At 36.6% G+C, this 72089-nt stretch overlaps 2 protein-coding genes across 4 annotated transcripts; both read left to right on the forward strand.

Annotated features, from left to right (window-relative positions):
• The first annotated feature begins 11414 nt into the window (after positions 1-11414).
• LOC110683269 (protein CHROMATIN REMODELING 4-like) lies at positions 11415-33546 on the forward strand. Of its 3 annotated transcripts, none has more exons than XM_021859614.1 (11): positions 11415-11576; positions 11825-12315; positions 13405-13506; positions 13676-14458; positions 16200-16298; positions 16482-19124; positions 21959-22110; positions 24015-24129; positions 27512-27594; positions 30179-30821; positions 30931-33546. In XM_021859614.1, exons 2-11 carry the CDS (start codon positions 12094-12096, stop codon positions 33193-33195), a joined length of 7107 nt encoding a protein of 2368 aa, XP_021715306.1. In that variant the 5' UTR covers positions 11415-11576; positions 11825-12093; the 3' UTR covers positions 33196-33546. The 3 variants fall into 3 exon arrangements, with proteins under 3 accessions (XP_021715306.1, XP_021715307.1, XP_021715308.1); XM_021859615.1 differs by having other exon boundaries at positions 11858-12315; XM_021859616.1 differs by having other exon boundaries at positions 12019-12315.
• Positions 33547-63611: 30065 nt separating this feature from the next.
• On the forward strand, positions 63612-68160 carry LOC110683244. The gene is made up of 6 exons (XM_021859585.1): positions 63612-64219; positions 64382-65398; positions 65897-66246; positions 66352-66750; positions 66902-67038; positions 67153-68160. Exons 1-6 carry the CDS (start codon positions 63612-63614, stop codon positions 68158-68160), a joined length of 3519 nt encoding a protein of 1172 aa, XP_021715277.1.
• The last annotated feature ends 3929 nt before the right edge of the window (positions 68161-72089 follow it).

Consider the following 72089-nt stretch of genomic DNA (forward strand, 5'->3'; position numbering starts at 1 on the left):
GATTTCTCTATAAATAACGTATTAAAAACTCCGTTTTCATTCACCTACAACCAGTTTTCAATTATATTCACCTACAATCAGTTTTCATTCATCGATTCTCTCATTCTCTCTAATCATTCTCTCTCTCTCTCTCTTTTTCTAAACTTTCTTTTTACATACAAAATTCCGCATTCACAAGATCTAGAAACACCTAGCCATATTCGAAGTTGCCTTCGCCCTAGACGTGAAAGGTTTAATTTCTGAGGGTTTGGTCCCAAATCTCTCTTTCCATTATTTAATTTAATTATTTGTTTATTATTTTCCTTGAAGTTACTAACGTGTGTATTTTGTTATTAGAAAGAGGTACGAGGCATCAAAGTAAGTACTTTAATTGATTTAATTGATGTTATGATGTAGAAATCATGTTTATGTTGTTATTATGATGTTCCTAGTATCATGTCTAAGGTAATTTTAATATTAAATATGATTATTGCAATGCTTCCTATTCTCTTCCTAATATTTATGATTGTTAGTATCATGTTAGGGTTAAAGATTTCAGTTTTATTGCTTAGTGACATGCTAGGGTTTGTTATTAATCTTGTTAGTATCATGCCTAGGATCTTGCTATTGTGCTTTAATATGATTTATGATTATTTTTATAATTGTTTTGATTATGATTATAATTTTATTATTGCTATAATTATTGTTATTATGATTAACATGATTATTATTATGATTAATATGATTGTTATTATGATGATTATTATTATGATATTGATTATTATTATGTTGCTTGATTTATTTATTTTTATTGCTTTATCACACCTTTATTGCATGTTTAAAGGGAATTGGTATTTGTAATCACGCTTAATAAGATAATTAATAATCTTTTTAGGGTTAATTTGATTATAATTCAAGTGATCGCCAATAATAGATTTATTTTTGCATCAATATTCAACCAACATAGATTAAACAGGTTTAGGGTTAATCTATTGATTGCATGTTAGTCAGAAAGCGCACATGAATACGATCTGAATAAAGTAGAGGCCTAATATTAGGGCAGGTTCAATCACTTTTAGGTTGGATTTGTACCATCATCGCCGAACCCTTATTTGGTTCAAGACCTTATGGAGTTGACGATCTCTTGGATCGTTAAGGGGTGTAACCTTCACCCTGTGAACGGTTTACAAGTTTCTAAAACTTGTTGGCGACTCTTTTGCTCTATCTTCTTCCCTTTTGGACGCCACCGTAATTTAGTGTATGATCACAGTGGGGTTCAAGCTAAGGGGTTAACGCTTGAAATTATTTCCTACACTCACTGCAAAACATGTAGCACTCTTTATCGAAAGAAATATTATTTGTCGATATGGAGTCCCACATGAAATGATAAGTGACAATGGAACACACTTTCAAGCCGAGTGCGAAGAATCGCTACAAAAATATGGTATTCAACATCATCATTCTTCTCCTTATAGACCTCAAGAAAATGGAGCAGTCGAAGCGGCTAATAAAAATTTGAAGACTATCATCGAGAAAATGACGGAAAATTACAAGGATTGGCCTGACAAACTTCACTTCGCATTGTGGGGTTATCGCACGTCAATTCGCACATCAACAGGAAATACGCCATTTTCCTTGGTTTATGGAATGGATGTCGTAGAACCTATAGAGCTAGAGATACCATCTCTACGCATTGCATTAGAAAGCAAACTCGATGAAGTTGAATGGACTAGGGCGAGATATGAGGAGCTAATTCTACTTGATGAAAAACGACTAGAAGCTCTACATCATACTCAATGCTACCAAACTCGTATGGCTAGGCATTTTAATAAGAAAGTCAAGACAAGAAACATCAATGTAGGAGATATGGTGTTAAAAGCATTAAGGAAAAATGTTTTAGATCCAAGGGGAAAATTTAGGCCTAATTGGTCTGGACCCTATATTGTCAAAACAATCCTATCAGGAGGTGCAGCAAAATTAACTGATATGGATGGCAATGAGCTCTCAAAAATGACATATCTTGACCAACTTAAAAAGTACTACCCATAATTATTTTAGTAGGACACTCAAGAGAGTTACGTTTGGCCTGATTCCTTAAGAAAGGATAAGTAGGCAACCCTTTACGGGTAAGGCCACTTTATTTTTTTCAAACCTCGCACCCCAGACTTAATAAAAAATTTTGACAGAAAATCAACGAAACATCGGCGTCACAGAAAAAATTCTGGCGCCATCCGATGAACCTTAGCGCCAGACGACAACCCCTGTCGCCTGACGCCAGACTGCCGCAGCTGGCGCCAGTCGTAAAATCACGGTGCCACTTTTCTGGAAAGTACCTGGGAATATTTCGGTGTTTTTCGGAAAATTTTCGACTTCCGTACTCGAAAAATTTCTGGAAATTTTAATTTTTAGTTTTCATTGCTTTAATAAAATTAAATTTAAAGGAGATAATTTAATTAAAAAGCTGCAATTTCATTAATATAATAAACTAACAATTACATTATTGATGGAATTTAAATAAAGCTAAAATAAATTAACTTTAAATTTAAAACTAAGTTTAATAATTGAAAGTTAAGCAATGCTTTAATCTTTTTTCTCTTTCTTTGCTCTCTTCCAATTTTTATCTACATCCTCTTCTTCATCCATAACTTTAGCTAGTAGGCATCCTTTAGAGGACCTACATTCAATTTTAGAGTAAATAGTTTCTCCCTTAGCTAGGACCCCATGTTTCTTCTCTACCCAAGCCTTCTTCTCTGTAGTGTCCACTTTTCTTTTTCCCTTATCCTTCGTAGAGCTTTTCTTCTTAGGCATTGTAGGAGTCTTGAACTTAACTCTTTCACCCAAGCGTTCCTTAACAGGAATCACTTTGTCACCTAGACGACTCTTCACATCAGTTTTACCCTGATTTTTCTTCATGTCCTTTGAAGGTTTCTTCAAAAGCCACTTCTTCACATCATTGGGCAAGGAAGGAGGAACCTTTTGGGTGATCACTTCCCATAAAGGTCTAGCGCTCCAATAAGCATCAAATTTGTCTACTTCTTGAGAGACAGGAAATTCGTAGGGACGACGAAGATCCCCGGAAGGAATTGTTTGAAGTAGGCCGTACTGTATTTTTACCCTGCAGGGATAATAAAAAGTCATTCTAGACAAGCTTGGAAGACGGCAAAAAGGTTGCTTTTTGACACCAACCATCTTTTCTATTTTCCACCAAGGGATAACCCTCTTGATGGTAAAATTGCAAGATCCAAAGACCTTCTTCCATTCAGGGCGCCCCATCTTAGAGAAGCGTTTCTTCCTTCTCACAAAGCAGTTTGGAGTGTACTTTTCAATATTGTCTGGAGGACTAATTAATTCTAGTCTTTCCATTAGCCACATCTGTTAAAAAAAAATCAATGCAAATAAATTAATATTACTATACAAAAATATGCTTATGATTTCTGTAATTGAAAATATTATTTTTCTACCTGTAACAAAATTAGAAAGCCCCGAAAAGACGCTTTTGGATTCCTCTTTAATTCATCAAGACTAAGCATAGTCTCTCCAACAATTAAAGGCATTTGATTTCTCCCAGACTCAATCTTCTCCAAAACAGTTGATATGATTACTTGACCCTCATTAGTTCTACCACTAGTGAGAAGATATTGATTAAGCATGCAATAATGAATAGCCCTTCTTCTATAAACATGAAAAGACTCAGAATAAGGTCTATCAAAATAATGGCGAGCAAATTCTTTCAAATTAACTATGCTACCATCTACTATATTTGTTAGATCTTTTAAATTAAAGAAGCGCTCAAAATCCTTGTAATAATATTCATTTATTCTAGGGATTACTACAAGATCTAATGCAGGGAAGCCTAAGATAGCACCGAATTCCTCCGACAAAGGGCTAATTTCATCATACCCTAGTCTAAAACAATGAGTATCCACATCTCAATATTCTAGGGCAGTATGAATAAAGTCTACATCAAGATCTACCCCTTTGACACCATAAATACCCCCCATATGAAAAACATCTAAATCTTTTCTCTCCTTGGCAGTTAGAGACCGACACCATTCATGAGTGAAGTTGGTAAAACTTTTAGAGACTAGAGGCATGATTATTATTTTTTCAAAAGCTGAGAATATATTTAATCTGCTGAAATTATGAAGAAAATCGGCTGGGCAGGGGCTATTTATGCACAAAATTGGCGCAGTTTTAATCCGGAAAGGATTTGGAGTCAGCCCTCGTCAGTGCCAGACGCCAGCCAGTGAAAGTGTGGAAAGTCTAGTGTTGCGGATAGTTTTAATTTCTTTTCTTTTCTCTCTGTTTTTGAAAACCTATTTTAAGAAAACAGCCAATCCAGATTGGTTGGTCCATAATAAGGGTCCAATAATGGTGTATTTGTATGGGGGCTTGAAAAGAGCTTTCCAACGATATATTATAAGCCCAATTCCGATATAATGAGGAAGTTATGGCCCAATTACTAAACTGGGCCCGGTTTGAGCCTTATATGCGGCCCAATGATCTAGAGGAGGGCCTAATAGGGATTTATCATTCCTAATTAGGAATGGTTTTAGTCTTCTAGATTCTTCTAGAAGGTTCTTTTCATTCCTAATTCAATTAGCATTGATAAATTGACTTTTGTTGACTTTTTGGAGTTTTAATCAGAATAAAAGAGTGTTTTTAAGGAAAATACGATTTTGTCCTTCTGTACGATTAAATTTTATCTGAATTTAGGAAACGCGTGAAAGAATTAATTAGCGCCTAACGCCAGACATTAGTGCCTGGCGCAAAGCCTGACGCCTGGCGCTAATGGTCAGCGTCTGGCGCTAACTTATTTTTTCCTCGTCGAAACTCTGATTTGTTTTTTTAATCATTTTGGCTGATTTTCTCTATAAATAGCCTCCTAAAATCTCCGTTTTTCATCATCTACAATCATCAAATATCAACAACTCTCTAATTCTCTTCTCTCTCTAAAGCTAAAGCTTATTTTCTCTCTCTCTCTTTTTCTAAACTAACCTTTACAAACAAAATTTCGCATTCACAAGACTTAGAAGCATCTAGCCAAGTTCGAAGTTGCCTTCGCCCTAGACATGAAAGGTTTTAATTTATGAGGGTTTGGTCCCAAATCTCTATTTCAATTATTTAATTTAATTGTTTTGATTATTATTTTCCTTGAAGTTACTAATGCGTGTATTTTGTTATTAGAAAGAGGTACGAGGCATCCAAGTAAGTGCTTTAATTGATATTATAATGTAGAAATCATGCTTAGGTTGTTATGATGATTCTTAGCGTCATGTTAGGGTGTTTTGATCTTCCTAGTATCATGTCTAGGATAACTTTAATATCAAGTATGATTAAAAGTATGATGCTTCTTATTTTCTTTCCTAATATTCATGTTAGTATCATGTTAGGGTTAAAGCTTTGATTTTTATTGTTTAGTGACATGCTAGGGTTTGTTATTAATCTTGTTAGTATCATGCCTAGGATCTTGCTATTATTATACTTTAACATGATTATTATGATGATGATTATTATTATTATTATGATTATTTATTATGTTGCTTGATTATATTTATTTTTATTGCTTGATCACGCCTTTTATGCATGTTTAAAGGGAATTTGTACTTGTAATCACGCTTAATAAGATAATTAATAATCTTGTTAGGGTTAATTTGATTATAATTCAAGCGATCGCCAATAATAGATTTGTTTGTGCGTTAATATTCAACCAACATAGATAAACAGGTTTAGGGTTAATCCTATTGATTGCATGTTAGTCAGAAAGCGCACATGAATACGATCAGAATAAAGTAGAGGCATATTATTAGGGCAGGTTCAATCTCTTTTAGGTTGGATTTGTACCTTCAAACTACCAGTCATGGTTCCAGACCTATTGGAGTTGACGATCTCTTGGATCGTTAAGGGGTGTAACCTTCACCTCGTGAACGGTTTACAAGTTCCTAAAACTTGTTGGCGACTCTTTTGCTTTATCTTCTTTCCCTTTGGACGCCACCGTACTTAAGTGTATGATCACAGTGGGGTTCAAGCTAGGGATAATGCTTGAAATATTCCCTACAGTTAAAATTTATCCCAGGAGAGAGTTCACACCCACTAGAATGACCTATGATGCTGCTTTCGATCGTCTCTATGATCGAGGGTTAATCAAACCTATTGGCCCTACCGAGGATCCAACGCCATAAAATCGATCTTCGAGATGGAATCCCAACTCTTATTGCAAGTACCATCGAGGATGCGGTCATACTACTGATGAATGCTACAGGTTTCAAAATCTCATTCAAGATCTCATAGAAGCAAAGAAGATCCCATTGCCTCTAGCTAACGAGAAGACTGGGTGATGATGAAGCAAATGACACAAAACAGAGGCGAGCTTCAACGACGAGATTTCATGACCTCTTTTTTCTATTTCTTTTTTTATTTACCCTTTCCCCTAATAAGTCTAGCATAGGCACCTTTCTTTTCCCTTAAATGAATTTTGTAGAATCTTTCTTTTTCCCTTTTAATAAAATGAGTATTTATTTCCTTGCATATGATCATTTCATTACATTGCATTAAAAAAAATAAAAAAAAAATTATTGTATGAATTTTAAATGGAGGTGATTGAATTTTATCTGAATTCTTTAAGAAAAAATTGTAGGGAATATTTCAAGCATTATCCCTAGATTGAACCCCACTGTGATCATACGCTAAAATATGGTGGCGTCCAAAGGGAATGAAGATAGAGCAAAAGAGTCGCCAACAAGTTTTAGGAACTTGAAAACCGTTCACGAGGTGAAGATTACACCCCTTAACGATCCATGAGATCGTCAACTCCAATAGGTCTGGAACCATGACTGGTAGTTTGAAGGTACAAATCCAACCTAAAAGAGATTGAACCTGCCCTAATAATAGGCCTCTACTTTATTCTGATCGTATTCATGTGCGCTTTCTCACTAACATGCAATCAATAGGATTAACCCTAAACCTGTTTATCTATGTTAGTTGAATATTAATGCACAAACAATTCTATTATTGGCGATCACTTGAATTATAATCAAATTAACCCTAAACAAGATTATCAATTATCTTATTAAGCGTGATTACAAGTACAAATTCCCTTTAAACATGCATAAAAGGTGTGATCAAGCGATAAATAATAAATATCAAGCAACATGATAATAATCAATAATAATCATCATAATAATAATCATCATAATAATAATAATAATTAAAATAATTATGATTAAAATAATCATGTTAATGCATAATATTAATAGCAAGATCCTAGGCATAATACTAACAAAATTAATAACAAACCCTAACATGTCACTAAACAATAAAGATTAAAGCTTTAGCCCTAACATGATACTAACATGAATATTAGGAAAGAAAAACTAGGAAGAATCGCAGGAATCATAATAAGCATATTTGATATTATAATCTTTTCCCTAAACATGATACTAGGAAGATCAAAACACCCTAACATGACATTAGGAATTATAATAACAACCTAGACATGATTTCTATATCATAATAACAGTGCAAACAATTAAAGAACTTACTTGGATGTCTCATATCTCTTTTTAATAACAAAATACACACGTTAGTAACTTCAAGGAAAATAATAAACAACAATTAAATTAAATAATTGAAAGAGAGATTTGGGACCAAACCCTAAGAAATTAAAACCTTTCACGTCTAGGGCGAAGGCAACTTCGAACTTGGCTAGATGCTTCTAAGTCTTGTGAATGCGGAATTTTGTTTGTAAAAAGGCTAGTTTAGAAAAGAGAGAGAGAGAAAATAAGCTTTAGCTTTAGAGAGAGAAGAGAATTAGAGAGTTGTTGATATTTGATGATGAAAAACGGAGATTTTAAGAGGCTATTTATAGAGAAAATCTGCCAAAAAGAAAAAAAAAAACAAATCAGAGTTTCGACGAGGAAAAAAGAAGTTAACGCCAGATGAAGCGTCAGGCGCTAACGCTACCGCCAGGCGCCAGGCGCTAATGTCTGGCGTTAGGCGCTAATTAATTCTTTCACGCGTTTTCTAAATTCAGATAAAATTTAACCGTGTAGAAGGACAAAATCGTATTTTCCTTAAAAACACTCTTTTATTCTGATTAAAACTCCAAAAAGTCAACAAAAGTCAATTTATCAATGCTAATTGAATTAGGAATGAAAATAACCTTCTAGAAGAATCTAGAAGACTAAAACCATTCCTAATTGCATTAGGAATGATAAATCCATATTAGGCCCTCCTCTAGATCATTGGGCCGCATATAAGGCTCAAACCGGGCTCAGTTTAGTAATTTGGCCATAACTTCCTCATTATTCATCGGAATTGGGCTTATAATATATCGTTGGAAAGCTCTTTTCGAGCCACATCCAACTACACCATTATTGGACCCTTATTATGGACCAACCAAACTGGATTGACTGTTTTCTTAAGATAGGTTTTCAAAAAACAGAGAGAAAAGAAAAGAAATTAAAACTATCTGCAACACTAGACTTTCCACACTTTCACTTTATTCGATTATGATTCGACGCAAAAGGTACTCATCACCGGGTTTGGTTTTGGGGAGACACAAACGGGTGTCTACAATGACCATCTATTGATATGGAAATGAACAACTATTAATACATAAATGAACTTATTTACGTAATTCAACATGGAAATGGGAACATCTATTAATATATAATTGAACATTTATTAGTGTGAAAATGACCATGAAAGATAATGATCGAAGAACATGAAATATATACATGAATAAACTCTTGAAGCTAGCAATATTTGATTTACCATACATCTACATAAGAAATGACATATTGAAATTCAAAATTGAAATGAAGATGAAATATTTGAAGAAAATGATTAAAATATGAATTTTTAACAAAAATCTAAAAATCATATATTAAGAAATGTTCAAGTTGCTCTTATTGTTTCAAGAAATGTTCAAGCTGCTTCTTGTGCTTCAAGAAATGTTCAAGCTGCTTCTTGTGCTTCAACAAATGTTCAAGCTGCTACAAGTGTTTCAAGAACCGTTGAAGCTACTACTAGTGTTAGTTCCAAGAAGTGTTCGAGGTGGTTTAGGATAGACTTCAGTCTATTAAGTATGATAGGTTCTTAGCCTTTTTTTGGTACAAATGTAGCTAAGAGGTTCACTAGTAATGGTAAATGAGTGACAAAGAGAGTACAATAGGAAACCATAGCTTTAAAATTACTACTTTCAAGAGATAGAATTTTATATTTTTATCATATAATGGATCTACGATTGTATTTCTATTATGCAATGTTGTTTTTCAACCTTAATATTGTTAGTCATGTAGATTATTTGCAAATGAACATTTCATAGATACAAAACATCGAGTTGTCATATGTTAAAAAAGAAATACTATTTAACGTACAATATTAAAAATAATTATCAATTTCTATTTAATAATAATAATAATAAAAAAACAGAAATACCAAATAAAGATTCTTAAGCAAGTAAAATCTATAAGTTCTATTAACCATATATAAGAACATATATCTATGTATAAATAAACATATATCAATTTATTAATGAACATGTAATACTACTATTTTGTAAATTTTCTTGATAATCTTCTGTTGATCCTACATTTAGTGTTTTCTTCAAAAGTATTAGTTGAGTTGTGTATTGCATCCTCAGCTTCCATTTGGTCTAACTGTTGATAAAAATGAATAATAATGTTAATTGTTATTTAATAATATAAAAATGAACGATATATTTAAGACTTTAAGTAAATGAACATTTAATGGACTTACATTGTTTGCGTTTAAGTCACAAATCCATTTTTCATTTTGATCACTAGTGAAGGTTTCCATGTGTTTTAAAATGTAAACTTCACAGTTTTGTGTAATCCGCATTGATACGCCACTTTAAATGACACATTAATATAGATTGTTCTTGTATATTAGTTTATATGAAGAAAAAAATGAAAGGTTTAGTATGTATTTCATATATGTTCATATATGTATGTACAAATGAACATTATTTTTTAATTTAAATTGCATATTTTTACAGGTAGATGCTCATATATGAACTATAAAATATGAATAGCATATCTATTAGATCATCTCTGAATTCCATCAAGTGTTTCACTTAAAATGGAATAAAACTATAATCTAGCTTTGTTTATTATGCATTTAAAAATGTTCATATATGTATGTAGAAATCCTCATAAAATTCAAAAATAATGAACATATTAATAAATGTAAATACACATATATAAACTATTAAACAAATATTTAAATGTTTGGTTTTTCAAGTTTTGTATGCATGCGTTCATAATGTTTTATACAAATCATTAATACATATTAAAACAAAAAAAAATCAAATCTGCATATGTTAATAAACACATATTAACATGTAATTATAGGTAAACATGTAATTCATTTCATGATATGAAAATGAACACATAGTGCTTTGTAATTGTTCATTTTACCTATGCATCCGAGACATTATTTTTACATTTGCAGCACTTAACGCTTGTTTATCTTTGAAAGTGTTTGATCTACAAAGACTACAATAGGAGATTTTTACAATGACTATGTAGTAATATATAAATAAACATTTGTATTAATAATCTATTAACATGTGAATGATTGTATACTAATATATAAATGAACATTTATCAGAATGGAAATGAACATTTATATATATATATATATATATATATATATATAAACCACTACGAACTATTTTAATTAATGCTTACTTTTCTCCAGGTTTTTTTTTTATGTTCTTCTCTGAAACTATTTCCTTCCGTACTGCAATAAAAAAAATGAAATACTTCATACAAAATTCAAAATGTACTTGTTCAAATTATATGTTTAAAAACTAATAATAGTAAAAATTACTAAAATGCAATGGTTCATAATCATTTTTCATGTTTTATGATTCGATGATGTTCCTGTAACGCAATTGCAACAATAAATTATAAAAATTTGGGTTTATACTATTTTTCGAACTAAATATGAACAGAATCATTTACTCCTTTGAATTTCGACCTTGATTTGTTGAATTATGTAGCAATTGAACAAATTTTTTGGATAATATATTACAAAGTTTGTTGAAAATTTTGGATAAGAAAATGCAGAAAATGGGTGTAGGGGAGAGAAAATGCTGAAAATGGGTGAGGAGAGAGAAAGAGAAACAAGATCAATGGTGGTTTGTTTTTTACTCTACAATTGCAGAAAGTGGGTATAAGAGGGAGATTGTTAAACGCATCGTTTAGAGGAGGGTATAGGGTGTGGTACCTACACTAGGGTCTAGTGTTCAATAATTACTAATCTCTAATATTGATGGTCTATAATAAATTAGTCTGAAACAAATCCCTTTAAGAATTTGTAAAGATTTTGAGGCGGGGTCAAGTTTTGTTACATTTGTAGTTTTGAGTCTTTCAGCAATATAATAATATACCGTATATGCGTATACTCGAATAATATTTTCTTTTTCCCCCTTTTAGAGCTTTTACACGTTTGCGCTGTCTTGCTGCACCTCTTCCTCCCCCTCTCTCTCTCCTCCATTGAACCGTACTCTGAATCCTCCATTGAAGTGAGTTGCAAGCTTTCTCTCCTCCATTGAAGCAGCTTTAAAGGTAAGATGAATTTAATTTATAAATCATTGAATATCAATTTCACAGTAGTGTTAATCGACGATTTCATTGTCAGTATACTCAATTTTAGGGTTCTAATAAGGTGAATTGTTGAACTATTGGTTATAAATTCTAAAGTTGTGAACGATTGCTAGAAAATTTCTATCAAGAACATATGCGAGAAGAATTTAACATGATATTTGGAGCTTAGTTTGATAATTGAGTCAACATTGGTTGCTAATGTGTTGCAGGATTTTGTTTATATAGTAACACTTTAATGTCAGGACTAAGCCATGAAAATGGCTCTTTTCTCCCTGGGCTTAGGCCAGCTGCCCCTCCTGTCATTGCTCAGGGACGAGCCTGATGCTGGAAGATATGCACGGGCCGAAAAATCGGATGTTTCTGATTACTGATACATCACATTTGTCTGTGTTGTTCCTGCTAGAAACAGAAGAAGCCACTATAAATTTCAATTTACTACTGGCATTGCTTTTATAAATGCTGCATTTGAGGGTTGAAGATGAAGGAAAAAGGTTCAGCACCTAGTAATGTGATAAGTAGAAACTGGGTTTTGAAACGCAAGCGTAAGAAACTTCCGTATGGACCAGATGTATCTGTTAGCAAGGGTAAAGGGGAGGGATTGGCGACTGAATCTGCTCAAGTTTCATGCTCAACAAAAGACTTGTCGGATACCGAAACAAAACTTGAACGGGCAAAGGCAAAGAGAAGAGGAAATGATGGGGTATTTTATTAATCCTACCATTGTTAGTATATTTGCCACAATTACCTAGATAGTAAAGTAGAAATGTATATGGGTTTATCAAATCTTAGAATTTAAAGATATTGTTTCCTTTTGGTGTGGTAATGTAATTTTGGTGTCCAATATGCTGAATTAACTCCATTTGTTGATCTGTCCAATTTTCTTGAATGAAATTAAACTTTTGGCATCACTTGAATTTAGCTAGCTCATCTACCGTTACTTTTAAAAAAAATGCCTCATTAAAGGTTTTTCTTATTGTTACCTAATTTGCAAAGTCCCCTGTGGATTGAAAAAGGAAAATTAGTACGTAGTACATTTAAGATGTATAATCTGGTCTAATTTATGAACTCAGGTATCACATTGTTCCCATACCAAATCTTGTACTAGCAAACTAAGTAGCAATGTTTTTATTTTTATTTTTTATTTTGATGTTCCCATACCAACTCAGGCTCTCAAATTGTAAGCAGCTGATTTTTGGTTAGACATAATCATCCTTACTGTTTTTCATTTTTTGAATATATAGATAATTAATCCAAAGGATTAAATTTCACCAGAAACCAGTCTTGCAGTGTTGGTAACTTGTCCATTTTGGTAAAAAATCTCTATTTACCAAAAAAAAAAAAAAAATTCTCGCCAGAAACCAGCTTCTTATGTATGTCGAGAGTCATACTTTTGGACTTTTTGTTAGAGCATATGCACGAGGCTTATGATTTTTATGAAAAGCATTTTGATAGGTAATGGGGTAGTATTTTTTTAGGTTGCAATGTATGAATGTGCATTTGCTGATGCTAATCAGTGAACATCAAAAGTTTTGATTTTTCTACTGGTTTTATATAGCAGACGACATATTTTTCTGGTTCTGTGTAATGGCAAAATGTATTCCTGGAATGTATCTTCTTATGATCTTAATAAAATATACATGTAAAGATGGAAGATTTGTGTATCTTATTTGAGATTATTGATTTGCATGATTATGCTGCAATGTCTTTTCTCTCTCCTTTGCTACTCTGTCCTCTCTTCCTATTGTTTGGGGCTATAAATATGAGTTAACTTGTTCATCTTTTTGTCCAGTATTTTTATGAATGTGTAATATGTGATCTCGGAGGGAAATTGCTGTGCTGTGATAGCTGTCCAAGAACCTACCATCTTGAATGCCTTGATCCACCTCTGAAGGTATTTGTAATTGAAACCTATTACGTCACCAATCATTTGTTTTGTATCGTGTCAAATGCGTTGTAATTTTCTGAACGGTTTTTTTTTTTCCTTCTTCTTCGTCCCCTTTTCCTATATTTATCTTTATCTAATTATCTCCTTGCTCTCATACTTTTCTTGTTATCTCCAGGATATTCCAAATGGGAATTGGCGGTGTCCCACCTGTTTGCAGAAAGTTAATTCATCAGATTCTGTCAGCCCCCAAGATTTCATGCCAAAACGATCTAGGACAGCCAGTCTATCTGAGAAACTAAAGGATGGCGACAAGCCTTCTGGTACCCTCAAAGTGTCTCAGTTTCTTGGGAGGTCCATTGGTAAAAAAAGATCTTCTACCAAAAGAAAATCTGTTTTATGTGACAGAAGCCTGTCTCCAAGGAAGCTAGAATCTTCAAGAACTGATGGGTCAAGCTGTAGCAATATTGGATTTGGTTCTGTGGGTGTTTCCTTGCCATGTGAAAGTGCAGTTGGTGAAAGGAAACTTCGTACAGCAACCAAGGATATTGAAAAGATATCTGAGTCATCAGCAGCTGACAGGAAGTCTAACTGTCTGATGGAACATAAAATGTCCCTTCCTATGCGTACTAATTTAGAGCCGAAGAACAAATCTTCCAGCCGAAGGGATGATATCTCTAGCAATATTCAGTGCACTGCAATGAATACTGCAACTGCAATAGGTGTTGTTATTGATGCTCGGAAAAGAAAACATAAACCTAGTAAAGGTAGTAACAAGAAAAAATCTAAGATATCTGCTGTGGAGAATCCTGCAAACAATGGCCAAAAGAATAAATCAAATGCCTGTTTTCCTTCTCCAAAGATTAATAAGCCACATAGAAAACGCCGTTCTGTGCATCACAGAATTTCCGTTTCGCAGGAGAATGCTGTAACAGAAAAGATAGAAAGTCAGCCAGAGGAGGTACCATAGCAATCCATATTTTTTAATGTTATTTATAGAATTATGGTTATATATTTTAAATAATGTTATTTATAGAATCATGGCTATATATTTTCATACTAAGTTTATAATATTATGTGATATATTCATTTTTATTTCTTTTCAAGATAGCTTAGGGGAGTTAGGAGAGGTGAAGGAGCCCTTTTTCTTTCTTTTTTTAACTCTTTTTTTTATTTATTTTTACTTTAAATGTTTTTTAATATTTAATTTTTTTTTAATAACTTTTTCAATGTAGGGTTTACTACATTTGTTTATGATTCATTGCTGAATTTTGGTGCTGTATTTTCTTAAAAAGTAGGAATATGAGAAACAGCTTGTAATGGTTAATGACAATAGGTTTCTGGTGGATACTAACTTTCATTTTTATAACTTACTGGTACTATAGAATTTACCTTCTCATCAAATCCCATTTGTTAGAAAGATTGAGAGGAATCTTTGCCATCCCACATGTACTATTGCGGTTTATGTATGGATTCTTGGTCGTTATTATCCGTTAATCAGGTGAAAGATCATAAATTACATGACTTTCTGGTACCAAAGAACCTGACTTCTCATCAAATCCCTTTCTAAGGGAGATTGAGAGGTATCTTTATCATCCTAAATGTACTATTGCAGTTTTGTGTGGGTTGTTGATCATTATCATCCATTGATCTGGTGAAAGATCATCACTTCTTTCTTTATTTACTTCGGTAGTATCACTACTACAAATCCATTACTGATCCTTTAAAAATACTGCAGAAACATTGTAACTGGATGAATACTATAATCCTCTGATCTAATTGGCTCTCACAGTACCGTTTATAGTGGATTCAAGGAGTATGGATATGCAATGTTAAAGTGAAGTTGATAAAGAAGTTTATTGGACCTTAAGAAATTAGGTCTTGAAGTGAGACAAGAAAATTGTTGCATCCAGAAACTTTTACATCATTTGTTACGACTTTTCGTTTTAATTTTGCAATCAATTTGAACTCGACTCTTGTAAAAGATATCATATGGAAGTTGGGCACTGCAAAGTCAACAATTATTATTGACGTATCAAGGAAAATAGTTCAGTATGGTCCTAGAATCCCATGCACATGCCTTGGGTTTCTGGGTGTAGCATTAGACTTCATCCAACTTTCATATTGTTTGTTTCTTATTTTGTTGCCTTGTAATGTCATGGTTTGTTAATCCTAATGAGGTTGTCTGTTGCATTTCTGTTTGTTGAATGGTTGAACCTCTTGATTTTTTTTCATTACTTTTGAGTATTTTTGGTCTGACTTCTTGTACCATCAGCTGATGCTGTAATTTGTTGGAAATTTTAATTTAAAATTGTTTCTTAGATCTTGTCTTTTTTGTGTGACTGTTTTTGTTTTGGATTTGGTGTTTTGATATAAGGAAGATTTTATTAGTATTTGGCATTGACATAGTTTAGAATCTTTTTGTTTGCTCTTTTATTTTGAAATATTGGGGGGAACCTGGAAAATAGGTAGAAAATAAAAGGAGTCGATGGAATATTCATATTTTTTTTTTCTCTATATGGTATGGCAAGCTAGTGGTGGTTAACTTCTTTTATTTCATTTCTGGCTATAGCATATATTGCTGTATGTTCCCTATTTTGATTCTGAGATGGGAGTTCTTAGTTTAATTACATTCTTCCTCCTTTTGCTTGCCCTTCATCAGCAATATAGCTTTTTTAGCTGATTAATTTTCTTCGGTTCAGGTAAGTCCTCGGGAAGAAGAAGGTTTGTCAACAAAAGAGGACACCAAACCTGATAAGTTACTATCATCTGATGATAACTCTTTTGAAGAAACATTACAAGTATACAGCTATCTAAAGTCTTCAAAATTTTCAGATATTTTATGTTTGCTCTATGTTGTACTGTAATATCCTTTCAAAAGACCCAATTTTATTTTATTTTTTTTAATTATTTTTTAAATGTTACAAAAATTTATTGAATTACTGTGGTTGATACTCTGCTTGTTTATAATATCAATATTACAGGTTGATAGGGTCCTGGGATGTAGAGTACATGAAGATAAAACACCTCCACATTGCCAAAATTCCGAGTTAAAGCCAAGTGATATGTTGGTAGGTGAACCACAACATTCTAAAGATCGAATGAGCAACCCAGACCATAAAGTCGTTGCTGAACTGGTAGAAGACTATCCTGAAAATCCTTCTGCCGCGCTTTGCCAGACAACTGAGGGGTGTCTTGTGGATGATTCTTCAGGAGATACATTACATGTATATAAGAGAACTGTGTCTAAGGATTTCAACCAAGAAAATAGGGTGGCTGAGGCAGGGAAAGAATTAGGTTCTAGCATTGTTACTGGTGAAGATAAATGCGAATCTCATTTTTCAAATGAAAATTTGCATGTACCTCAATTGTTAGAAGACCAAACAGTGGCAAGAAATTCAGTTGTAGATGATGGAAAGTGCGAAAAAAAGGCCGCAGAGCCAACTTTGATGGAAACGGATTTTGATGGAGAACATGTCTCTTATGAATTCTTAGTTAAATGGGTTGGAAAGTCTCATATTCATAATAGCTGGATCCCTGAGTCCAGGCTGAAAGTTCTGGCTAAAAGAAAGCTAGATAACTACAAGACAAAGTATGGAACTGCTTCTATGAATCTCTGCGAGGAAAGATGGAAACAGCCCCAGCGGGTGATAGCACTTCGGTCATCTAAAGGGGGCAGAACTGAAGCTTTTATTAAATGGTTGGGCCTCCCTTATGATGAATGCACTTGGGAAAGGACTGATGAGCCTACAATCCAAAATTCTTTGCAGTTGATTGATCAATTCAATCGGTTTGAGTGCCAAACATTGGAGAAAGATGCTGAAAAAGACTCTATTTCCTGTAAAGGTGGTTTTCAACAAAATGAGGTTGTCCCTCTAGCTGAGCAGCCTGAGGAACTCAAAGGTGGTTCACTCTTTCCACACCAGCTAGAAGCTTTAAATTGGTTGCGCAAATGTTGGCATAGATCTAAAAATGTTATTCTTGCTGATGAGATGGGCCTTGGGAAAACAGTATCTGCTTGTGCCTTCATGGCATCCTTATACTTTGAGTTTAAAGTAAAGCTTCCTTGTCTTGTCTTGGTGCCTCTTTCCACGATGCCAAACTGGATGGCAGAGTTCTCGTCATGGGCTCCAGACTTGAATGTGGTGGAGTATCATGGAAATGTTAAAGGAAGAACTTTAATTCGCCAATATGAGTGGCATGCCAGATATCCGGGTGATTTGAATAAGAAAAGTGCAGCCTACAAATTCAATGTTCTTCTGACTACTTATGAGATGATTCTTGCTGATTCCTCTCATTTACGAGGAATTCCTTGGGAAGTTCTTATTGTTGATGAAGGGCATCGTCTTAAGAATTCTAGTAGTAAGCTTTTTAGCTTGCTAAATTCTTTTTCCTTCCAGCATCGTGTTCTATTGACTGGTACCCCTCTTCAAAACAACATAGGAGAGCTGTACAACTTACTTAACTTTCTGCATTCAGCTTCATTCCCCTCTTTGTCATCATTTGAGGAAAAATTTATGGATCTCTCTGACGCTGACAGGGTAGAGGAACTCAAGAAACTTGTTGCTCCTCATATGCTCAGAAGGCTGAAGAAAGATGCAATGCAGAATATTCCACCTAAGATTGAAAGAATGGTCCCTGTTGAGCTGTCTTCTATTCAGGCTGAATATTACCGTGCAATGTTAACAAAGAACTATCAGATCTTAAGGAATATTGGGAAAGGAGTCCCTCAACAATCAATGCTTAACATAGTCATGCAACTGCGAAAAGTATGCAACCATCCTTATCTTATCCCTGGCACAGAACCTGATACTGGATCAGTAGAATTCCTTCACGAAATGAGGATAAAGGCTTCAGCTAAGCTAACTGTCTTGCACTCTATGCTGAAATTGTTACATATAGAAGGCCATAGAGTTCTGATATTTTCACAGATGACAAAGCTTCTAGATATTCTAGAAGATTATCTGAATGTTGAATTTGGGTCCAAATCATTTGAGAGAGTTGATGGCTCTGTTTCAGTAGCTGATCGTCAGGCAGCAATTGCACGCTTCAATCAGGATAAAAGTCGATTTGTATTCTTGCTGTCAACAAGGTCTTGCGGCCTTGGAATCAATTTGGCAACCGCTGACACTGTAATAATTTATGACTCAGATTTTAATCCCCATGCAGACATTCAAGCAATGAACCGTGCTCATCGAATTGGACAATCGAAAAGACTTTTGGTGTATAGGCTTGTAGTTCGTGCAAGTGTTGAGGAACGTATCTTGCAGCTAGCAAAGAAAAAGCTAATGCTGGATCAGCTTTTTGTAAATAAGTCTGGATCTCCAAAGGAGGTGGAAGACATATTGCGTTGGGGAACCGAAGAACTATTTTGTGATTCTTCTGGAAAGATCATTGGTGAAAATGATATGAACAAGGACGAAACTGTTCCAGAAACAGATCAAAGAAGTAAGAGAAGAATTGGTGGCCTCGGAGATGTTTACCAAGATAAATGTACGGAAGTAAGTAGCAAGATAATTTGGGATGAGAATGCCATCTTGAAACTGCTTGACCGTTCGAACCTTCAATCTGCATCACTGGATAATGCTGAAACAGATGCAGAAACTGATGTGCTTGGCTCAGTAAAGGTATGTCACATGAATATGTTATGTAATTTTATACATTTTCAGTGCTTACAGTTGAGGTTAATGATTTATCATACTTGTTATCACTAGATTATTAAGTTTACTTGGTTAGGTCGTGTGCATGCACGGTAATTTTAAATAATTTTTCTTAAAATTAAAACTACATTTAGTTATTTTTTTATTTTTATATTAATAATTATTTTTTTAAAATTTTTATTTTTATATCTAAAATACTATAGAAGAAACCAAACATTAGTATGTTAGCCAGATAGGTATTTTAATATACGCATTTGACAATATTTATATATTTTTGTATATTTCACCAACAAATTGGTATAATTTTTTTTCTTCTTATTAACCAAATGAATTTCTTAAAATTGCGTAAATAGATTCTATTTTTATTTGTTTTTTAGAAAGAATTGATGTTGTAATAAACGTAGTACATTACACTTAGTATGTCACAAGTTAAGATTCCAACCTTTTTTTTCTTCTTCTAATTTATACTCCGTAGTGGTTAATATATTTTTGTAGAAGGTTATATGTTGGATCTTCTTATTCTAAGTATTTTCTTGGAGCTTCTTATGTACTATATGATTTTAAAAATATATTAAAAAAAACAATATACAAGTATGTAGTTGTTGAAGTACATGACACTATGTTTGGCTTTTATTTAAGTTTATATATAGTTGTCAAGGATACATGAAATTTTTTATTTATATTTTATATATGCATAAGTTTGTTACACTTTTTCTTTATTTAAGATTTGTTTCCTAAATAGATTTTATAAAATCATGTCAAAAATAAAAAAAAATAGATTTTAAAAAAACTAATGGACACACCATAAAATGACAAGTGTCATTGTTGTGTCTTTGAATATATAGTTTTTCCCATCGGAGATTTAAATTTTAATTTTGTTTGCGATAGGTCATTGGTAATATGATGCTTCTTTCTTTGTAGCCTAAGCAGCTGGAAGTTTTCTTTTGTGAGAGCTTGCTGTACCCTTTGAATATTGTTTTGAAGGGGGAAGGGGGAAGAGGGATGGGAAAGGGAAAGGCTGCTGGAAAGAGGGAAGGGGAAGGGGAAGGGGAAGGAAAAGGTGCCGGAAAAAGTGGTCAAAGGGGATCAAACTAAGAATAAAAATTAATTATTCATCTGGTAACCAGTCATCTAGGACCAACTAAAGCGAATACCCCCACAAAATTAGGATTATTTTAAAATCAAGTGAATGGCTTAAAGTTGGGATTATTTTTACCAGTTTTTTTTCGTTATTTTTTTTTGGGTAAAGTAAGTAGATATCATTAATCACCTAAAAAAATATGATAAGAGTTACAAAAGGCAAACAAAAATAATGTGTTTAAGAGTAATTAGCTGATTATTGTAGGTACTTTTATATTTAAAGGTAGATAGTTTAGTAAGTATGAATGAAATATTGATTGAGAGAGTTAGTTGGGGCCCCACATCACATGTGGCATGAAGCAAGAGAGAGCACTGTAACCCAGAATGTGGGACGGTATAGTGTTCCCCGTACTGGAACGTTCGCATCGAAACACGGATTTGATGCGTTCCAGTTCGCTATCTGGTTTGTCAATGACGGAGAACCCAATTGTAGTAAGATCTAAGTCGCAGTCTTGAGTGACAATTTGGTTATTATATGTTTTTAATTTCCCAGTTGTAGTAAGATTTAAGTCGCAGTCTTGAGTGACAATTGGGTTATTATTTGTTTATTATTTCGGGTATAATTGAAAGCTTAAAACACTAAGGTTTTATCAACGAGGAGGGAGATGAAGAAACGTGTAAATGTAGAGTGATAAGAAAATAAGTCTAGAGCAATAAATAAAGATTGTGGATCCCCATATCCCAATGTCCCCTTCTCTTTCTAATTTTATTATTTTTTAAAATTGCCTACACAGTAATCAGTAGCTTTTTTTTTCACTGTGTACAGCTGTATAGCATGGGCAATTGGGCAATACATTAATTATAATTTCCAGCTTTTTTTTTTTTTTTTAAAAAAAATGTATTACAAAGAATGTTATACTCTTTTTCCTATTAATTCACGGTAAATATCAATTATAAAATTAAAAATTAAAAAAACACTGTTAAAACAATCGACCATACGTTCCGGGAACTCTAAAGGCTACATTCCATGTTCCTGTACCATGTTCCAGAACATCTCGCGTTCCATGTATCGTTGAGAGAGAGAAATTGAGTGGGTTAAAGTTCCATATATAGTATTAGCGACTTTTCTAGGTATCTTCATCTAAATACCCCCCCTTGCTATTTAAGTATCATTAGTTCATTACACTATAAAATTCCGTTTGGAAAGCAAAAGTCACTCTTATGCTGGGATCTTTGTGTGAATGCTAGCTTTGGGTAGGCTCAAAATGAATGATATGCTTCAAAAACATGGGCCAAGATTGGCTATCTAATCTGTTATATGCTTCCTTTGCTGAGCTTGTACGAGTTCTGCTCACACTATTTCAAAACGGCTAGATACCTTTGGAGTAGAATATTTACAATGTATAAAAATACTCTGGTTAGTCCTTTAAGCATTCAAAAGTGGTAGATTCAGATTTTGGGGTTTGGTTGGGGGAAAGAGAGAAAGCACTTTGGTGAAATGTAGTGATAGCTAAATCATCATAATTGGGTACTTTATTATACTTTGTTTAGTGTAAGCTGGATCTAATTTGAATTTTCTTTTGCTTATTGTTTTCACCAGTGTTTTTCCCTTGTTTTTTTTCTCCAGTGCTCTTCTGGACCTTCATACTTTTGCTTCTTTTTTATTTTTAAAAAGCTTATCTATTAATCGTTCTCACATGTTGTAACCATATTTGAAGCAGTCTGTGGAATGGGGGGATGAACCAGTGGATGAGGAAGGAAAAGTTGAAACACCTATAGTTATCACAGATGTTGCTTCTGCGCCTAGTTCTGAGAAAAAGGAAGATGTCAGTGTTACAGAAGGAAACGAATGGGATAGGCTTCTGCGTGTGAGGTGAGCATTCACTGTATATTATGTTAAATATTTATTGACCTATTAACTGTGCAAAATCTTGTTTCAAAGGCTTTTCCTAGAGCCATTATAGCTGTACCCACTTCTTGTTCTTCTAGCATCATTTGGCTCATTGCAGTATTGGATAGAATTGGAATCTGGAACCTGTTTCCCAAAAGGCTATATGTTGACGAAGCCATAGATTCTATAGGCATGTTAAATTAGCATGACAGTTGCCTATGATTTTTATATTTCTATATCGGATGCGTGGATAACTTTGATTCATGCAAAAGTGCCCAGGCCTTATATTAATTTTTCAAATGTTTTGGAAACCGATTGAAAAACACGTTTAAGGTAGGAAATATATAAAGAAAATGGAATTCTATCTTTTGCATGGGCAACATGATTTTCTGTGTAAGAGCCGTGGTTCAAAATTATGGCTTTGGTCATGCTCGCGAGAAAGAAAATGATGCGGTTATCATAGGTTGTGTCCCAATACGAATTTGGTTTCAAAGTCTTTTTAGAATTCTAATATAACTGTATGTTATTAGAGTAGTTGAAGTAGACAATTTGAAGCCTAGAGGCTAGAGCAATTATTGGGGAGACATGAGTAATCTTCTAATGTTATTTTGAATAGCATGTAACATCTGAGTGAAACACAAGATTTAACTTTGATCGTAGGTGATTTGGGGTTGGAACATTTGATTCGTACAAAATCATGAGATTTTGAAACACCTTGAAACTGATTATTTCATTTCAGTTCGTATGATTTTGGGTGAACCAAAGCACCACGGCTGTGTATTTACGCCATGGCAAGTGCTGCTACCCCTATTCTCCCTCTCCAATCCCAAAATTGAAAGTTGTGCTAGGAATTAGGATAAAAAACAGAAACAATCAAGTTAGCACAGAAGAAATTAGCCCAAGATAGATTGTATTGAAAACAGAGTATTCCCAATACAACTTCCTTCTTTCGAGAGGAAGGAATTCTCTCCAAGTTTCTGGCAACAACTTTTCTGAATGAATTCCCTTCCCAACCCCTTACTCAATTTATAACAAGATTCCCTCACTCCAGCTGAGCTAACAAAAATAACAAACTCTAGTCAGATTACTTAATTGCCCTTCTCTTAACAAACTCTTGTAACAGATTTTCCAATTCAGAATAACAGCTCAGCCTCCAGTTGCTATTGGATTGGCCTTCTTGCTGCTGGATTGGGCCTCTTTCATGCATACGTGATGTACACTGCAGGCCTGGGACAATCCCTTGCAAGTTGCTAGTTTGATTGAAATCTAAATTATGAAGTTAATTTATTAGTTCATGGGAATATCTCTAAGAGCAGAGCTAAGCTAAGTAATCTAGCACAAAGCAAGGGTTTATGCAGTTGAATAGATTTCACAATTGTTTAAATATTAATGAGGATTCAAATGGTTCCACTAAGGAAAATATTTGCATTGGAAAAGAATCCCATGATTCGATATAGATGTACTTACCTTGGCTAGGTTTGATTCCTCAATTATTTGAGGTGGAGAATTCTGAGAGGTGTGTTGGTGATTAGGAAGCTTCTCCAGTAGGTCCTTTTATGCGTTACTTAGCCTGCCTTTACAGCGTTACTCTTCTCTGTTGATGATTTTATATGGAAACCAGGAGTTACCCTTGTGCCATTTATGTGCTAATAAGGGAAAACATTTATCTAAATGTGAACCATTGTGCCAATCAAGTTCATAATCATCTCTACCACAACTTAAACAGCAAAAGCTATCTGGTAAACTACAACAAAAACAATCAGAGAATAGAGAAAACACTTCCATAAACCACAACTCGTTAGGGGGAGGGGGGGGGGGACTATTTTCTATTTTGTAACTTTGTATAATAGTCAAACTTTTTAATGAGTTCTTTGGTCTTATGCCAGGTGGGAAAAATATCAGTACGAAGAGGAAGCTTCTCTAGGTAGGGGGAAACGTCTCAGAAAAGCTGTGTCTTACCGGGAAGCCTTTGCACCTCATCTTAACGAAACTTTAAATGAGGTAATTCCTAGTATTATTGAATATTGACTTTCTTATCTGAACTTTGATCTTTTTTTACTACTAATTGTGTTGACTTGCTACATGGATAAATTCTCTTCATTGAGTTCATTGTAAACATATGTACTGATATATTAACAGGTCTGTTGGCCACTATACCTGTAAGTATGGTTTGGATTGTGGTTATAATGTGGCAGGTTTTCTGTAATTGGGGTGAGATGGAAAGTTTGGCGAATGTTGACCGTATCGAGAACCTGACTTGAACTGAACTGGAAAGAGCGGGTTTGGTTTGGGACTGTCAACACATTCTTTGAATTAATATTGAATTTCCCTACTCATACAAATGTGTTATGGTTTGGGTCGATTAATATTTTAGTTTCAGCCTGTTCATTATCAGTACAACGACACATTCTCAACCTTAAACCTTACTCAACAATCAACATGCCTATATTCTAGCTTTATTCTAATCTATATTTTCAATATTCTTCATTCTGTACGAATCTGGAAACCTTGGCCATTTGCCAATTGATTCTGTTCTCAGGTCTATGAGAGATCTATACATTATTATTGATACAATGATAAGTTTTGAGGTGAGTTCTATGCTTTCCAGCTCTACATGTAGTTTGTAATCATGTTTTCCAAAGAAGTAGTAGCACTGAAGACATTTAGGGTGATCCCATATGGTGTATTTTGGTTGTTGTACAAGGAGTAAAAATTAGGAAGGACCCAAGGAAGACCTGGGAATGTAAAATATGCAATTTCAAAGTAGTAGCTTTATCTGGTAACAGTTGATGGAGCAGCCAAGAGCATTTATTTCATGCATATCTAGAAACATATTTGTAGATGGCTTTAGTGTACTGTGGCGTTGTTTATTGTGGAAAACTAGAAGAGTTTCACATTTAGTGACTTAAGAGTTTCTTTATATTTTAAAGGTTGAATAACTACTCTACTTATTAGAAGGTCAATTAGCTTTGCTAATTTAGTTTCCAAATTTGGGTCTTTGATAGTCTTGATTAGTAGTTTCATGGTCAGACCATTGGTTTGACTTGTAGTAACTTAAGATCTTTATTGTAGGCATTTGCAATCCCTTGATATATATATATATATATATATATATATATATATATATATATATAGTTTAATGTTGTATTGCTTGGACACCTCTCTTTACCCCCTGCAAAAACACATCATGACTTTGGTGCAGACGCTTGTCGGATGACTTGGGGAAAAACACGTTGACATAAAATCAAGTGGGAAGGGTTAATATTTGCCCTAGTTTCATAATTCTAGTTGTAAATATTGAGGCATCAAATGGAGGGGAAGGATATTTAAGTTTTGGGGCCTTTGGGCTATTGGTTGTATGAGTGGTAGCCCATCTGCATGTATTCAGGCCACCAGTGCCTCAGGCATATTGCTGCCTTGCAGAGAGAAAGAGAGTCATGTGTCAAATTTAAGAGTGGGGAGGATAACAAGTACCTTGTAAATGCTTATCCTGTATGTTCCTCAAATTATTTTTACTTACTGTGTACTCTTTTTTTTTTAGTAATGCAGGAGTTTAAAGGTGGTTGGGGGTAAGAAAATTGTGGATAAAGTAAGAGAGTGCAATAAAATGTGTAATGTAGGTTAGGAGGGGTAAGATAGTAAAAGGAGTTATCCAAAATAGGAATAATTTAAAGTAAAACTTTTTGAACGACTCAAAATACAAAAGGAGTCAAACTTTCGAGTTTCTTAAAAACATTTTGTTAAACACTTATTTCCTCCGTTTTCTAATCGCACCTTTTGGTGTGGGCTCAAGATTTAAGAAAAAGGGTCAAAGGTGGGGAGTGCCAAAATTACCCATTTGATAACAATAAATGAGAGAGAAAAGGATTAAGGAGAGGGGGGGGGGGGTTTGAGTAATAATGGTGTTATCAAATGTATAGAGGTCTATTTAGGGTATTTGGTGTGTGAAGGTCAGTGACAAGTTAAAGTGAATAAACCTTACCAAATGTGGAATTGGTGCGATTAATATGTAACTTCCTAACTAGTCCAGGAACTATATCTTTTTTAATTAAAAGAAAATCAATATATAAATATTTTCTTGGGGTGTATATATATATATATATATACACACACACACACACACACACACACACACACACACACACACACACACACATATATGTATATATATATATATATACATATATATACACATATATATACATATATATACACATATATATGTATATGTATATATATATATATATATATATACTATATACACATATATATATATATACTATATACACATATATATACATATATATACACATATATATGTATATATATATATATATATATATATGTATATATATATATATGTATATATATATATGTATATATATATATTTGTGTGTGGGTGTATTTATTTATTTATATTATTCTATTGTTAAACTTCCATGTCCTACTTCCAATTCCAAGTTTCAAATACTTTTGAAACGCATATACAATTCTTAAAATTTGGAAATTCTTGATGTTAACGGTAATTTTAGAGTTTAGAGGCATGCAGACTTTTGTGGAGATGATTGGGATGGCTTTTGAATTAAACCCGGACCTACCACAGCTTAGGATTGCTTCAAAATTTGGTTTTGCTGTGTGATACTAGCTGTTGGGAAAATTCTGAATACCTGGAGTTTGGTCATGACCATGATCATCTGTGATTAATTCTAAATCCACTTTTGTCTGATATCTATACAGGGTCAAATACTTTGGATTACAGGCACCGTTGAATGACACTGTTCATTTTTTCTTACTCCGTAGCTACACTAGGGTTATCACAGTGGCCAGTAGTGTTGGTGATTAAGTTTGAAAATTTTCAACTCAGCTAGTAGCCTAGTAGTGTATGATTACCTTCCTATTTTTTTTTTTTTTAAAAAAAAAAATATTGTTTCCTTGATTTGAAACACATGAACTCCCAAAAAGCCCCAATTGAGGGAGTTGAGAAATCGCTTTATGAGTAACATCTGAACCCAGATTTAATTTTTCACCATTGAAAACTGTGAAATCCTATTAATTTGTGTTTAAATTAATGGCGTGATGCTCCACAACATTTCAATCCATATATCTACGGAAATCTCTTACTCTGATGAGCGCTGCCTGAAAGGTATCGTTGATGTAGAAATGATTTGTACTAAGTTGTTTTTTGACTTAAGAAAAGTGCTTATCAGGTGTAGATTCCCCCCTCCCCCCTAGTATCTCGCTTTCTCAGTGATGACTTTGCTGCTGATCTTTATAATTTATCTTTTACTTGGCATGAGAAACAACTTTTATTTGTGTTTGTGAGTTCTAAAATTTTATCCTAAATTAAAGATGCCCGTTCTTAGTATTGGTGGTTATATTTCAGACTGGTGCTGAAGGTGACCGAGAACCAGAACCAGAGCCTGAAAGAGAGTACACACCTGCTGGACGTGTTTTCAAGGCGAAGTTGTAAGTTGTTTGATTCCATTAACTGCATAAGTTTTCGATCCCTTTGTTGATGTAGCTGTCAATTTTATGTTTTTTTTTTTTTTTTTTTTTTTTTTTTTTTTATCCTATGAGTTTTGTTTTGTTTACTTCATTTGTTTGTTTTGTTGTTGGTGGGGAGTAGAAAAACCATTAGTTGAGGTACCTTTAGTTATGTATAGGCTACACATATGGCTGCAAGGATGCACGGATTCGTCAGATGGTAGCCGTCTCCCGTATCAGAAACGTTTTGGGGACGGGTACGGTACGGGTACGGCTTGGAAACGTCCCCAAGGCGTCCCCTTCGAAAGTGGTACGGCAAGCCAATTTGGGGACGGCTAGCCTCTTGCTCGGATACGTATCGGGGACGGCGTGGCTCATTTTCTGACGTTTCCTTAGGATTTCAGCCCAAATTTTCAGAAAAAAAAACCCCAAATTAGTGAATTACTAACCTAATTTTCGATTTCCCCCAAATCTCAAAAACCCTAACAATTGCGAACAGCGATTTCCTTAGAGGCGATATAATTCAATCCTCTGCGGTGACCGGAGACAACTAGCGACTACTCCGACAACGGCGGCCGGCGAGGCTTCGACTTGACTGTTCCTCTTTCTTCTCTCTCTGTTCTGCACTTCTGCTTCTAGCTCTCTTTTTTCTCTTTCTTCGCAAATTCTGTTTTTTTATTTTATTTTATTTTATTTTTTTATTTACGTGAATAATGTGATTAATATTGGTTAGTAGTCTAGTACGGAATATCTTACAAACAGTACAGTAGCATGTGATTCTTTTTATTTTTTATTTGAAGTCACTATAGATGTCAGTGGTGTAGAAATCAATTACTTGTATTTTTTTTTACCTTTTTCCGTTTTAAATGGTACTCCGTACTATAATTTGTGTTCGTATAGATTATTTTAATTTTTTTTTTATATTTCATGGATTTATATTTTGCTCATTTTTTCCGTATCCAAGCCGTACCTGTTTTTTGAAATTTTGATTTTGCCGTATCCCATCCCCGTATCCGTACCCGTTTTTGTCCCCGTATCCGTTTCCGTGCAACTTAGTATGGCTGTTTACGTACAATCTAAAGAAATTGTAGACTTGTTTTCTTCAACATCTTTATAATTTTAAATAGACATTGAGCTTTGGGGTCTTATTAGTATTGAGAAATCTTAATTTTTTTATCAAACAAAACACCATCCCACTGATTACACATATTGCCTTCTTTTTTCTCTCTAAAAAAATAAAATAAAAAATAAAAGCAGTTAGAGCCTTTCTCTCTCCTTTATTGAAACTCACAGCTCCTCTCTCTCTCCAATGAAACACACCACTCCTTTCACTTTCCTCAAATTTAACTCAAAGATCCTTTCTCCTCTATTCTTCTCCTTGCTTTCTCTATTAAATCTCAAAGATGGAATTTTTTTTTTCCTCTTGTTGCTTGCTTCGGGAAAAGACATTGAAGCTTGAAGAACTCTACCTATTTTTCTGTCTTTGATCACGCAGGTAATGAGGCTATTTGTGTCCTCTCTTTTTTTTTTTTTTTTTGGTGGGGGGGAGGGGGTGGGGGGGTTTACCATTTGATAATCAAGAGCTGATTTCTTTTTAATCATTAAATTAAGTCATAACTTAAAAATATGATGTATGATGGAACTCAAAATTCTTCTTAAATTTCTCTGTCATGCCTTATTTTGTCAATAGATTAAGAGATACAATATCAACTTTTACCAGCATAATAAAATTAAACAAACAATACAGTATTTGGATCATATGGTATTGTCACGAACAACTATGAGCTCATTGCAAGAACATAAATGCTTGTAAGTCACAAAAATAGAACAAAACACATGCTTGTGAAAAAATTTGAATAATTATACCATTTATATGGCAAAATTATCTATTCTTAGCTGTACCAAGGTTTGATTATCCCAAGCATTAGTCCAATGATTAAAGTTAATTAGAAAAAGTTAATTAGAACCTTCCATTCTCATGTTTAGTGAATTGTAGGATGGAGTCACATTATAATATTATTTTACATATCTTGTAAAATGGGTAAGATTTATTGTTTTTGGAAATAATTTTTTGCTTTATTGATGCTAATTTAATGTATAGCTTTTTGCCCCGTTAATATTATTTCTATGGGTTGGGTAGATTTTAAGGAGTGTATAACACGTCTGAATGTTATAAATTATACCTATTGACTGTTGGTGTAGTGGTGATTGGGACTACACTTAGTAGGGAGGAGCCGTGTTCGATCCCCCGCAACAACAATTGGGAGGGGACTGGAACCTAACCACCTAGAATTGATCCCCGAATCCGGATTAGCCCAAAGGGCGAACCGGGTGAAACACCAAAAAAAAAAAAAAATGTTGTAAATTATCCAAGTGTCTATTTGCCAGGGACAGGATTTTTAGTGCTCATTGCATTTCATGTTAGATTGGTGGATATTATCTCTTGAATCGTTGGATGAATATATACTGCTTGATTGATGAATTTGAACTGCAAGCAGCATCATACAGTGACCTGGATATGATTTATCTCCTGTTTATTCTATACTAATATGTGAACTTGTACCAGTGCTAGGCTTCGTGCTCGGCAAAAAGATCGGCTTGCTCAGAGAAAAGCACTTGAAGGTCTTTCTCGTTTCTGTCCTGAATCTGAATTGCTTTCAAAATGCCATCCACGTAATATTGAGGACAAGGAAGAAGTGACAAGATCTGTTGAGCTACCAGGAAAAGCAGCTACATCATTTGAATGGGAGGATAAGAAGTTGAGTGACTATGAGGTTCCAAATAGCTGTAGTGGCACTTCTCAAATGAATAGAAAACTACTGAAACATAAATTTGACAATCTTCACAACCCATTCCCCAAACTCCCCGGAAATTCTTCTTTGAAGGTTGTTTTTGATCAGAGTATAGGTGCAAATGTATCAAAATCAGCTGCTGCAGACAACCTTTTGCCTGTTCTTGGACTTTGTGCACCAAGTGCCTGTCAACTTGATCCATCTAACAGAAGCAAGTCAAGGCTTAGAGAAAATAGACTAGGAAACCAGTCGGATTTTCTTTCAAGCACATCTGCTTGTTCTGGAACTTTTACAAAGAAAGATGGAATAGAACTTGAGACAACAAGGTGCAATTTAAAACTTCCTGAAGCACCATCAGAGTTTACATCTCAGTATTTGAAGAGTCGTTTTGATGACAATCAATTCTCATTGCCTCTGGTACTCTCTCTTTCCTCCCATCTCCCACTGGCAACTCAACTTTCCCATTTTTCTGACTAAATTTGATATGCAGTGAAATTGTAATTAACTTGTTTTATTTTATTTGCAGTGTTCCCCATCCTTCTTTCAGCGTAGATTTCCAGATGGTCTAGAGAGCTCAAGTGCCAGTTCTGCTGATTTTATGGAGAAAATGGGATTGCCCAAATTGTCTTTCAATGACAAAGTACTGTCAAAGTTTTCTATTCCACCTGAAACATTGCAGAGTCCAGCACCTGACTTCATAGGCGGTTTGTCTCTTGGAGGAAGAGATGATGCTGCAATTATGCATCCACCTGCCGCAATGCCATTTTTGCCAAATTCAAAGTTTCCTTTGCATGAGTTTCCTTATTCTAACAAGGAAGAATTAGATATCTTACCCACACTAAGTCTGGGGCACAAGCCAAATGCATATCCTTCAATTCCTGAAAATCACAGGAAGGTTCTTGAGAATATAGCTATGAGGACTGCAGCAGGAACAAGAAATTTACACAAAAGAAAGTCAAAAGCAGATGTGTGGTCAGAAGATGAACTTGATTCCCTTTGGATAGGAGTTCGTAGATATGGACGAGGCAACTGGGATGCCATGCACAGGGATCCGAGACTCAAATTCTCGAAGTACAAAACTCCAAATGAATTGGCTTCACGGTGGGAAGCTGAGCAACAAAAGATATTGGATGCTTCTCCTAGTACGAGATCTATTAAGCATGGGAAATATCACAGTTCTACACTATTCCCAAGCTTTTCTGATGGAATGATGGCACGTGCTTTACATGGAAGTAGACTAGCTGGACCCATAAATTTTCAAAGTCACTTGACAGACATGAAATTGGGATTCAGTGATTTTGTAACAAATTTTCGTCCTTTTGAACCTTCTAATTTTTCTGGATCCTTAGATGAAACCCGTGCTCTCCTTCAGACGGGTGCTGGATCATTTTCGGCCAGGTTCAGTGGAGACCCATCCATCACTCCCTCTGATATTCATGGTAATTCATCAAATGTACAATTGGAGCCACAAGGTCCTTGTAGAAACCTGACTGTTTTGGGTTTAAATTCCTCAAATGGGTATGCTGTACGATCTGAAGATGAATTAGATGCACTTACACATCAAAAGCTTCCTTGCCAGCTGGATGATTCAGTAAAAAATCCTCGTGCTCCCAATAAAGATGTGTGTAGTAGTAAGACACCAGCTGCCACTTTGTTCCATCATTCAAACGACGAGTCTCATCTTTCTGGTTACAAAGGGAAAGAAGTGGCAACAGAGAGCAGTTCTGTAAAGAATAGGCTACCACATTGGCTTCAGGAAGCTGTAGGAGCTCCTTCCAAAATTCTAGATGGTAAACTTCCACCTACAGTCTCTGCCATAGCAAAGTCAGTTCGTTTGCTTTATGCTGATGAGAAACCTTCCATTCCACCATTTGTTGCTCCTGGACCACCTCCTTCTCAGCCGAAAGATCCTTGGAAGAGTTTAAAGAAAAAGAAAAAACGGAGACATCACATGCTTGGTCTAATTCCGACTGATTTTGCAGGCAGTAGCCAGGACATCCATGGAAGCTCCTCTGGCGATTGTCATGCCTCAAAATCAGCTCCTATTCAGTCATCTTTGCCAATGCCTCCTTCAAATGTGGAACCTATGAACCATTCATCATCTTTACTTTTGGACCCCATTAGAAAAGCAAGTTGTGGATTGGCCCCATCTCCTGAGTTACTGCATCTTGTATCATCTTGTGGCGGTCTAAGTCCATGTGTGCCTCAGAAGTCGTGTGTTGAGCTTACAAATCCATCACCTTCTGTACTTTTGGACCCAATTGGAAAAGTAAGCAGTACATTGACCACCTCTTCTGAAGTATTGCAGCTAGCAGCGTCTTGTGGAAGTCCAGGTCCATGTGTGCCTCAGAATTCGTGTGTGGATCCCATTGTAAGATCAAGTTCTGGATTGGCCCCTTCTCCGGAAATGCAGCTAGTAGCATCTTGTAGAGCTCCAGGTCCATGTGTGCCTCAAAACTCGAGTTTAGCTCTAGATTTGGACGCCATTGATAACACAACTTGTAAGCTGCCCCCCTCAACTGAAGTTCCGCAGCTAGTAATGTCATGTGCAGCTCCAAGTCCTTGTGTGCCTCAAATCTCATGTTTAGCCTCCACATCAATCCTCAACAATCAGGAGCACTTGCCCCAAGAATTGGATCAAGATGGAACTATAGATGCAGTGGTAAGTTCCCTTGCAGGAGGTGTGTACCACTCTGGGAATTCTAGTAAAACTCAGTCTGAGCTTCCCAATGTCAACCAGCCAAATGGTGACGATGTATCATCAGAGAAAACCATGTCTAATCAGACATAACATCGAAACTTAAATATTGAATCATTGTAAGTGCTGCAGAACTTTACTTTTGTTGGGAAATTCAAACATGTAATATTGTGCCATAGACAGTAGGCTTGTTAGGGTGTTTATTAGCATCTCCGTGACCGTAGATGACAATTGGGGTCAATTGGCCCCTGTAAGTCTTAGGCCCTTAGTTTATAATTTGATCACAGTTTTGTAGTTAATCATTGAGGTTGCGAGTGTTAACTTGTAGCCTTAGTACAAGAAAATATCTAGGAAATATTTTGTAAAGCTTGTCTATCTGAAACTGAAGTATATAAATGTACCCCATTTAGTGTGGCATATGCCACCTGTTATTCTTCATTTTAAGGATTTACATCATCTCTAAATCTTTAAAGCAATAAATTACGATATCTAATTCAAGAAAGAAAGCCATACCACTGTAAATAAACGACAAAATTACAACCATTGACACCAATTTGGGGGTTTTACAATTATTAACATCAATTTGTACCACTAGCTATATTGACACCAACTTTGAATAAAAAAACATAAATAACATTAATGATACTTGAATGGGGTCCACATGCCAGAAATTTATCGTTTATTATATAAATATTGTTTTTAGTATTTAAAACAAATTATTAAATCAGTAATTAAGTTTCATGTGTTAATTATACTTTTATAAAAAAAAACCCCAAAATAAAATAATAAAACCCTTATTTTTTTTTCTCTCCTCTCTTATTCAGCCATTATCTTTGCTTATAATCTCCTTAATCCAAAAAAAAGTAAGTAGCATTCCATAAATTCTCAAAAGTTGCTCTACATCTGATACAGCAGGAATATAGAGACCAAAATTCGTACAGGACAATCTAACAATGCTCTGCTCCAATCCAATTTAATGGATGAGTAGCAGGTTGATTAGCTCAGAAGTAATCTAGGAAGAAGGGAAACTTCGAGAGTGATAATCAATAGAGGAATATTGATAACAGAATAGAGAGAGAAAGAGGTTTAGATAGAAGGAAGAAGTTGTATTAATTTTAGCATAAAGGATTACAACCACTAATTTGGCTTAAATAGCCTTCATTACATGCAATGAACGTGTAAATGAAACTAACAACTTAATAAAAAGAATCTAGTTTGTTAGGCTCCTTCTAGCTCATCTTTCAGCTCAGCATTTCCCAATTTAAGCTTAATTTCAGCTAACACCAATGGAACAGTGACTAAATTACCTTCCAGTTGGTTAATGTTTGCATCAATGCCTTCCCCTTGAGAAAATCCTTGACCCCAATTTCAGCTAACACCAATGGAATAGTGACTAAATTACCTTCCAGCTGGTTAATGTTTGCATCAATGCCTTCCCCTTGAGAAAATCCTTAACCCCTAGGATTGAAATCAGGAAATTGAGCTTCAATAGCTTCAATATCCTCCCAACTAGCATCTTCTGGACTAGCATTAGACTAGTGAACCAACCACTGCACAACTGCATGGTTAGCCCTTTTCACAGAACGTTTGTTCACCATTGCAATTGGGTACCTTAGGCTATCAGGGTTATCATTAATGATTCCAGATTAACCATTGGGTGGGGGAATAGGACCATTGTATCTCTTGAGCTGAGATACATGAAATGTAGGATGAACCTTTGCAGATGCAGGAAGCTGCAAAGTGTAAGCCACCTTCCCCACTTTCTTAATTATCTCATAAGGACCAAAGTACCTTGCTACTAGTTTCTGAGTTCACCTGTGAACAACAGATTGTTGTCTATAGGGATGTAGCTTCAAGTACACCCAATCACCCATAGCAAAAGATATCTCACTTCTATGCTTATCTGCTTGTTGTTTCATTCTATTCTGAGCCTTCAGCAGATTCTCCTTGATCATAGCTAAGGCTACCTCCCTCTGATGCAAACTCCTATCCACACTACCAATCATGCCCACCCCTTTCAAATAAGGGACATGAAAAGGAGGAGCTTGGCCATACAGAATCTCATAAGGGGTGGCCTGAATAGCTGAGTGAAAGGTTGTATTATACCAGAATTCAGCTAGGGGTAGCCATCTAGCCCACTCTTGTGGTTTGTCAGTGCACATGCACGTCAAGTATGTTTCCAGACACCTGTTCAAAACCTCTGACTCACCATCAGTTTGAGGACGGTAAGAAGTTGATAACTTCTGCTATATACCTTGTAAATGCAACAGTTCTGTCCAAAAAGAACTCAAGAAGACAGGATCTCTATCAGAAACAATGGATTTTGGAAATCCATGCAGTTTGTATACATTTTCTTGGTAGGACTGAGCTACCTTCAAAGCTGAATAAGGATGAGACAGAGCTATAAAATGAGCATATTTGCTCAGCCTGTCAATTACTACCAGAATCACTTCTTTGCCAAGTGATTTGGGTAATCCTTCAATGAAATCCATTATCACTTCTTCCCAAACCTTGTTAGGAATAGGTAAGGGTTGTAGCAAACCAAGATAAGCACTAGGGTCATATTTACATCTTTGACAAACATCACACTGTCTGATGTACTCTGTCACACTCTTCTTCATACCTGACCAATAAAACAAGCTCTTAACCCTTCTCAGAGTAGCTTCAATCCCAAAATGTCCACCCAATGCAGAGTTATGTAACCATAACAGAATTTTGTTCTTCAATTCTGGAATGTGCCCTACCATCAACCTGCCCTTTTTTTGTCAGTTGATCATTTTGCCATTTGTACTGCTTGCGAGACTCTGGTTTATCAATCAAATCAGAGATGATCTTCTGCAAGTTAGGGACATCTTGCCACGCTTTCTGAATCTCTTCCAAGAGTGAAGAATTGATGGTTGCAGCAAACATAGTCATCAGTTGAGAGTGAGATACTCTAGAGAGAGAGCATCTGCTACTGTGTTGTGACACCCTAGAAATTCATTTCTTTTAAAATACCTGTTTTGCCCTGTTTAAAACTTTAAATAGGAATATCTAAGACATTATCGCCACCGTGATAACGGTTAAGGCAACTATCAAAGACACACAGCGGAAGACTAATTTCAAAACATTTCAAACCAAGTCAACATTGAAAGTCAAACAACGAAAGTAAAGTCAAACCAAAGTCAAAACAAAGCAAAATAAAATCAACCTACAACTTTGAACCATTGTAGGCCCTTATTAAAATAAAACCGAACTCAAAACCCTTTTCGTTAATCACACATAATAAATAAGTCATATATAAATAAAGCGATAACATATTCATATACTTATAGAAACTAGCATGATTCACTCTTCACTCTTCACTCATGCCCATTCATGAATATGCTTCATCACCTAAAAAGCTTATCTCTACTTGTTTTCACTACTTTCCATTAAAAATGGGCCATCATAGGGCCAAGATAAAGACAAGGCCAACAAACACACAAAACACACAATCAGCAAAGCTGAGTACATAGGCGTAATTAACACACTAACACATAATTTCCTATCAACACACAACTTACCTCGTTGCACCTGTTTTTCAAGCATACAACATTCAATAAAATTCCTCACTAGACACTACATAATTTATTTATTGCTGACTACGCATCGAACGTGTTTACCACTCAACCTCCCCCAAATAAATTGAGGTTACTGACACGGGAGGTAACCGTGCCAGCATCAATAACCACTCGTAAGTGGTGGAATTCCTGCGCATAATAATACTAAACGGAATGTACAGTGTCCTGTACTCCAGTAAAAAAATGATAAAATATAAAGTCACATAACTCCCCCCATATGTTCATACTCAAGGTGTATACGTTCCAAGAGTTTTGGTGCGTAATCTCTTTCACTTTACGTTATTTACAGGTTATTAAACTTGGTGATGACTCTCAAACCATAATCATTCAATCAACAATAATTATTCAAACAATCAAATATACCAATTTAACTCTTGAATAATTAGTGACCATATAATATTTAATGTTAAATCCTTTTTAATTCTACGTCGGTGACAATGACACCTTAAACGCATAAAGCGCTACAAATCCTATCCCTCGGTGTTAAAAACACCTTAAGTGCACTAAAGCACCAACATACAATTTATTCCTCATGTACATAGACACTTATATAGATCTATCCTCATGCTTATAGCATCTATAAAAATTATATGAACCATAATAAAATTCCTTTTCAGTATTCCAAACCAAATTAAACATTTAGTTTAATTAAACATGCTCTCTAACGTGCCATAAATAAATATGTGGTTCATAAATAATATTCCAAACTATTAATTTCCATTCAATAATCCATCACAAATAAATCATGCTTCATAATCCATTCACCAATAACATCCAAATCACAATTTCCAATCCAAACCTACCATGATACTAATTGTAATCAATCAAACACATTTAGCACATGCTATTATATTAACAAATTATGCTAAGTACGCGAACTTACCTTGTATACGATCATAGAATTGCCACGACTAATAAAAATCACTCACTTCAAAGTCTCCTACAATTTGAAATTATAGAAGAGTATTAAAATCCACTCTACACAAATTTCCAGCAATATATACTATTATAAAACCCCTCATAATTTAATTAAAATAAACTGAAATTATATTTAAAACATCATATTTATACCCCAAATTAATGGGTAATTAAAATTCCTTAAAGAAACTTGATTTTAAATGATCTACTAAAAATTCCAGCACTATATTTTAATTAAAACTTGATGTAATTAAGTGTTAAAACACTTTAATCAAAGGTCTAAACCATTATACATCATAAACCTTCAATAATTTACTAATCAAGTGAAAGGAATGTTGTCCTTCGAATAAGTGTATTATTCTGATAGTGGGTTCAGAATTATTAGAAAGCTAATATATTTAGGAAGGTCAAGTGAACGGAATGCCTAGGTGGAGGCCGCTTCCGATCAATAATATTAATGTATAATTAATATGCTTAATCTTGACTGAACCCTTCGGGTCACGCCCAAGCAATTATCAAACCAACTCGACGAATTAATTCGGATGAAATTAATGAGTGGCTTGAGTATTAAATATTTAGACGTCATAAATTCGAGCTTAGATCATCGAAACCGAGCGTCGAAAGTCGAGTCAAAAATAGTAAATGATGAGACGCGCAAAATGATAGGTTGTCGTACACCTGTCAAAAATAAATTCCTAACAAAGCCAACTAACAATATAGTAGGGTAAGTAGGGTTATATCCACATGGAGATGGTATTCAATCTAACCTCTAAGAAATGGAAAAACTAAACTATGTCACGAAATTGGGATAGGGAAGTAGTCTAAATTAAAAAAGGAATAAAACAATTGATAAAAAGACCTAGGGTTGTGGTTCACCATGTTTATAGTTCTAAATCTATCAAATATCAATAACAATTCAATCAATCAATTATCTAGAGCAACTGCTAAGCCTACGGTCGGGCCTTAACGCTCTCAATTCAACATATGTAGTTCGGTCGCTAACATAATCAGAATTGCTAATTGTAGGTAAGCCTCTAAAAGTAAGATCTTTTGATTCAAACTCTTATTAACAAAAATTAATCAAACAATTGATCAGGGGGCAAGATTAACAATAAAACACTATCAATTAAAGAAATTAATAATCAAAATATTAAAAACATCAATCAAGATTCATAATATAAACATGGATTCCCAAACCCTAGAAATAAACTACTCAAACATGGAAGAAATAATTAAAACTAGATCTAAGAAATAAAACATAATTAAAAATAAGAGATATAAATAAAATACCTCAATGAATTGAAATAACAAACCCAAGAATCATCTATGGAAGAATGCATGGAGATGCCATGAGAAATTAGGGTTCAAGAGAAAACACAAAAGAACGTGAAATAACAAAAAGCATAAAAAGGCATAAGGGAAAAATAATATCCCTTGAGTATTTATAATATCCTAAAACTAATCTAAAAATAATTATAGAAAAGAAATAAGAAAATAATAAATACATAAGTTGCATTACTATTGGACCATAGACGATGACGTGGCACGAAGATGATCGATGCAAGAGAGACGAGTGAAGACGTGACAGCGACAAAGCCTCGTGGCTGCTGTTCACTCGCCAAAACCTGCGGCCGCAGGTCAGCCCGCGCCCTGGCAGTAGCTACGGAGCCTCGATTGGGCGCGGAGTATGCTCGCAGGCTACACGCTTGGATTGAAACGCCCGTAACTTCTGTTCTAGATGGATTCCTTGGGCGTGTGAACTATCAATTTAAAGCTCTTCAAGTCTAGTTTTCAATGCAACTTAAATCACTTCAATCCAATATGTATAACTCAAGTTATGATCAAATGAGTGGACAAAGGTCAGTTTTGCCACTTTGTAAAATATCGTTTTTCTTCGTTTCTAACTCAAATTCAATTCCGAAAAGTGCATAACGACCCTTGTGGATGCTATTTTCATTTCTCATACATATTAATCTCATACTAAGATTCCACAAATGCATATCCTTCATTGAGCGTCATCGATTCATCAACTTTTCATCCTTTCATTGTCCGATTCTTCCAAAACCACTCCGAAAGCGTCTAAATAGTTATGGAAACTACCTGAAACATTAAGAAAACACAAACGAAGCATAATAGAGCATAAAATGGACAACTTATGCAATTGTGTCCTAAAAAGCAATAAAAGACCTAAAAAGCTACTATAAACTTAGCATAAACGTGCCTATAAATCCTATATAAATGTGATTTATCAAATTCCCCCATGCTAAAATGTTGCTTGTCCCCAAGCAACACTAGACCAAGACGGAGAAACAAGACAAATAAGACTTCACCGGGAACCAAAATAAGACCGACCCGACTCTCGAGCAAACAATCAAACCAAAGTTATTAAGACCAAAACCTAGCTCAGATACAAATAGAACCACTTAACATCACGATCCACAATTGAAACCAAACTTGGCCACAAACGATTTCCCAATCAAGCTAGTCTTTGCCACACACCTTGTAGAATATAAATATTTGATGCAACAAAGGGTAACTTGACGATAGCAAGAAATAACGTTCACTCAATCACAAAATACACATGCCGATCAAAAGGACTTTACAAGCTTGTAATGGGGCAAAGGTAAAGGGGTAGGATAATATTTAGGAAAATGTGAGTAAAGAGCCAACTTGGGGAGCAAAAACATAAACGCGATCAAATAATGATCTAACTCCAATTGACATCACCAACTTTCTCCAAACATAATAAAAAACCAAGATTGAAATCAACTATACATCGTCATGAATAATTTTTTTCTTTCTTTTTCCTTTTTCTTTCATTTTTTCGGCTTTTTCAATGAAGTACACATAAACAAGATTTTTATTTTTATTTTCTTTTTATTCTTTTCTTTTTATTCTTTCTTTTTCCAAGTAACACTTCTCAACTATAGAAACAACTTTTTTTTTTCAATATATATTCCATCATATTTTGCATAAATTAAAGCTTGACACTCAAACAACGACACCACATCAATAAGCCCCCAAGCTAGCTAGACTTGGGAATAGTAACCAATGGGGCTAAAGTGGCTTGTAATTTAGCTATATATCAATAAATGGATAAGGCAACAACATGGGTGAGCAAAGGGAACAAATGTATCTAAATATCATATGAAGGTTACCTAAAGAACATGGCCTTTATCATGTGCGGCATGCGTGAATCATAATCAAATTACTAATAAATCTCAAGCCAAAGTCATTGAAATAAAAAATTACATCAATCACACAAACACAAAGTAAGGTGACCTAGCAAGAGAATTGGCTAGCTATACTTGATATGGGACAACCAATCTTCCCCAAACCATTCAATTGATTCACATAATGTCAAGTAGTTAGCAATGCATAGCACAAACCGACTGAATTTTAGAATTATAACTAAGATCAAAAGAAGCTCAAGAGAGTCAAATCAAATCCGCACACGGTTCGAAGTCAAAAATATGAAAAATAGACACAAGTATGCACTATCAAAACAACTAAAAAAAAAAACTAGAAAGCAATACATTGTTTTTCGTTGTATGTAAACTCCCACTCCTAATGAATGGTACAAACCATACAACACCTAAAAAGCAATAAAAAATAAACTAAACACAACTAACATGCACAAAGTGATGATTATAATCATCCTCCCCCAAGCTAAACATCACATTGTCCTCAATGTGAACAAAGAGGAACTAAAGCATAAATAAGGGAGAGACACAACTCACAAAGGGGAGGGTAAGCGAATGGAGCATCAAAGGTATAGACACCTCCACCACAATTGGTAGTTGTAGTTGGGTAGCCGACGTAGCCAAGGAACTTAGCTATGTTTGTACCTAGCAAAAGACGTCATCACTAGAACACACATTAGCATTATTATTTAAATAACGAAAAAAATTGAAATAAAAAAACAAAGAAAATTGGGTTGCCTCCCAATTAGCGCTGGTTTTTAAGGTCCCGCACGACCCTACTCAATTCGCCAATCGGAAGAATCCAATGCCTTGAGTAACTTATCATACGCCCCTGCAAACATATCATTGAGCACCACATATGGCTTGATAGCAAGCACACAAATCTTGAAATACAGGGGGTTAGAAAAAATAAAAGAAAAATAATCGGAAGAAGAAAAGTTAAAATAATAAGAAAAAGAATGTATACACCTTACCCCTGCTTGCCCCTTAGGCAATGTAGACCTTTTTGAATAATCATCAAGGTCCACATGACCAAGTGTATCATGAAATGGAGACATTTTGAGGAAGTATAGAGGATTTGACATAGTGAATGAAGGAACTAGATCAAGCCTTTGGGAAAACGGGATATTGAGGGGAGATGGGTTAGGCTTAACATAAATGTTTTTACCTTCAACTTCATCCTCATGAATAAGCTTGTCAACAAAATCTTCGACTACCAAAAGATCTAAAACCATTGGTTTCTCAACCAATGACTTCACGATAATTGGTTGTTCTTCCTTCTCCACTACCCCTATATCGTCACTCCAAAAATTTTCACCATCAGAATCATAAATAGATGGGAAATTATTCTCCTCTATTGTACTTTCATTTGATGGGGAGTAAATATCATGAGTCAAATTAGCGCTTTCCTCACAATCCTCAAAACCAATATCATTATCATCATGTATCACCTGTTGGTTAGTATATTGTTGCACAACAAGTAATTCAATAGATTTTGAAATTTGTTGACAATCATGCATCAATTCATTAATCTCTTCATGCTGATAAACAATAAACTCATTCATCATATTAAAAAGTTCCCTACACTCCGATGAATTGGGTTGAGTATAATTATCCAGTTGAGGTTTGTAAGAGGTATTAAAATAAGGCATATAAGACTCACTAGGGTAACAAGAAATTTCACAGGAATTCATGTAATTATTATGTGAATTTTGATAATCAAATGATGTATCAAACATAGAAATATTAGCATTACAATACCCGAAATTATAACCATATTGCCCTTGATAATTAACACCATTCATTCCATACAAACTATAATCACACCACTCCATGATAACACAATAATATTAAAACAAAAAGAACGTATATGCAAAATAATAAAAATAATATAAATATATACAAGTTTAGTTCAACCAAAAATAAAATTCAAATCAAATTATACCGTCTCCCCAGCAACGACGCCAAAATTTGATAGGTTGTCGTACACCTGTCAAAAAAAAATTCCTAACAAAACCAACTAACAATGTAGTAGGGTAAGTAGGGTCGAATTCACAGGGAGATGGTATTCAATCTAACCTCTAGGAAATGGGAAAACTAAACTATGTCACGAAATTGGGATAGGGAAGTAGTCTAAATTAAAATAGGATTAAAACAATTGATAAAAAGACCTAGGGTTGTGGTTCACCATGCTTATAGTTCTAAATCTATCAAATATCAATAACAATTCAATCAATCAATTATCTAGAGAAATTGCTAAGCCTACGGTCGGGCCTTAACGCTCTCAATTCAACATATGTAGTTCGGTCGCTAACATAATCAGAATTGCTAATTGTAGGTAAGCCTCTAAAAGTAAGATTTTTCGATTCAAACTCTTATTAACAAAAATTAATCAAACAATTGATCAGGTTACAAGATTAACAATAAAAAACTATCAATTAAAGAAATTAATAATCAAAATATTAAAAACATAACTAAGATTCATAATATAAACATGGATTCCCAAACCCTAGAAATAAACTACTCAAACATGGAAGAAATAATTAAAAATAGATCTAAGGAATAAAACATAATTAAAAATAAGAGATATAAATAAAATACCTCAATGAATTGAAATAATAAACCCGAGAATCATCCATGGAAGAATCCATGGAGATGCCATGAGAAATTAAGGTTCAAGAGAAAACTCAAAAGAACGTAAAATAACAAAAAGCATAAAAATGCATAAGGGATAAATAATATCCCTTGAGTATTTATAATATCCTAAAACTAATCTAAAAATAATTATAGAAAAGAAATAAGAAAATAATAAATACATAAGTTGCATTACTATTGGACCATAGACGATGACGTGGCACGAAGATGATCGATGCAAGAGGGACGAGTGAAGACGTGACAGCGACAAAGCCTCGTGGCTGCTGTTCACTCGCCAAAACCTGCGGACGCAGGTCAGCCCGCTGTCACGTGCCGACTACTTTGCCCTAGTCACGCACCGTGCGCCACCCGCTTACAGTCCGTCGTAAGACGAGTCAGGCTTTCTCCTTGGCACTTACTCCTTGTGCCCACGTAGCACAACCCCTTGTGCTGCTAGTATAAGTTTGCTAGCACGATCCCTTTGTGCTAACAAGTCCCCTTTGGTTGAACTAAGCACTCACCCTTAGTGCCTTAGTCCGAATTTACGACTAAGTGTCGTAGACAATTGAGCACCCAAGCTATCACCCTTGCTGGTATGCCCGATCACTCACTTGGCACCCTCGTGCCTTAGTTTTCCTCACACTCTCTAAGTGTTGGAAGGAAAGGATTGAGTTGCAAGAGAACACAAGTGCTTAAGAAAGGCTTTTTGTATTGCTCTCAACTTATAGCTCTTAACTTGTTGATCTCCCAACTTTAATGTACAAATGAGCCTTGGAGCCTATTTATAGTGCTCCATCCTACTTACATGCTTCTCTAGAACATTCCTAACCTCCTCAAATGGAGGGTTCTAGACTACAACAATCTAGAGTGTTCCCACCTCCAAAGGAACATACATACAAGGAGGTTTCTACATACTTCCTACCTAGAATGTTAAGGACTACCCTAGAACATTCTAGAACTTTACAAGAATTATGTACATATGTAGAGAGACCTAAAAGACTCCTAATATGTACCAGACCTTCCTTGATTATTCTAGAGTGATCCACTCTAGAATTGTCTTCAAAAGAACCTCGTAGATAGCTCCGGAACCTTCTAGAAGCATCTCGCGTTTTCCGGACTACCTGCTGCAAAAACTCGTATTTCGGGACCTTGTCTTGAAAAACTGACACCACCATAGTCTTCCTTGGCCCAAAATACTGTGGACCCCCGAATTTGGGCCCATTTGGACTTCATTTGGGTCTCCAAACGACCCATTATTGTGTTACTGTCAAGTGGGTGTTCACTAGGATTCTAAGCAAGGTGCAATATAAAGCTCTTTAGGGGGAAGTGCTTACCTGAGCACCAAGGCAAGCCCCCTAGCCCCGATTGTTTCCTTGCTGCCTAGTGACCCTCTTGACGCCCATCCTTGGTGTGGGAGATGACCCGTGACATTCTCCCCCACCCAAATTCTTGCCGACCTCGGCAAGATCGCCCCTTGGAGTACGTGCCCGCGACCCGGTCTAGTGCACCACTTGTCCCTTGGATGCTTCTGTGCGCCGCTGCCCCGTCCGTCCTATTGACTCCACACTTGAGCCTTGTTGTCCCATCCCTTGGAACACCATGATGCCTTGTCCCTAGCATCTTTGTTGCCTTGATCCTCCCATGGATCGCACCTTGACACCTTTGCCTTGGCGACCACCAAGCTTTCAAGGTCGAGACCCTCACGTCCCGCTCCTTGAGTTGAGCGAGCTTGATCCCTATCTCGCTCCCCTTTGATGTGATGGTTATCATGCCATCACTTACCCGAAAAGGTAGGACCTTGTGCAAGAACTCCATGCCTAGCACCACGTCCTCATCATCAATGTCGACCACCAAGAAGTCGACTTTTCCCTTCCACTTCCCCAAGCGGATTGGAACTCCCCACGCCCTTCCATACACCGGCGTGGCCTCTGAATTAATGGCCTTCATCTCGCCATCCACTTTAGTGAACTTCACCCCTAAGGCTTTGGCTTCCTCCTTAGCCAAGAAATTGTGCGACGCTCCCGTGTCCACAAGTAGCCTCGTAGGTACCTCGTTCACTTCCCCGTTTACGATCATCAAGCTTCCTCCTTGCTTGATGTTCGTAGTGCTGCTTGTCGAAGATGCCCTTCCCTTGAGGTCATCATCTTCGACCCTTGAAGTGTTGAGGAGCCTCATATTGGCGAGTTGGGCGTCCTCGTTCATGACCATTGCCCCCATCCTCGTTGTGGGTGCGGACTCCTCCTCCGTTGCGATCATGGCACTTAATTTTTGCCGCATAGGGCAATTTCTCGCTAGGTGAGAACCCTCACACAGGAAACATTTGAACGGTTTTGAGGGCTTACCTCCGTCTCGGTTGTCCCCCTTTGACTCCCACTTGGACTTGGCTTTGTCCTTGCCATGATCCGCATACCTAGCCTTTGGATGCGATGCCTCATCTTCCTCCTGGTCACCTTCCTCGACCCTTTTGCCTCTGTCCCTTCTCGATTCCCTCGGGATCTCGATCAAGGACTCCGCCACGGCTATTGCCTCAGCAAGTGTCTTAACATTCCGTCTTTCCACCTCTTGCTGGGCCCATCGTTGTAAACCTCCGGTGAAGTAAATGAGCTGGTTCACCTCCGATAAATCATCGATCTCAAGCATGAGGGATGTGAATTGCCTGATGTACTCCTTGATTGTGCTAGTGTGCTTTAAGTCACGTAGCTTCATCATGGAGACCTTCTTGGCATTCTTCGGGTAGAACTGATGCTTGAAATCTTTCTTGAACTCGTCCCATGTGCTGATGGAACAAGTCCCCTACTTGATGTCCAACTCTCGACGCCTCCACCAAAGGACAGCATCCTCGCCCAAGTACATTGTGGCGGTATTGATCTTTGATGCATCGTCATCCATCTTCATTGCGTCGAAGTACCTCTCGACGCCCCATAGGAAGTTGTCTATTTCTCGAGCGTCTCGCTTCCCATGGTAATTTTGTGGCTTTGGGACCTCCATCTTTGGCCCCTGTTGGATAGTGACACTCCCGGTCACTGCTGCCTTCTTACATAAAATGACATCCTCCTTCACCGACTCCACCTCAGCTCGGATGTCCCTTAGTTGCCCAAGCAACTCTTCTTTGAGTTTCGCGACCTCTTCGCGAATTGTTGCCAACGCGCTATTGACGAGCCCAAGAGTCTCGTCCCTCAAATATTGGGTAGCAGTGTGTGCGGCCTCCACTTTTCCTTCGAGCCCCTCCACGGAGTCTGAGAGTTGTGTGATATCATCGTGCATGTCCGCCACAGTACACTCTACCCTCATGAGGCGGGGTTCCAACTCAGAGGTCAAGGTTCTGGGCACCGATGGGTCCCTCGATGGGTCCCTCGTTCCCTTCTTCTTGGACCTCCTTGTTGTCTCCTCTTCCCCTTGAAACACTTGGCTCGCCGGAACTTCTTTGTCGCCAGCCATACTTATTTCCACAATAAGAATGAAGCGACTTACCTTGTTGCCTAGCTACCGTCCTTTCGTAGCTCCAACAGCAACACCTCGAATTTACGATGCCGATCCCACACGACAATCGTAGCCTTGCTCTGATACCACCTGTCACGTGCCGACTACTTTGCCCTAGTCACGCACCGTGCGCCACCCGCTTACAGTCCGTTGTAAGACGAGTCAGGCTTTCTCCTTGGCACTTACTCCTTGTGCCCACGTAGCACAACCCCTTGTGCTGCTAGTATAAGTTTGCTAGCACGATCCCTTTGTGCTAACAAGTCCCCTTTGGTTGAACTAAGCACTCACCCTTAGTGCCTTAGTCCGAATTTACGACTAAGTGTCGTAGACAATTGAGCACCCAAGCTATCACCCTTGCTGGTATGCCCGATCACTCACTTGGCACCCTCGTGCCTTAGTTTTCCTCACACTCTCTAAGTATTGGAAGGAAAGGATTGAGTTGCAAGAGAACACAAGTGCTTAAGAAAGGCTTTTTGTATTGCTCTCAACTTATAGCTCTTAACTTGTTGATCTCCCAACTTTAATGTACAAATGAGCCTTGGAGCCTATTTATAGTGCTCCATCCTACTTACATGCTTCTCTAGAACATTCCTAACCTCCTCAAATGGAGGGTTCTAGACTACAACAATCTAGAGTGTTCCCACCTCCAAAGGAACATACATACAAGGAGGTTTTTACATACTTCCTACCTAGAATGTTAAGGACTACCCTAGAACATTCTAGAACTTTACAAGAATTATGTACATATGTAGAGAGACCTAAAAGACTCCTAATATGTACCAGACCTTCCTTGATTATTCTAGAGTGATCCACTCTAGAATAGTCTTCAAAAGAACCTCGTAGATAGCTCCGGAACCTTCTAGAAGCATCTCGCGTTTTCCGGACTACCTGCTGCAAAAACTCGTATTTCGGGACCTTGTCTCGAAAAACGGACACCACCATCGTCTTCCTTGGCCCAAAATACTGTGGACCCCCGAATTTGGGCCCATTTGGACTTCATTTGGGTCTCCAAACGACCCATTATTGTGTTACTGTCAAGTGGGTGTTCACTAGGATTCTAAGCAAGGTGCAATATAAAGCTCTTTAGAGGGAAGTGCTTACCTGAGCACCAAGGCAAGCCCCCTAGCCCCGATTGTTGCCTTGCTGCCTAGTGACCCTCTTGACGCCCATCCTTGGTGTGGGAGATGACCCGTAACACCGCGCCCTGGCAGTAGCTACGGAGCCTCGATTGGGCGCGGGGTATGCTCGCAGGCTACACGCTTGGATTGAAACGGCCGTAACTTCTGTTCTAGATGGATTCCTTGGGCGTGTGAACTATCAATTTAAATCTCTTCAAGTGTAGTTTTCAATGCAACTTAAATCATATCAATCCAATCTGTATAACTCAAGTTATGATCAAATGAGTGGACAAAGGTCAGTTTTGCCACTTTGTAAAATTTCCTATTTTGCCCTTTTATGTTTATTTATGCATTAGTGATATTATTTATTGCGAGCGTGATCCTTGGCTCGGGTTTTTTCCGCGGTGAGTGGGACTCACCTAGGGGTGTAAATGAACCAAACCGATCAATAAACTACTCGGGATCGAGCTCGGTTGAAGCTCATTCATGTTCGTTTATTTAATAAATGAGCCGAGTTTGAACAAATTTTGAAGCTCGTTTAATAAATGATCTTGGACACGAACATAGATATGCTCGTTCAGATATGTTCATGAACAACTCGTTTATTTTTTTTCACAAACTACTGGTTTATTTATGTTCATGAATTATTGATTTATTCACATTTGTTAATTTAATTCTTAAGTTTATATGGTGTGATTAAGATTTAATTATTATGCTACTTTTGAGATTTTCAAAGGTCAAAAGTACGAAGCTCGTTTATTATAAAAGCTTGTTTATTATTAACCTCGTTCATAAATCACTCATTTATCAACTCGTTTAATAAACGAGTTGTTTATGAACCGTTCGTGAACCCCAACAGTGGTATCGGAGCCCCGCTCGTTTATTTTTAATTATCATATTTTTTCAAGGTATTTTTATGGCTTAATTTTTCTGGTTTTAAGTTGTTAATTAGATTAGCAGCTCGTATTATCCATTTTAACCTCGTATTAGAGCTGACTTCAGCTCTCGAACCCAGATTTCGACCCAAAAATAGTGAATTTTGGGTGGAAAAGGCGTTATGGAAATGGTTTTACCCTCTTAGACCTCGGTTTTTAGCCAAAAAACGATCAGAAATGCATTTTTCGAGGGGTTTTTCGTTTTTACGAAATTTTTTAAGTCTTTCTAACCTTTAAAATTAATTGCATATTTATGGAGGTTATGTAATTGGTTTAATACATATTTTATATGCAATTTTAAACCTCTTTAGGCATGATTACTTGGTGGTAATTTGTGTTTGAAAGCTTAGTTTTATTTTTCACATAATTGCAAAATAATTGCACTAAGTGTGAAATTTTTGTTTTTGAGGCTTCTAAAGTGTTAAAGATTCAATCTTTAATTGTGTTAAGTGATTGAAACTTTAAAAGCTACTATATTCCATGAATTTTTATGTTGAACTTTGTTGTTTTAATCATTTTTGGTTGATTGGAAACATAAAGTTTCAAACTTTGTGATAGAAGTTTGTTTATCTTCATATTGGAAGATATATTTTTTCAAGAATTCACAAATGTTAGTAGTTGGATTTTTTCATTTGAACATTAAAGTTCATATTTTTCCAACTCTCTCTTACTTTGTCAAAATCTCAAGATTAATTTAAATTGATTAAATTAATAATGAGAAATTGCCTTATTTATTTTGTTTCACCAAGTTAAACCAATTTAATTAAAGAATGGTTATTGGGAATTATTTTGGTTGAATGCACCTTGATATATTTTAATTTAAGTTGGACTTGTTTAAATTTTCAATTTTTGCTCATTGAATTAGTTCTAAAATCAATTTAGAATTAATAATATGTCACGCAAAATTGGGATCAAAATCCCGATGCTATGGCACGTAAAACGAGGCAAAACCCCCCTTTGGCTAGCCGGGCTGCATAGCAGTCCGCATGTGGCTGCCAAGAGGGGTGTTCGTGTGTGCGTGCAGCCATGGGCGTGGCTAGTGCACCCAACGGCAGCAACATATGGCTGTTTGCGTGTGTGCGTGCACAGCAGCAACACATGGTTGTGTGTGTGCGTGTGTGTGTGCGTGCACAGCAGTAGCACATAGATGTGTGCGTGTGCGCGCGTGTGTGTGTGTGCATAGCGCAGCACATAGCTGCTATGGTGTGGCTATAGTGCGGCTATGGTGTGGCAGTGGTGCACGAGCATTTGGTGCGTGGTTTGGTGCTTGGTGCGATAAGGCAAGCAGCCTTAGTGCATGTGCCTCGCACCAGGCAACCCGTAGCAACACTACTAGGTGTAGGCCTAGCTAGTGCTACGAAAGGTAGTCGAGGCACATGCACCAAGCCGCATTGTCCGAGTTACTAGATAACTTTGGTTTTCATATGGCATGAACCACTTGAGTACGGTTGGCTTGGGGCTTGCTTGTTTGTCGTTTTTTTTTTTATTTTAATTAATTTTGTTTATTTAATTAAAATTTTGAGGCTAAGCCTCGGTTTTGAGCGGCATTGGCAAAATTTATTTTGACTAATTTTGGGTTCTACCGGCTTAATTAATTGGATCAATTAAGATGGATGCGGAATTTAGTGGGAGCTTCGATAATTAATTAAGTCAATTACATAATCGGTCAAACAACTTTGACTAGTTTAAATTAGGCGTGTTAATCGGACTAACCACCTAGATTAGTTACTGGTGCGCGTGCGTGCATTGTTTAATGCATTATTACTTGTATATTGTTGTAAAATGCATGGGCACTCACATATAGTGAATGGATGAATGGAATGAATATTCTCTCACAGGTATATAAAAATGGCAACTAATGGGACCCGATTAGGATAGAAAATACGGACTGCGTGCCGTGATACATTTTTTTAAATCTAAATACGGTATGCGTACCATTGAGTATTTTTGTACCTTAATATTTAGATTAGTTCTAATCGTAGTTACTAGTATTGTATAATTATGGTCAAGTCTTGAAGATGGAGGTTCTTGGAAGACAAAACCATGAAGATGCAAAAGAAGACCTTTTGAAGACTTGAAGAATGCAAGGGGTCATGCTAGTTGCCAATATGCATCAAAGTGCTTTTGCTTTACATATTCATGATTATTTATGTATGAATTATATGTTAGATGCATGTTTAGGATTTCAAATGTTGTGATGATTAATTAAGTTCACTTAAATCAACCAACATAGAAACCCTAGGTCCCTAAATATTGAGTAAAATTGCCATTCCAAAACAACACTTATCGACCAATTGAGAGTAGTGATGGGCTATGCCAAAGTGAGGCATCACTACTACTCTCTAGACTCATAAGGCATACCGGGTATGCAAGTTGGTTTTGGTTGTAATCAACGATATGAGTGATGGAGTCCTAATATGTCGTGGTAAAGTGGATAAATTGTTGAGAGAGCAATAGATGCCACGATTTATTCAACTAAGAGTGGCTTGGAGCCATTAGCAAAGCGTTGCTTACCTTGGGAGATTGAGTGCTAAGACAAGCCAAAGCATGCTTAGCCACTCTTTGTTTCCTTGGATCTTGGAATCGACTTATTCTCGCCAAATGGGGACAAATTTAATGCGTGGATAAGACGTTTAATAAGATTGAAAATTTGCATGAATACCTTTTAATTTTCAAACTTATTACGTTATTTACTTGATAAATGGTTATACTTTGCACTTATATTTGTAGAATTCCAAATCAAATTGTACTATTTTCCATGATTGGTAAAGGAAATCCTAGAGAATAGTTCTCAAAGAAAGGAAAAGCATTTCTAAAATACTATTCTCATAAATGACTTTTATAAAAGTCCGAAAGGACGGTTGGACATCATGTATTCAAAATACTAGGTAGTTTTGATAAAACTTGAAGTATTAAGTTGTAAACTCAAATTGTCAATATTTGACAACCAACATATCTTTTCGCTTAATACATAGATGAGTAGGACTCATTGATGTAGTAATTCAAGCGTGAATTAAAGGAAAAGATGGAACTTTGTTTTACGGCGCATTAGATGATTAATTATGCCTAACAAAGTATAAATGTTAAAGACTCTTAAATAAATGGTTCTTAAATATTATGAGATTAAGTATGATAAGAAATACAGGAAACAAGGAACAAAGAAAAGGAATAAGATTCCATTTCAACCCATGAATTCATGTTATTGAAGTTAACTTAGTAACTCATTATCTTCACAAAGTATCGGATACTTCTTGAGTGTTCCACTTTGAAAGTGACCTCAAAATATTGAAGATAAGCTAAGTTATTGACTTACAAGCTTAGAATGAAGCAAGTGGTGCTACATCAGTTGTAAGGTCGTATGCTTTGTTTAAAGACCTTTAAGCTAAGGCTGGAACAAATAAATGGTTATTGTGTTCCATAATCAACAATTGATCCGTTTACACACGGAATGACTCAAATGTAAAGCAATGAGCAATAGTTTCAAATTTATTTGAATGGCATGGTTGTCTAAACCATGAGTCAAGAATGCTTGATTATAGACAAACATTTTCTTCACATGTTAAACTGGCAAAAGCTCAAAGTCATGGGCATGATTTGCGTTGTTCCGATCATATTTAGCGATGTCACATCAACAAGAACATACTCAAGTCTCTATTAGATAGGCTCTTGATAGTTGATCGATTCAGAATCATTCTAACACAAGCAAGTCTTACTTGTTGAAACCGACAAAGTAAAGAGCTATTGTTCTTGGTATAGACAATTGACTCCGAAAGCTAAAGTGGATTCATTTACTTCAACGTTTCACAAATAATTTGAAAGAATATGGCTATATTCATCAAATGTGAACAAACTTGACCTTGAATAGTTCAAGAGTTTAGTGAAGTACATAATCGACTTGGCAAGGTATCAAAACGTTTGGATTAGATCGAGCGATGTTTGCTTGAGCCAAGCGTGACCATCACAAAGTTATGAAATTGAAATTTTCATAAATAACTCCACAAAGAACATAGTGTGTCTTCACGGAGTTCTCGATGCCATTTAAAATGACTCGAACAATGATGGATCACATCCCTTCTTATAAAGTTCTTAAGATTTGCACGAAGGACTAATGTTACAATAAACAAAATGTCGGAGCTAAGAAAGGACACCATATTGAGTTATGGATAGAATTAACTTCTAAATGTCTTTTCAAGTATATGTCTAAAACTCTTAGCCACAATGGGAGTTCACTGACTCAGTGGAGCTAAGTGACTCAGTGGGAGCTCACCGGCTTAGCAAGAGCTACGTGGTTGAGTGGGAGCTTAATTTCTCATTAAAGGCTAAGATAGCTCAAGTGGGAGTTAACTATTTTTTTTAATTTACAACAAACTTCTAACCAAAGACAATATACATGTCTCTTTGTAAGCATTCAAGTGAGACTACGGGCATTACCTCCACAACCTAATTGAGAACATAAAGTTTGTTGCTCTAAGTGGTGTCTTTCTGGAAAGTAACACGTTTCCAAAATGACAAGTGGGAGGAAAATGATCTCCATGACCATCGAGCTCAGCAACAAACTAGAACTGAGAATCTCAGAAGACCTTAAAAGGACTTCGTGAGAATGCTTGATCAAGAATACTAAAAGACTTTACAAGTGCCTTAAAAGAGAGTTCATTACTCACAAAACATCAGAAATGTTGGAGTAAGATCAACATAATAAAAGGGCTTTGGAAGCTCCTTGAAACTCAGTGTTTACCAAAGGCGTGGATGGAATCCTATAAATTTCTATTAAGTTAGAAATAAACCTAAGACTTACAAGCATACTATTTACTATTAGATAGTATAGGAATAATGTCTTGTAAGATAGATACGACAAATCCTAATTCCGAATAATGGTAAGATGCCATGAAAATCCGAAACAGACCTCATGTTTGAAAATCATGTTTGAAACTTGATTAATTTGCATGAAGGATGAAAGACCCATCGATTGCAAATACGTTTTCAAGGAGAAAAATAACAAATGTGGAAATGTATATGCATACATAGCTAGATTGGTTGAAATGGATACAATTAAATTCACGGAGTCGATTTTAATAAAAAACCTATTCACCAATCAGAATGCTAAAGTCTTTTCGTGATTATTCTAGCAAAATTGCACATATGAAATATGGCAAAATAGATACCAAAACCGCCTTCCTAAAATAGGATTTTGGAAGTGACTGTGAAAATAGTCTAAGGGTTTTGAAAATCTAAAATAATGCTAGATTTGAAAGCAAGCTCAAGGAATCCATTATGGGATTTAAGGAAGCATTGCATATGGGCATTGGAACATGTTTTCTCATGAAATTAATAAGAGGATTGACTTATGGAGAAACATAGAAATTCTTATGAATAATAAGTTTAGTGGGAGCAAAAGTAAATTATATAAAGGTCCAACGAAAAGTTTATGAACTCTATTGTGAAATAACTATCAAATGCTAAATGCTTAGATTTGAAAGTATTTTTGACAATGGGCCAATCAAAAGACGATACTTAGTACATATTGGTATTAAGATCTATTGTATAGACTTTATAAAATGTTTGAACGTGTAAAGGATTTTACCGTGTTAAACATGAATTGAAGGACTTTGAAAGACTTTTGACACGTATGTATAAAACTAAGTAAATGTTTGAACTAAGTATAAGCTAGGCTAAATACTAAGTAAAACATGAAAGACTCTAATATAGATTTTCAACCATATCACCTTGCAAACAATTTAGCAAAGACTCAGTGAAACTGAATGAGCTAAAATGACAAATTGATGGAATAAGATTGAGAATTACTCTGCAATTTAATCTATCATGTACGTTGTGATATGGAATCGTCGCACGACTTACTTGCTTAGAGCATGTGAAGCATGTATGTAGTACCAATAAAAATGAATCTATGTAACAAATCATTAGATTATGGCCAAGAACATTTAAAGTACTTGGATAAGTGACAGGATGAGTTCTTGACTTGTGGAAACAAATACAATTTGAGAATTGATGTTGCAAGCACAAACCTTAACAAGGATTAGATCCTTAACAAGGAAGCTGTTTATAAGCACGAGCTACCAATAAGTCGTGGCTTGAGAATGGTAACTTGGACGTGCTTCTATGTGTAATGTGCAGGAATTTAAGGAAAATTTCCATGATCACAAGTGATTAGGGTATCCCAAATAATTGTGAGCCGTTTGGAGTGAAACCCAAGGAAAGCATCATTAGGAAGTCTACTAAAATATATGTTGAGAATATTGTTGCCTTAATGGAGATAATAAAGAAGATGTTCTATGGAAAGTTCGTTACTGAACCTTAATGATTGTTGGTTGTCAAGTTGAAGGTCTCAATCATGAAAATGAGTGGGAGCCATCAATTGGACAATAAATCCTAAATCACATATAATCCATGACACTCTCAAATTTTATCATCTTATTATGAAAGTGATCAGTAATGAAGATGCTAAGATTAGCAAAGTAGTTATAACTAAACCTATGCAATAAGTGAACGACAACATTCACAATAACATGAAAGAAATCAAGCATATTAGATATGGGTGTGATTTCTATAGATGTTTTATAAAGAGTGATACTCTTACAATATTCGGAAAAACCATTTATCATAAGATGAACCATTCAGGTTTTGGAGTAATTTAAAATTTCATGCAATTTTTATCACTCCGTTTTCTATTTAATTGTGGTTTAGAATTAAATAATGAGTCCATTCGATTTTAAGAATATTCAAAATAGGCTATCAAGACCATTCTTGATAAGGAAACACCTATTAAGTGAACGTCGAGTATTGTAATCGAAAATTATCCCTAATCGAGGTCATTTAAACGATGGACGATTAATGACCAGTTGAGATTAGTGTGTAGTTTGATTTATAACACCGTTTCATGTGCTACAAGGACATGATTGTCATGAATCATTTACACAGGTATTGGTTTAGAACTATACTGGATCGACCTATGAGAATACTTTAAGAGATTCAAAATCGTCATAAGTATAATTCTCATTATTGCTATCGGAACCTTTTTCCTTGACCATGAGTATTGTGAGCTTTCTTGTTTGAGTACTAGTTTGCTTTGATGATTGTCAAATGTCTGCCGTAACAGGGGATTATAACGGCATCACTAATAATAGGGAACATGTCTTGTTGTTTACAAGGCCTCTCGAAGAGCGAGACTGTGAAAATGCATGGCTGTGCTTAGATGAATTATAGAAATCATCTGCTTATTAACAGTCAAACACAGATTTTAAGAAACACTTCTTGACGTAACAGGGATGACGAATAAACTTACCATGTAGTTCATGAAGAGACATAGGAAAGGGGCTGTACACTAAATGCTCACTTGTCCAGAAGGACAAGTGGGAGATTGAAAGGAATGGTGTCCTTCAAACAAGTGTATTATTCTGAAAGTGGGTTTAGAATTATTAGAAAGCTAATATATTCAGTAAGGTCAAGTGATCGGAATGCCTAGGTGGAGGTCGCTTCTGATCAGTAATATTAATGTATAATTAATATTACAACTTAATCTTGACTGAACCCTTTAGGTCACACCCAAGCAATTAATAAACTAATTCGACGAATTAATTCGAAAGAAATTAATGATGTTGAGGTTTGGTGAGTCCGACTCACCGCAGAAACAACCCCGACCCAAGGAACCACTCGCAATTAATAAAACCATAAAGCATAACAAATAATCACAAAAAGGTAAAATCGGAATTTACCTTTGGAGCGTGCTTCACCCTCAAAGACGGGCTCTTACTTGAAAGCTCGAGCTCCGAAAATACGCGAGCTTCCTATGGAAATCCACCCGCAAAAACTACTAGCGACTTTTAGGTCCGTTACCTCAAGGTTAGCGAGGTTCGACCAAAACCCGAGTATTATATGAATTTAAGAATTTTTGCTAATGCAATGCTCTATTGAAATCATACTCAAGCACTCTTCCTCAAAACCCAAGATGGGTATTTATAGGCAAGAGGGAGAGTGAGAATTTCTATCCCATCAATGTGGGATCATGAAATTCCTCAATTTATTTTAAAGCTAAAATAAATTAAATTTCAAGCAAATAATAAATCAACAAGTATCATCATTGTATGTAAAGGGAAGTGAGGACCACTTGGAGAGGAGGGAACCATACTTGCTCCCCACTCCTTCCTCTCCTTGTGCCACTTGTCCCTCACACATGAGGACTCCCTCACATGCACTCCCATGGACCACGACCCTAGCTATCCGGCCCAGCCAAGCCCCGCACATGCGAGCTGCTTGCTGCCAGCCCTTTCGGCAAGCACGCCCACGCACGCTTGTGCGGGTTGCTGCTGCCGAAGGTTGGTTCTAGCAAGCCTCGCACATGTGCGGGCTGCTAGCTGCAGCGTGCCAGCAAGCCACGCATTATGTGCGGGCTGTTGGCCGTAGCTTGCTAGCAAGCCTCGCACATGGTGCGGGTTGTTAGCTTGCCTAACCCCTAGCACTCGGGGTTCCGATGCTAGGGGGTATTTTGGTCATTGTTAATTTATTACTAATGTTTCCGTCTCGTCTTTTACTATTTTTGACTCGACTTCCGACGCTCGGTTTCGACGCTCTAAGCTCGAATTTCCGATGTCTAAATATTTAATACTCGGGCGACGAATTAATTTCTTTCGAATTAATTCATCGAGTTGGTTAGTTTACTGCTAAGGGTGTGACCCGAAGGGTTCAGTCAAGATTAATCTATAATATTAATTATCCATTAATATTACTAATCGGAAGCGGCCTCCACCTAGGCATTCCGATCACTTGACCTTACTGAATATATTAGCTTTCTAATAATTCTGAACCCACTATCAGAATAATACACTTGTTCGAAGGACACCCTTCCTTTCAATTTCCAACTTGTCCTTCCGGACAAGTGAGCTTTCAGTGTATAGCCCCTTTCCTATGTCTCTTCAGTCTCTTCATGAACTATAGGGTAAGATTATTCGTCATCCCTATTACGTCTAGAAGAGTTTCTCGAAATCCGGGTTTGACTGTTGTAGATAACCCATTTGTGTCTCCCCAAAACCAAACCCGGTGATGAGTACCTTTCATGTAGAATCATAATCGAATGAAGTGAAAGTGTGGAAAGTCTAGTGTTGCGGATAGTTTTAATTTCTTTTATCTTCTCTCTGTTTTTGAAAACCTATTTTAAAAAACAGCTAATACAGTTTGGTTGGTCCATGATATGGGTCCATTAATAGTGTAGTTTGATGGGGCTTGAAAAGAGCTTTCCAACGATATATTATAAGCCCAATTCCGGCAATTTCGATGAATAATGATGAAGTTATGACCAAATTACTAAACTGGGCCCGGTTTGAACATTATATGCGGCCCAATGATCTAGTGGAGGGCCTGATATAGATTTATCATTCCTAATTCAATTAGCATTGATAAATTAACTTTTGTTGACTTTTTAGAGTTTTAATCAGAGTAAAAGAATGTTTTTGAGGAAAATACGGTTTTATCCTCCTTTACGGTTAAATTCTTTCTGATTTTAGAAAACGCGTCAAAATCCTAATTAGCGCCTAACGCCAGCATTAGCGCCTAGCGCTGGCGTTAGCGTCTGACGCTAATGTCAGCGTCTAGCGCTAACTTCGTTTTTTCACGTCAGAACTCTGGGTCGTTTTTCTATCTTTTTGGCTGATTTTCTCTGTAAATAGCCTCCTAAAAACTCCATTTTGAATCATCTACAATCATCAACTCTCTAATTCTTTCTCTCTTAAAGCTTCTCTCTCTCTATCTTTTCTAAACCTACCCCTCTTATACAAACAAAATTCCGCATTCATAAGACCTAAATACACCTAGCATAATTCGAAGTTGCCTTCGCCCTAGACGTGAAAGGTTTTAATTTCTGAGGGTTTGGTCCCAAATCTCTCTTTCAATTATTATTTAATTTAATTGTTTGATTTTATATTTTCCTTGAAGTTACTAACGCGTGTATTTTGTTATTAGAAAGAGATACGAGGCATCCTAGTAAGTGAATTTAACTGATTTATTGATATTATGATATAGAAATCATGTTTAGATTGTTATTATGATTCCTAGTGTCATGTTAGGGTGTTTTGATCTTCCTAGTATCATGTTTAGGGTAACTTTAATGTGAAATATGACAATTGTGATTCCTGCGATGCTTCCTATTCTCTTCCTAATATTCATGTTAGTATCATGTTAGTAGGGGTGAAAGTAGTTTGGATAAAAACCGAAAACCGAACCAAACCGAACCGAATAAGCAATTCGGTTCGGTTTTGTTCGGTTTTCGGTTTGGATCGGTTTGAGAAAATGAAAACCGAATTATATTGGTTTGGATTCGGTTTTGGGATTTTAAAAACCAAAAACCGAACACCGAACCGAAATTTATAAGCCCAATTATCTCAGCCCATTTTCCTACATATATATACCCAAACCCTAAATAATTTCCCTCTTTTCCCTTTTCCCTTTCAGAGTTTCAGTCAGCCGTTTCTCTTTCCCTCACTAAAACCCTAGATTTTCCCTCATCTCTCCCTCTCACCACCTCACTCCGTTCGTCCACCACCACCAATCCACCACCTCACTACTTCCTGCTTTCCTGCTTTCCTACTTACCACCTGTGTTCCGTTCGAGTGTTCCAACGCCGGCCGCCGCTGACCACCTGTTCAAGTGTTCCGGTATGCTTTAATTTCAATATTTCATATTTCACTTCTCTTTTCCTGCTCGAATTGCATGCTTTCTTTGTTATTTTGAATTTCAGATTTCACTTGCACTTCTCTTTTCCTGCTCGAATTGCATGTTTTCTTTGTTATTTTCGAATTGGTGATAGATTGTTTTCTTTGAATAGTTATTATGCTCGAATTGTATTATGCTCGAATTGCTGATATTCCTTCAGAGTTCAGAATATATGTTGTTCTATTATAGTATTATGCTCGAATTGCATGTTTTCTTTTTGATAGATTGATTGTTTTTCATAGATTTGCATAAAAATTGTTGGTTATTGAGTGAGTTCTTTTTTCTGTTTTAAATCAGATTATCAGAATGTCCACAAATATGGATAATGTTGAAGGGAATTTCCCTATTGAGGAGCATGAATCTGACAATGAAAAATCTGAACCCAAGAGGAAGAGAATGAAGGATCGTTCCGAGGTTTGGGAGCACTTTATCAAGGAAGAAACACCCACTGGAATGGAAGCACGTTGCAAGTACTATGGTATGAGATACAAGTGTGGTACAAAGAGAAATGGCACTAGTCCATTGTGGGCTCATATAAATAGATGCCGTAAGTACCCCTATAATACTCCTAAAGGATCAAAACAAAGTTTGTTGTCTTTCAAAAGCAATAAAATTGAAAGTGGTTGTACTAGTGGATTGTCTTATGTGAAATATGATCCAACTGTAATTAGAAAAGCTTTATCTGAGATGGTTATAGTTGATGAATTGCCTTTTAAGTTTGTTGAGGGAGTAGGCTTTAAACAATTTTGTAATGTAATGGAGCCTAGATTTCATGTCCCTTCCAGAATTACTGTGGCTAAAGATTGTTATGAAACTTTTTTAACTCAAAAAAGAAAGCTGAAATTGGTATTAAAAAAGTGTAACTCAAGGGTTTCATTAACAACCGATACATGGACATCTATTCAGCAAATTAATTACATGTGCTTGACTGTTCACTTTGTTGATAATGACTGGAATTTGCAAAAACGTATTCTGAATTTTTGTCCTATATCAAGTCATAAGGGGGAGGAAATTAGGAAAGAAATTGAGAAATGTTTGCTTGATTGGGAACTTGAGAAAGTATTTTGCATAACTGTTGATAATGCTAGCTCAAATGATACCGCAATAGGATATATGAGAAGGAAAATAAATGGTTGGAAAGCTGGGGTTCTTAAGGGTCAGTTCCTTCATATGCGTTGTGTTGCTCATATTGTGAATTTGGTTGTGTCTAATGGCTTGAAAATTGTTAATGAGTCTGTTAATCGTGTGAGACAAGCTGTAAGATTCATCAAACAATCCCCTTCTAGGTTGGTAAGGTTTAAAAAATGTGTTGTGGAAGAAAAAATCAACTCTAAAAAGTTGTTGTGCCTTGATGTGCCTACTAGGTGGAATTCCACCTTTTTAATGTTGGATGCTGCTTTGGTGTTTGAGTATGTGATATACACGTTTTATACATATATCTTCCCAACTTTTCATTACGTTTTTGCATGGTTTTAGGCTCTTTCGAGCCATTTCCAGCTAACAATCTCTTCTCTAGTGTGTTCGGTGTATTTTTATAAGTTTTACAGGAATTTGGAGTTTTCCGGACAATTCGGACATGTTTAGAGCAATTTGGAGATGTTAGTGGACGAGGACGTATAAGCAAGCTAAACAACGAACCAAGACTAAGGAGAAAAGAGGAAGAAAAGCAGCATTTATAGCTGTGCCCGACCGGGCTAGGAATGCCCGGTCAGATCGGGCGCAATAGAGGAAGTCAGGCTAATGGCAGTGCCATGCGCCCGATCGGGCAACCCATGCCCTGTCAGACCGGGCGCGTGGTAGAAGAAGCTTGACATTGCTACGAAGCTCAAGAGAAGGCAGCATGATTTTGGTCTCGCCCCCGATCGGGCTCAACCTGCCCGGTTGGACCGGGCGAAGAAGAACTCCAGCGGAAGCAATTTTAGCAACTTTAATCCTAAGTGCCCGATCGGGCAGGCACAGCCCGGGCAGACCGGGCACAGTTATGGCGCAGCTCCGATTTAATTTTTTTTTTTTTTTTAAGGGGTATAAATACCCTTTGTAACTTTCATTAGAACGGGTTTTTCAGTTTTCCATTATTCCACTTCCTCTCTCTAGAATTCTAGTTTATCATTTTGAAGCAATTTTAATTCCTTGCACAAGATTTTAGCATTGTTCTTCAACAATTTAATTCCTTTCAATTGAAGAATCCTTGGTATTCACTTCTACTTCATTCTCTTTCAATTATAATTGCTTTTCAATTATGTTTTCCATATTTATGATTGTTATTGTCTCTTTCAATATGTGTGAGTAGATTTTCTATTCCAAGATCTAGGGTAGCCCAATTATGATTGATGCATGAATTAAAACTTTAAATTCTCTAATGACTTTTGCAATTGCTATTCTAAATTGATTGTGATTATGCCAATACTAGGTTAGACGTAATCTTAGTGTTGTGATTATTCCATTGTTTCTATCGCAGCGAGAGTTGGATTTAAACGGATTTGAGTAGATCAATCTAGGGTTTGATTTTCAACATGAGAATAGTTGGATTGATGATTGGGAAGATAGAGTAATGTGTTTAATGTCTCTAATATGCATGATACCATGAGAATAAGCTTGATTGTATGTCAGAGAAGTCATTGATACTCGAGAGAGGTCCTTGGTATTGATTAGGGTTTACTTTTCCCCATTCAATTGGAATTGTATGTTAGGGGTAGAATTATAATTGCATCATTCGTAATTGTGGTGATACTTGATCTTGGATGTTTTAATTACTTGATTTCTTCATATTCTTTAGTTTATTTTCGAATTTTCCATACATTAGTTCCTTAGTTAATCGATCTTTATTGATTCTTGCTTAGTAGGAATTTGAGTCTATTTAATTATTTTTGAACCTTAGTCTCTTGGGATTCGACCCTTGCTTGCCCCGCTACATAGTAGTGGTCAGTTAGGTTATATTTTGTTAGGTACGCGACACGCCTATCAAATTTTGGCGCCGTTGCCGGGGACCAACGGTTTCATTAGATTATTTGTGATTCGTTTTTGCTAAGCTTATTTTGTTGCTTCGGCTATTCTCTCTTGTGTTTTTGATACTTTTTTCTCTATTTTTTCTTGTGCTTGCCAACACGACGCTCAGGTTCAGAAGATCTTGAACCATTTGATTCTGAGATCGAGGCAACTATAAGAAGAAGGAGAACAAGGAATCGACGTAGGAGAAATATGGTAGACCAACCAACGAAAACCCTTTTGGAGTACGGTATTCCTGATACGACTACCGGAGTCCTTTCTAGCATCGTAAGAACACCTGTGACGGCTAAGCACTTCTAGCTCAAGCCACAATTCATCCAGTTCATCTCAAATGATTCATTCGCAGGGCTACCACATGATTGCCCAGTAAGTCATATTGATAGCTTTTTGGAGAAATGTGATACCATGAAGATGAATGGTGTTACAGACGATGCTCTTAGACTTCGCCTTTTTCCTTTTTCATTACGGGATAGGGCGAAGGAATGGCTGAGAGATGAAGGTTCTGGCTCATTTGACACATGGGACAAATTGGTGAAGGCTTTCCTAGTCAAGTTCTTGGGACAGGAAAAGACTGCAAGGTTGAGAAACGAGTTATCCACTTTCAGGCAGTCAGATGATGAGTCCCTATATGACGCATGGAGGAGATTCAAGCGTTTGCAGAGACAATGCCCTCACCATGGTATTCCTGAATGGATGTTGATGCAAACTTTTTACAATGGTCTAACTCATGAGTTCCGAATCTACATTGATGCTGCATCTGGGGGCTCTCTCTTGACAAAGAACCCCACTGAAGCAAAGGAGCTTATAGAGAAGATGGCAGCCAATGATAATTATCATCCAGGAGGCTGAAACACTGTGAAAAAGGGAGGTAAACTTGATGTTGATGCCTTAACTATGCTAACCAGTTCTGTGCAGGCACTAACAAGCAGGTTTGATAAGTTTCAAGCTGGATCCTCTACTACCCCACAGGAGTTGTGTCAATTGTGTAATGTGCAGGGTCATATTGCACCAGATTGCCCGCAAATTTCGCAAAATACAGAGGAGATGTCAATCGAGCATGCCAATGCTTTCTACTCCTCTAACCCCAAAAGGCCCTATGACCCATTTTCCAACACCTATAATGAAGGATGGAAACACCATCCTAATTTTTCATACAAGAATACCCAAGCACAGCAAAATCCACCTCAACCCAACAACTATAACCAACCACCACCTGGCTTCCAACCAAGACCACCCAGCACCCAACAACCAATGCAACCACAACCTCAGAAATCTAGCCTTGAGGTGACGTTAGAGAGCTTTATAACCGCAACAAATAGTGCCATCCAACACCAAAATAGCTCTATACAACAGTTACAAGCCCAAAGTAAACTCATGGAAAACCAGATAAGCCAACTTGCTAATCAAGTTAGCCAATCTTTAAAGATTCTAGGAACTTTTCCGGGCCAGACAGAACAACCTCAAAAAGGCCAAATGAATGTTGTTACCCTGAGGAGTGGAAAGTAATTGGAAGATCCTCCTACCAAGGAGCCATCAAAGGAGGTCGTTGAAGAAGCAGGTGCAAGTGAGAAGGAAGTTGACAACTCTAGGGTCGAGGATTAATCAAAGGAAGCACCACCAACACCTCTTGCTCCGTATGTGCCTAAGGTTCCTTTTCCTCAAAGGTTAGCCCAAGCTAAACTTGAGAAAAAGTTTAGTAAGTTTCTTGATATTCTTAAAAAGCTTCATATTAATATTCCATTTTTAGATGCCATATCTGAGATGCCTTCTTATGCAAAATTCTTAAAAGATATGCTATCTAACAAGAAAAAGTTAGAAGAGAATACTACAGTTGCTTTGAATGCAGAGTGCAGTGCTATTTTGCAGAACACTCTCCCTAAGAAATTAGGAGATCCAGGTAGCTATTCGATTCCAGTGAAGCTTGGAGATATCGAAATTAACAGGGCATTGTGTGATCTAGGTGCAAGTGTAAGCCTCATGCCACTGTCCATATGCAAGAAGCTGCAAATGGGTGAGCTCAAACCTACACGCATATCCCTGCAACTTACAGACAGGTCAGTGAAGTTTCCTTTGGGTGTACTTGAGGATGTACCTCTTCGCGTAGGTACGTTTTTCATACCCTGTGATTTTGTTGTGATGGAGATGGATGAAGATGTGAATGTTCCAATTATACTTGGTAGACCTTTCTTAGCTACTGCAGGTGCAATTATTGATATGAAAAAAGGTAAGATTACTTTTGAAGTAGGTGATGAGAAATTGGAATACTCACTTTTGAATGTTATGGGTGCTCCTTCTATGGGAGACACTGTTTGTCAGGTTGATGTGCTCGATGAGCTGCAGAATGAGCAACTTCCCTTGAATCAGAATGATGATGCTCTTGAACAAGTGCTATTAGGGAAGGAAGATGATGATGGAAATTGGGAGTCAAGAGAGTATGTCAGGCTGCTTGAAGAAGCAAAGGCCGATCTGAACATGAATCCAATCAGAGAGACATTGAGTGTAATGAGTATTGGGGAGAGTTCTAATCCTCCCGAGTTAGTGTTGAAACCCCTCCCCTCTAACTTAAAGTATGCATATCTTGGTCCAAACAATTCATATCCTGTTATTGTTAATGCTGCACTCAAGGACACAGAATTAGAGCAATTGCTCAATGTTCTGAAAACATATAAAAGTGTTATTGGGTACACCATTGACGATATCAAGGGTATTAATCCTTCTTTTTGTATGCATAAGATCATTCTTGAAAACGATCATGCCTCTTCTGTAGAACCTCAGAGAAGACTTAATCCAAATATGATGGAGGTAGTGAAAAAAGAGGTTCTGAAATTGCTTGCTGCAGGAATAATCTACCCTATCTCTGATAGTAAGTGGGTTAGCCCTGTACAAGTAGTACCAAAGAAGGGAGGTACGACCGTTGTAAAAAATGACAAGGGTGAGCCAGTCGCCACTAGGACTGTTACAGGGTGGCGAATGTGTATAGATTATAGAAAATTGAATAAAGCCACCCTGAAGGATCATTTTCCCCTATCCTTTATTGATCAAATGCTTGAAAGGTTGGCAAAGCATTCCTTTTTCTGTTACTTGGATGGATATTCTGGTTTCTTTCAAATTCCCATCCGTCCCTGTGACCAGGAAAAGACTACTTTCACATGTCCATATGGCACCTTTGCATATCGCAGGATGCCATTTGGACTATATAATGCCCCTGCCACTTTTCAGAGATGTATGATGGCAATTTTCTCAGGACTCATAGAAAACTCTATGGAAGTCTTTATGGATGACTTCTCCGTCTATGGAACAACCTTCGATGTATGCCTTGCAAATTTGAAGAAGGTGCTCCAAAGATGTAAAGAGGTCAATTTAATCTTAAACTGGGAAAAATGCCATTTTATGGTACAACAAGGTATTGTTTTAGGCCATGTTGTATCCAATAAGGGTATTGAAGTAGACAGAGCTAAAATAGAGGTCATAGAGCGCTTACCACCACCAAACTCTGTAAAAGGAGTTCGAAGTTTCCTTGGACATGCAGGTTTTTATCGTCGTTTTATCAAGGATTTTTCGAAAATTGCTCGACCTCTAACTGAGCTCTTGGCCAAGGATGTACCTTTTGTTTTTTCTGATGCTTGTCTTTAAGCTTTTAACAGGTTAAAGGAACCCTTGATATCTGCTCCTGTCATGCAACCCCCAGATTGGAGTCTGCCGTTCGAAATCATGTGCGATGCTAGTGATTATGCGGTAGGAGCTGTGTTGGGGCAAAGGAAGGAGAAGAAGCTTCATGCAATATACTATGCTAGCAAAACTTTGAGTTCTGCTCAAATGAATTATGCCACGACAGAAAAAGAAATGCTAGCATTAATATATGCAATTGACAAGTTTCACTCTTATTTGGTAGGTTCTAAGGTCATCATTCATACAGATCATGCAGCATTGAGATACTTGATGACCAAAACCCATGCCAAGCCTAGGTTGATTCGATGGATTCTTCAACTACAGGATTATGACATCGAAATCAAGGATACCAGGAACGGAGAATGTTGTTGCAGACCATCTTTCCCGTCTTCTCCTTGACCCTGAAAATGGAGATGAAGTTCCTTTTGATGATTCTTTTCTTGTAGAGCACTTATTAGTTTTATTACAGACTGAATCACCTTGGTTTGCTGACTTGGCTAATTTCCTCTCTACAGGTACAATGCCTCATGGCTACTCCTCTCAACAGAGGAAGAAATTCCTTTCTGAGGCAAGGAGATATTTCTGGGATGATCCATTCTTGTACAAACAATGCGCAGATTATATGATTCGAAGATGCATTCCAGAAATTGAGGTAAATTATATAATTTCTCATTGCCATGACTTACCTTGTGGTGGACATGCAGGCCCCTCGAAGACAATTGCAAAGATCTTGCAATGAGGATTTTATTGGCCTACTATGTTCAAGGATACATATGCCTATGTCACGGCTTGCGATAGATGTCAACGGACGGGCACAATTTCTAAGAAGAACGAGATGTCACTTAAAAACATACTCGAGGTTGAGTTGTTTGATGTGTGGGGGATAGATTTCATGGGTCCGTTTCCCTCTTCCTATGGCAACATTTATATCTTGCTAGCCGTTGATTATGTCTCAAAGTGGGTGGAAGCAATTGCTACTCCAACCAACGATGCTCGTGTGGTAAGTAAGTTTTTCAAGAAAGTTATTTTCCCTCGTTTTGGTTTACCACGTGTGTTGATTAGTGACAGGGGAACACATTTTCTGGAGCATCGATTTGTTGCGATGTTGAAGAAATATGGAGTGCAACATAAGCTTGGAATTGGCTACCACCCACAGACTAGTGGCCAAGTTGAAGTGTCAAATCGAGAGATCAAGTCCATCATCGAAAAAATTGTTGCACGAACAAGAAAGGACTGGTTTGTCAAGCTAGATGATGCACTTTGGGAGTACCGAACAGCCTTCAAAACGCCAATCGGAACAACCCCATATAGGCTTGTCTATGGAAAACCGTGCCATCTTCCCGTCGAGCTAGAACACCGAGCATTCTGGGCCATAAAAAGCTTGAATTTTGATGCCAAAGCAGCGGGAGAGAATAGATTGTTACAACTTAATGAATTAGATGAGCTTCGTCTCGAAGCCTATGAGAGTTCGAGGTTGTATAAAGAGAAAAAAAAAAGGTGGCATGACAAAAACCATGTGAGAAGAGAGTTCAAAGAAGGGGATCAAGTCCTTCTTTTCAACTCTAGGTTGAAATTATTCCCAGGTAAGCTTCGGTCTAGGTGGTCAGGGCCATTCAAGATCAGAAAAGTTTTCCCCTACGACACTATTGAGTTGGAGAACACAAGAGGGGAACCCTTCAAGGTCAATGGACAGAGAGTGAAGCAATACCGAGTCGGTGATCCCATCGATGAGGGGGTGGACATCACACTCTCATCCCCATCACAAGGCTCTTGAGAATTATTATGGTCAAGCTAAAGACCTTAAAAACAAGCGCTTTTCGGGAGGCAACCCGTTTTTCTTTTAATTCCCCCCGTTTTTCAATTAATTTCTCTTATTTTTTTATTTTTTTTATGAAGTTTTATGTGTGTCATTTATCTTCAGAGAATATCAGCATATAGGAAAAGTGGGACGCCGAGAAAGTTCAGCAAATGTGGAAGAATAAGGTTTTCACTCTCCGCCCGATCAGACCGGGCAGTATCTGCCCGATTGGGCGCGAGAGACGAGATTGGAAGAAAGAAGAGCGAAGCAGGGATTACTCTCCGCCCGACCAGACCGGGCACGATAAGCCCGATCGGGCGCGAGAGCATTTGTTGGTTCGGCTACATTGGCTGCGTACTCTACCCCCCACGCTCGATCAGGCCGGGCAGTGAGTGCCCGATCAGGCACAGGAGGTTAAGGCCTCACCAAATTTTTTTTTAAAAAAAAAAAAAAAAATAGTCTTTGCCCGATCAGACCGGGCTATGCCAGCCCGATCGGGCGCGAGTAATTCAGGAATAAGCATCAGCAGCAAAACATGAGAAACCTTTTACGCCCGATCAGAGCGGGAAGCACCCGCCCGATCGGGCGCGAAGATAAACCTGCAAAATCCAGCCATCAAAAACCCGATTTTCCCCTTTCTTTTCTCATTCCTTCTTTCATCTTCAACCCTCTTCCACTCTTTCTCTCTCTAAAAACCCCCAAATTCCCTACACCTTAACTCCTCACTTCTACTAAAACCACCATAAATCCCCACTCAAAACACAAAATTCCTTCATCCTTCATCTTCCTCATCCATTCCTAACATCCACAACTACCTTTTCCACTCAAAATTCCACCTTCTCAGAAACTCTAAAGAGAGAAAGCTCCTAGTTCATCATCCATGGCATCCTTCTTTACAAGGAAACGGGGTAGGGCAGCTCAAGCACAACCACACTTAGATTTGGAGAGCATTCCGGAATATCCTAAAATCCACTTCATCGCCGAGTTCCCAAACCAGAAAACGAGGTTGCTTGAACTTCGACACAGTAAGGTAATTCCTACTCGGTTTATAGACCGAGCTTTGCTCTCTAGGTTAGGTATTGACAATGAATGCCGTACATTATTTGCTAAACTTGGAATGACTCAGTTATTTAATATGATTCACTACACATTTGAAGACATTACTTTAGAATTTCTTAGCTCATTTGATGTAGTGAAAGGTAGGGATGGCCTAGTGACGCATGTAGTGTACATATTGTTGAACAGGTCACACCGTCTCACTTTAGACGGTTTCGGTAGAAAGTTTGGACTCCCTTCTACAAGTTTAACTGTACAACCCGACAGTTTCACATCAGGGGAATTATGGTTGGCTATGACAGGGGAAAACATTGACTCAATGGAACATGCCCGAGCCAACAAAATACACCAACCAGTTCTTAGGTTTTGGACTAGGTCTTCAGGATGGACCATTTTCGGTAGGATAGAGACGAACAACGTTAGAGCAGATGAGGTGGCTATTCTAGGTAGCTACCTTAGGCTAGGGGATGAGGGACAGGGATTTAAGATGAACATTGCCCACCTCTTTGCCCTTCACCTTAGAAAACAGGGGGCAAATTGTGCAAATGATTTACGTCCTTATAACACAAGAAACGTTGTTGTAAATCATACTACACACTAATCTCTATTGGTCGTTAATCGTCCACCATATAAATGACCTTTATTAGGGATAATTTTCGATTAAAATATTCAATGTTCACTTAATAGGTGTTTCTTTATCCAAGACATTGTCTTGATACCCTATTTTGAATATTCTTTAAATCGAATGGACTCATTATTTAATTCTAAACCACAATTAAATAGAAACGAAGTGATTTAAATCACATGAAAATTTAATTACTCCATAATTGAATGGTACATCATAGTGTTTTACATCAACATTGTCCAAAATTTAATTAAATCACTAAAATAAGGAAATCAAAGCCAGTTTCCAATATGCTTTATTCCTATTGCCTCAACGTGTTTGTTGTGCTTCACTTGAAAAAGAGGTTTAGTAAGTGGATCAGCTACGTTATCATCCGTTCCAACTTTGCAAATTCTGATTTCACCTTCTGATTTCCATTCTCTAATCATGTGAAATCGCCTCTTGACATGTTTGACCTTCTGTAGGCGTCGCTTGAAGTGCGCCTACGTTAAAAGCATGTTGTGAATATGCTTGACAATCATAAGAAGTGGGAATTAACGTTACGATTTGGGACAATTATTAGGGACAAAGCAAAGTAGGGAGCCGCCAACAAGTTTTTAAGGAATTGTAAACAATTCACGGATCATAAAAGGCAACCACGATAAAGGGACAACGATAGGCATCAACGATTGACCCGTGAAGGTTACACCCCATTCATAATCCATGATATTACTAACTCCATATGGTTCGGAACCACGAAAGGAGGATCGGGTATTATGGTACGAAGTGAGTCATGGAGTCACATTCGCTCGTATTGGCCTCTACTCGATTCTTATAGTGAAAAGAGATTCCTGCAATCTCAAAGGCATGCAAACAAAATATTCAATTTTCTCCTAACTATTATTAAGCTAAATTGGTTTAATATTAATGCAACACATAATTCTAAAATGTTGTGATCACTTGAATTAAACAACAAGATTAAAAAGGAACCTAAACTGGTTGTCCTAATTATCTTATTAGGCGTGATTTTCAATTACATATTCCCTTTAACATGCAATATGGTGCTCATAAATAATAATAGAATAAACATTAATATTGGAAGAAATTTAACAATAATAACGTTAGTCAAATCAAATAATAATAATAACCCTAATCATGATACTAGCAACAAGAATAAGAATAAGAGTAATTAAGTGATTAATTAGTCACTTTCCGCAATTCCTTGAATTGCAACATCATGAATAAAATGTTAGTAACTTCAATAAAAGTAAATAAAATGGAAACAATTAAATTAAATAAAAATTAGAATTGAATTAGTCCAAACCCTCAGTCAATTATACCTTTCACGCCTTAGTTTAAGTATAAAACTTTGGGTATTATATGGTCTCCTTGGAGTGCTTAAAGGAAGGAATAGTGAAAGAATGGGGAGGCTAGTTGTAGACACCCGTTTGTGTCTCCCCAAAACCAAACCCAGTGATGAGTACCTTTCACGTCGAATCATAATCGAATGAAACGAAAGTGTTGAAAGGTCTAGTGTTGCGGAAAGTTTTGTTTCTTTTCTCTTCTCTTTGTTTTTAAAAACTTTAATTTAAGAAAAAACCAAATCCAGTTTGGTTGGTCCATGATATGGGTCCAATAATAGTGTATTTGGATGGGGCTTGCAAAGGTCTTTCCAACGATATATTATAAGCCCAATTCCGATGAATATTGAGGAAGTTATGGCCAATTTACCAAACTGGACCTGGTTTGAGCTTTATGTACGGCCCAATGATCTTAGGGAGGGCCTAATATGATTTATCATTCCTAAAGCAATTAGGAATGGTTTTAGTCTTCTAGATTCTTCTAGAAGGTTCTTTTCATTCCTAATTCAATTAGCATTGATAAATTGACTTTGTTGACTTTTCAGAGTTTTAAAAACGCATTAAAATCAAGACTGGCGTGCAACCCCAGGCCTTGGCGCCTGAAACCAGGCTTGGCGCCAGGCGCTAGCCATTGGTGCTTGGCGCCAGCTAGCCAGGCTTGGCGCTAGTTCTGTTTCCTGAGCGTCAGACTCTGTTTTGTTAAATTATCTTTTTTGGCTAATTTTCACTATAAATATCGTATTAAAAACTCCGTTTTCATTCACCTACAATCAAGAATCATCTACATCTATCATTCACCAATTCTTCTCATTCACAAGACTTAGAAACACCTAGCCAAATTCGAAGTTGCCTTCGCCCTAAACGTGAAAGGTTTAATTTATGAG

Source organism: Chenopodium quinoa, unplaced genomic scaffold (genome assembly GCF_001683475.1).
Source record: "Chenopodium quinoa cultivar QQ74 unplaced genomic scaffold, ASM168347v1, whole genome shotgun sequence".
Taxonomy (NCBI): domain Eukaryota; kingdom Viridiplantae; phylum Streptophyta; class Magnoliopsida; order Caryophyllales; family Amaranthaceae; genus Chenopodium; species Chenopodium quinoa.

What these genes read in the sequence shown, in the direction of transcription:
- LOC110683269 (XM_021859614.1), top strand. Translation starts at nt 12,094, where the DNA reads ATGAAGGAAAAAGGTTCAGCACCTAGTAATGTGATAAGTAGAAACTGG. An exon ending in GCCTTGATCCACCTCTGAAG is followed by an intron (nt 13,507 to 13,675) that starts GTATTTGTAATT and finishes TGTTATCTCCAG; the next exon opens with GATATTCCAAATGGGAATTG. An exon ending in TAGAAAGTCAGCCAGAGGAG is followed by an intron (nt 14,459 to 16,199) that starts GTACCATAGCAA and finishes TCTTCGGTTCAG; the next exon opens with GTAAGTCCTCGGGAAGAAGA.
- LOC110683244 (XM_021859585.1), top strand. Translation starts at nt 63,612, where the DNA reads ATGCTAACCAGTTCTGTGCAGGCACTAACAAGCAGGTTTGATAAGTTT. An exon ending in ACATATAAAAGTGTTATTGG is followed by an intron (nt 65,399 to 65,896) that starts GTACACCATTGA and finishes TGCATATCGCAG; the next exon opens with GATGCCATTTGGACTATATA. An exon ending in GGATACCAGGAACGGAGAAT is followed by an intron (nt 66,751 to 66,901) that starts GTTGTTGCAGAC and finishes TCCTCTCTACAG; the next exon opens with GTACAATGCCTCATGGCTAC.